Below are 67,612 nucleotides of genomic sequence, written 5' to 3' on the forward strand. Positions count from 1 at the left end.
TGGACACAAATTGATCTCACGAGAAGAATCAATTCAGTCATCAAGAGGATCAACTAGTGTCGGAACACCCACATCAACGAGCTTGTCAATATTCATTAAAGCACTAAGTTCAACACATGGTAAAGATTCATTAAGCTCACATGATCACAAGCTATCACTCACACTCAAGTCAGCAAAATGATCATTCACATTAATTGTAGTGTTAAGGTTAGTTATTTTACCTTGAAGTGCATACACAACATCTTCTTTACCTCAGGTTTCAATTTTGGAGCAAATTTGCTCATTCGGAAAGCCTTCAACTACCTCATAATTTATCAAGGTTTCAGGTTCAATATTTGGATTGCTTCCAAGAATACCTGAACCATTATCAAGACAACTAGAGACAAAAGAAAAGTTACATGAGTTAGAAAAAGGTTGTGACAACCCTCTCACATCACTCCTCACATCCTCTCATTTTTCCACTCTAGAATTGTCACTTTTCTCTCGCTTACTCCTCTTAATCTTTTCTCTCTCAATTTCATGAGAATTAGGGCAAGTGCCAATAATTCCCTTAGAATGGTTGGGTGAACCCTTCACTTCTAGTTTCCACTTGGGTTCACAAGGAGTAGTCTTATCTTCCTTTATTTGTTGATCCTTGGCCAAGCGTTTCATAATTATTTTGAAATTTCTTTGAATTTGTTCCCAACGTGAAGGCTCGAGAACACTCACTTTAGGAAGTGGCTTACTTGCATTTGCTTCTTGCCTTTTTGAATTGTGTTTGGTGTTCTTTTTCTTTCCATAGGGATTGAAAAAACGACACCTCCAAAATTCCTTCAAGGCACTCCAAGTCTCAATCGGGTTCCCCTTTATTTTCTCACGTTCCCAATGTTTTATAAGGATCCCCTTTAGGGTGCTAGAAGCTAGCTCTACTTTCTTCTCTTCCATGTAGTTGTAACGTTCAAAGATCTCATCCAACTTGTGCTCCCATTCAAAGTAATCTTCTTCACTAGATTTTGGAGACAAAGTTGGCCACTCCACATTAGAAACACTCAATTTTGTTTCAAGAGTCCGCCTCTTTGGGTCAATCCACTCTTGAAACATTGAATTTATTCTTCTTGTACCTACAAAATGAGCAAACAAGGTTAGTAATAAAAGCTCCTCACCAATACTCATGTTTGCACTCGTATATGTTTGGCTAGCACCACTCGAATATTCTCACCCCTCTTGCCTTTTACCACTCAAGATGTATCCCTTAACTCGTGAACCACCAACTTGAACAAGTCTAAGATAGCACCATGTATCGGTTTGGAATGGAGTTAATGAGACACCAAGAAATGGAATAGTAAAAGCAACGGGCAAGAGCCAAAGAACTATTAACGAAGTAAAAGAAAAGGCACAAAAAGAATTGGCACGAAACAAAAATATGGACACAAAACTAGACTAAGATAAGTATGAAAAAAATAGTTAGTGAAAATCTAGTTAGAACTAACAAGAAAAATACAATAATTAATATGGAGAATGCTATATTTGAGAAAACATCAAAATTCAATTACTGGCTATTTTCTGCAAATTCTGAAATTTTCACATTTCTGCAAAATTGGCTATTTTTGCAATTTCTGAAAATCAGACAATTTGCAATTTTCAGCATTTTGTGGCCATTTCTACAAAAAAAAATCAGGTTATTTATGCAATTTCTAGCTGTTTTGTGCAAATTCTGGAAAAATAACAAATCAGTGGTTGTTTATGCAAAAACTGCAATTTCAACATCTTCTTCACCACCTTCATATTGTTATTCAGAATTGCTTCAAAGTTTTTGACACAGATTCTTCAAATCAAATCATGTCAATCCCAAACTCAAAACAAAGCTTCTCTATACCAACTAGAACAAACCCCGTTCATCAATTTTGTCAAACAAACAAGAAATCAACAAAACTCATTTGTTAGTTTCTAAGTTTTTCTAAGAACACCTATGAAGATATGAAACTTCAAATTTGCAATTTCTTCAAATCAAGTCCAATTAACTCCAAATTTCAGATTTAGCTCCTCCTCAACATAGAGAACAAAGCCTAATACAAATTAGAATCAATCAACCCTCAAATCAACAAACCCACTTTGCTTGTTATTCAAGTTCATCAAAGCTTCAAACCCAGCAATGGTGAATTCTTCAAATCAACTTGAAATTCTCCCAAACTTCGGATTCTTGACCTCTTTCACTAGGCAAACAAAGCCCAACAGGTTTGAGCCTTCAATTATCACGCAATCTTCAAGACCCATCAACTTGTTCTTCAAGCTTTAAAGGTCAACAATAGTGAAACTATCCAAAACTCCTCCAAATGGCTTGAAACTTTAGGATTTGATAGATTTAACCTCAAGAAACTTAAATCTATCACTAATTTCGCTCAAATCCAACAACAACATCAATTTTCGATTTTCTCTTCTTTTTCTTTTTCTTTTTGGAATTTTCAGTTTTTTTTTTTTTTAGATTTTCATAACAAGAAGAACATAGGATTTAGAATTGTAGGAACAATCCTTTAGGCTAAGCTCTGATACTAAATGATATAAATTCGACTTGGGAGAAACCCGAAATCAAACAACACACGCGGAATTGAAGATAGTAAGAAATTAATAGATGAGAATTGAAGAAATAGGAGATGAGAATAGAAGAAAGAAATGATTAAAATAACTAATTGTTGTGATTAATCAATATAGGACTTAATACCTACACCTATCAATCAGCAACAAATACATGAATTAATCCAAGGGAGAAAGAAAATTCAAACTCATACATAGACATCTAATCCAAGATTATCCAAGAGGGCTCAAGGTAAAGAGTTAAGGGAATCCACCGTAGTCTAACACTAGCTAACCTAACTCCATATAAGGAGAACTACTCTCAAAAGAGTTTCTTTAACATTTAATTCATCAAAAGTCCCAAATGAAATGACAAGTTTAGTATTTATACTAACTAATGCTAAGAAGACTAATATTGTTATTACAAAAATACCCTTAATGAAATAAGGCCTTCTTTAGTCTTCTCAAGGGATGATGGCTTGACTTTTAAGTATTGCCTCTTTGCATAACTAGCCACCATCTTCCACCCTATCTCCCATCGCCTCTTCGCATCACTAGTCATCACCTTCCACACTATCTCCCACTTGATCATCTTCACATATGTGTCTTCAATGTCCTTCAAAGCTCTATCTCTATCATCAAGGAGAGTGTGGCGTGAGGATACACACTTGAGACTCTTTGAAGCGCCTCAATTATGGTGAATGTGCTCCATGAGCCATCATTGGTTTGAGGATGAGCTTTACCATGAATCCTAGCCCTCGTAATCACCCTCAAGCCATCAAATATCGTATCAGTTGATCTTGTAGCGGTTGAATAAAAGTAACATGTATTTCGCGCAAATATGTGATTTGAGCTTTTATCTTTGAATTAAATATTATATTAAAGAGAAGTAAGTCATCATCATTTGGTAGGATCAATCTAAACCAACCCGTCATATTATGTATACAATTCAACATACCAGCTATTAAACAAATTATTTGAAAAGCAAGACAACCAATCAGAAATGTCACAAAATTCCGCTCTTCGGAGGTGCCCTCAGCATCAAGGAGCATGTACGAGGGTGTATGTGTGGCTCGCTTAGGTCATGAGCTGGCATAAAAGAAAAAAACTACTTTTAGTGTCGATGATTGGTACAAAATGATTATTTTAATAGGCGTGTCAATGCTTTTAAAATCACTTATTGTAGAACTGAGAGTAGCTATGAACTATAACAATAATCACCTAATTTGCACATAGACAAGAGGCCAATGTACTCTTATTACTAATCCCGGTAGAGGCAGATATCATCGGCTCCAATAATGTTGATTAGGTTGGAGAAGGCGAAGTTTGTGTACTTATTGCACAGTGCAGTCGATAAGTTTAATACTTTCTTGTGTAGCAAGAAGAGGATTTTGTTATTGAAAGGAAGAGTGACAAAACACAGAAAAGGAGATTTATCTGGGGGTATGAATAAAATCATTCAATTTTTAAAAATAAAAGAAAAAAGAAAAATCTAGCGGTGGGATGAAATTTGAAGGCAATAAGAAGAGGGTCACCTAACGAATTAGTATTTGTATTCCTACTTTTTCTTCTTTTTGTTTTTCTATATTTGTAGATATGCTTTTAAACACAATGATATTATTGCAGTTACAAGAACCATATGATATTTTATTGACACTGTTTAGTTCCTACTTGTGTAATACATTGTAGTAGTTATGTTCGCTACTTGTTTTGGCAATACCCGATGCATGCCTTGGAAAGAGATGTTTTTGTGTCAGTAATAGAAGCCCAAGCTTATGAAATTGTTGATCTTGTAGCGGTTGAATAAAAGTAACATGTATTTCGCGCAAATATGTGATTTGAGATTTTATCTTCGAATTAAATATTTTATTAAAGAGAAGTAATTCATCATCATTCGGTAGGATCAATCTAAACCAACCCGTCATATTATGTATACGATTCAACATACTAGCTATTAAACAATTTATTTGAAATACAAGACAACCAATCAGAAATGTCATGAAATTCCCGCTCTTCGGAGGTGCTAAGCATTGAGGAACATGTACTAGGGTGTATGTGTGACTCGATTAGGTCATGAGCTGACACAAAAGAAAAAAAAATGACTTTCAATGTCGATGATCTGTACAAAATGATTGTTTTAATAGGCGTGTCAATGCTTTAAAAATCTCTTATTGTAGAACTGAGAGTAGCTATGAACTATAACTATAATCACGTAGACAAGAGGCCAATGTACTCTTATTGCTAATCCCGAGAGATGCTGATATCGTCGGCTCTGATGATGTTGATTAGGTCGGAGGAGATGGAGTTTGTGTACGTATTGCACGGTGAAATCGATAAATTCTATAGTTTCTTTGTGTAACAAGAAGAGGATTTTGTTATTGAAATGAAGAGTGGCGAAACACAGAAAAGGAGATTTATCTGGGGTATAAATGAAATCAATTCAATTTTTAAAAATAAAACAAAAAGGAAAAATCTAGCGGTGGGATGAAATTTGATGGCAATAAGAAGAGGGTCACCTAAAGAATCTGTATTTGTATTCCTACTTTAGCTTATTTTTGTTTTTCTATATTTGTAGATATGCCTTTAAAAACAGTGATATTGTTGCAATTACAAGAGCCATAAGATATTTTATTTACAATGTTCAGTTCCTACTTGTGTAAATTAATCTAAAGAAAAGTCAAGAAAAAGAGCTTCTTTTTGTTCAACTAAATAAATGGGGAAGAAGATGACTCTTAAATAGACCAAAAATTGTCCATTGATGCCGTTTTAGAAGGTCATGCCCCTTAAACGTGTGTATTACATGCACTTTGATCAAATATGTCATCCGAATGAAAAAGGATTTAAAATGCTGAGTTCTAATAAGTTTAGTTGTTAAGTTGGCAAAATCGGGAGTGTACGGGCTAGGATGACAATTCGGAACAACTACAAGAGTCTCCCAGGTATAAGGAGCCAATATATTCTTATTCTAATCCCCAGAAAGACGAGATCTACGTAATACAATTGCAGTTAACACTGAAGTAATACGTTTATTTAAAAATCTATTGAAAATCAGCCTAATAATTATGTTAGTAATTCGTAGTACTATATGGTACAAAATAAGTAATTTTTAAAAAAATCAAAATAAGTTTTTCTTTTTAATTACCATTATCTAATACATGATTCCAACAAATTTCTGAAACGTATTTCAATATTCTTTTACATATTCTGATGACTAAAGGGGTTAATGTAGTCATAGACTCCCATTAATTAATATTATTAAGTGACTTTTTTAATAGGCATATCAAAACTTTAAAATTACTAAGGGCCTGTTTGGAAAGCCACCCAGGTAATTGGAATTGGGTGTAATTACACAGTTTGGCCTGTTTGTTTGACCAGGTAATTACACAGTTAGGTGGGAATTGAGTGTAATTGAGAGGGTGTAATTACACTCTCCAATTCTCAAGAGGGGGCTGAGAATTGGATGTAATTACACCCTGTAATTACAGGGTTACCTTTTAATTTATTTCTTTTTAATTTCTTTTCTTTTTTAATTTATTTTTTATTTCTATTATTTAATTTATTTTTTATGTTATTTTAATTTCTTCTCTTTTCTGATTTATTTTTTATTTCTATTATTTAATTTCTTTTTTATTTTTACTTTTTAATTATTTTTATTTTTTAAATATATTTTTATTTTTATAGTATTTATATTTCATTTCCTTTCTTCTCATTCCCAACCTTTACTTCTTGTGGTTCCATATAATTTCTCGTATTTTTTTTAGTTTTTTATTTTATTCATTTAGCATAACCGTGTTAATATTCTAATTTTTGAAACTACATCTCTTAATATTAGAAAGAATGAGTCATTAACAAACTTGTCATGTAATAAGTGACGTTATTAAAATAGAATTTCGTTGTGAATGAGGTTATAGACTTATATTTTCCCTTCTTTTGAATTATAGGAGTATTTACTTATGTTACGTTGAAACTTACGTACGTAAAGTTGGAATTTGACATAAGAGTATGATGTTAATTTTTTTTTCTTTTGGATTTTGAATTTGGGTTATATTTTCTATTTTAAAAATATTTTCTTTAGTACTATTGACTTGTTATTTCACATTGCATGTTGTTTATTTTTCACTTACAGTTGATAGAATTTTGTCAAACATTTGAATAATGTTATGGCATTATATTTATAAATATTCTTTTTTTTGTCAAACATCCATCCCGTGATGTTCTCACAAAAAAGGTATGCTTTTAAGTTTTATAATCAATTAAAATAAAAATATTATTAATTTGAAATTATATATCAATTATTTTTTACAATATTAGTTATAAATATATGATTATTAATTGACATATTTTCAAGAAACAATGTATTATTAAATAACTAATTTAATATCATTTATAAAGGCACATATTTTTTAAATATTAATTTTAAATTTTTTATAATCAAATGTTATTTTTAAATTAAACTAACTGTGTAATTACACTTGTGCAACCAAACAGCACACTTGTAATTACACTGTAATTACATTATGACAAACAAACAGGTCATTGTAATTGCAATACTGTGTAATTACAAGGCTGTGTAATTACTAGGGTAGTAATTACACCAATTCCAATTACCAGGTGGCTTTCCAAACAGGCTCTAAGTGTGAACCCGAGTGTAGCTATGAAATTGTAACTATAATCATTTGATAAAAAAAATGAAATTGTAACTATAATCACGTACATTGCACATGGTTTGCATTACCACAAGAGGTTAATGTACTCTTCTTGCTAACCTGAGAGAGACGAGATTTTGAGTGATATAAATGCCGTTAATGTTGAAATAATCTCGTAGTTTGCATTGCCACAAGGGGCCAATTTACTCTTGTTGCTAATCCCGAGAGAGAGGAGATTTCGTAATATAATTATAATTAATGTTGAAAAAAAACTCTTTTATTTCAAAAATCGACTGAAAATTACTGCATTATGTTATCTACTAGTTTTGGCGGTATCTAATATATGCCTTTGGCGTTGTCTGAAGCTCTCTCTTTCAAAGAATAATTATTAGTTTTCCTACTTATTTATACTCTCACTCGAATAATATAATAAACTTTCATAATGACCTCTTTTTATCTTGAAAAATCTATAATTTTGCTTGCTGAATTCTTACGTGTGATACACAAAAAGAAATGTCTTTCATACGTCTTTACATTTTCTGGTGAGGGTAATGTAGTCATATACCTCAAAGTGTTATTAAATAAATTTGTAATAGTTGTATCAAAATTTTAAAAATCACCTATCGTGGATCCGAAAGTAGCTATAAATTAAACTATAATCTCGTAGTTTGCGCTATCATAAGAGCCAATATACTACATTTAATGTTGAAATAACTCCTTTATTTCAAAAATCTAGTGATTCAAATCACTGTAATAATTATGTTTTTTTTTTAAATTATGTTAGTTACTCGTTTTGACAGTACCAATTGCATCTCTTTGGCGTTACCTTGGAAGCTGTTTCTTTCAAAACATAATTATTCCTTTTCCTACTTATTTGAATTCTTATTCGAATAATATGATATCTTTAATTAGGAGCTTTTTTATCGTGAAAACTCATAGAATTTTCTTATGGCCAGTTTGCCCATGTGATACAAAATATTTTTCGCCAATTCTTGGTATAAATGCCAACATAAATTGAGTAGTCTAAGATTTAGAGATGATGAATAGAGTCATTAAAATTGTGGAAGTATCCCACTATCTAGTACATTTAGGGGTCGTTTGGTTAGAACACAAGTTATGATGGGATTAATTATGTTGGGATAAGTTATCTTTGAAATTATTTATGTTGGGATTAGTTATCCTGATATTATTTTTTATTGATTGTTTGGTTTGTTGTATTAAAAGTAACATGCATTGCATAACTTTTAAGAAAAAGTTATTTGTTTACAAAAATATCCTCCACCTTATGTAGTAGAAAAAGGGTTTTGAGAACCTCAGGGCTATTTTAGTCAATTTCACTGTTGTATCTTGGGATAAGTTATTCTAGGATAACTATGTCACCCTCTGATAGGTATAAGTTACCCCAGCACTATTTTTAATTCTGGGATAACTTATCCCACGATTAGTAACCAGACAAGGGATAAGGTGATACTAAATTTTTATCCCATCACTATTTTTGCTTATGCATCATACCAAACCATCACTATTTTTACTTAAAGCACAACTAGTACTAGGGGTGTACATGGACCGGGTTGGTTCGGATTTTTTAAACACCAAACCAAACCAATTGCTTCGGGTTTTTAAATTGACACACTAAACCAAACCAATATAATTCAGGTTTTCTCGGGTTATTCGATTTTCTCGGGTTTTTCGGGTTTTTTCCGCTATAGTCTTGATACAAAACATATAACTTTTACTTCAAATATTTCTTTAGTCCTAGTAAGATACAACTATATAATTAAGGTGTTTCTTAAGAAAACACGCAAAATGTGAGAAGAGTGATGACATTGTATTAAAATATTGACAAAAGCTAATAAAATCGGTTAAAATAAGTATTGCTAATTAACAAGACATAAAGAAAATGACCATAATCTGAAAACATTAAGTCATGCTAAAATAAGTACGGCTAATAAGTATTAATTGCATGACAAAGAAAAAAAATTTAAGTTATGTATTTTCACTCTCTAAATCAATTATGCAAAACTAAAGGATAGATATCCAACACTATTGTCATTCCTAGTGGTAAATTGAATTTCTTTTGTTAGCATTAGTGTTGAGTTGGTTTTGATTTGGACTTTATTTGAGTTCTAACGTATAGGATATAAAACTTATTAACGTTCAAATTAAGTTCGAGCTTGAATAATATGATAATAGATAAAAAACTATGAAAAAATTTAAGAAATATTTATAAATTACATTACAAATAAATATTTTTATGTATAAAATATTATAAAAATTGAATACATGTAATGTCAGGTTGGTTTGGTTCGGTTTGACTTTTTTTAGTTAAAATCAAACCAAACCAATTATGGTCGGGTTTTTTTTCAACACCAAACCAAATCACTAGTCGGATTTTTTTTCTAGGTTTATCGGTTTGGTGCGGTTTATCGGTTTACTTTGTACACCCCTAACTAGTACTGTTATTTCCTTGACCAAAGAATAAAGGAAAAACATTTAAGAATTATTTTATTAAAATTTATTTACACGATAAATAAAGCGCGAAAGTGGTAAAACCAATTCCACAACTCGCACGTGCCTAGCGCTAGTGATACAATTTGAAGTAATGTCAAACAAGGAATTCGACTAAAACCTAAGGGTAAAAGAGTCAATTTGAGAGATCAATCTTGTGCTTCAGATCAGGCCCATGGCTACACCTATAAATGCCCAAAGTCCTCAATTCGTATACCCATTCAAAAACCCGTAAACAAAAAACAGAGACTCACTATAAAACGGACACAGACCAAAAAAGGATTAAAAAAAAATTAATCTACACGAAGAAGAAGGAAACTAAAAGCAGAATACCTAATCAAACCCTAGCTAATTGATTTGGATTAAAATCATAACCATCATATATGTATGTATGTGTGCGCATCATCTATGTGTAAAGGAACATAGAATGGAAACGAAGAAGACATGGAGTACATGGGAAGAACTATTGTTAGCGTTTGCTGTGAAACGACATGGTTTCAAAGACTGGGAATCTGTAGCTATGGAACTCCAAACACGTAGCTCTTTACCCGCTCAATTGACCCCTCAAATTTGTAAGGATAAATACCGTGAACTCCGGCGCCGCTTCATCAACAGTTATGATGATGAAAAAGAGGATGATGTTGATGCTAATGGAGATGTAACGATTCCTTGGATTGAGGACTTGAGAAAACTCCGTGTTGCTGAGCTTAAACAAGAGCTTCAACGCTACGATCTTTCGATCCAGTAAAAATCTCCTTTTCTTTTAATTGTTTTCTGTAAATTTTATACGTGGAAAAATTTGAGTATTTGGATCTGAGATTATTGATGTGATGATATGAACAGGTCGTTGCAGTTGAAAGTGAAGAAGATGGAGGAAGAGAGAGAAGAGAGTTTGAAAGAGGAGAGTTTGAAACCAGATCTGGAGGATTTGAAGGAAGAGAGATCGCAAAACGACAAAAACAGCGCTGCCCATGTCAAGCCGGCGAGTTCCATCGGAAAGACCGACTCAGACAGGGAAAACCGGTCGTTTAACGAGTCAAATTCCACGGACAACAGAGAAACCGGTGTTAAAAACGAACCGGAACCGGTCGAAGATAAACCGGTTCAGCAAGTCATTAAACCGGTGAGTCAAGAGGACTCGTCGTATAACGGTAGTAGTTCAGATAGACATGAGGAGGAAAAGAAAACCCGACCCGACACGGCGAGCGGGTCCAAGGAAGAGACCAAGGAAAACAGTGACGTGCAGAGCACGGCCACTTTAACGAAGAGAAAACGCCAGCGTGGCGGTGGAGATGCTGCTGAGATGGGTGCTTCTCCGGCCTTTGGGATTAAAGCGGCCAAATCAGAGCCGTTAATTGAGTTTTTAGATATAATCAGGTCGAATAAGCGCGGCTCTGTGTTCCAGCGCCGGCTAGATAGCCAGGTAACAATTCTCTACATCGCATTTTTTAAAATTGGTTGGCCTACAACTATTTGCTCATCAATTTTTCATCCTTTCGACCACTTTTTCTATTTATTTTTCAAAAAAAGATATTGGTAAAATGGGCAATTTATTTACTATCATCAAATAAATTCATGCAAAAATTGATGAAAAGGAAATGGAAAAACAGATATAGATAGTACTCTCATAGTAAAAGAGAAAAGTGGATAAAACAAAACGGATTAGTGGCTTCAATATATGACGTGTATGTGGTCTTCACATGTTTGTTGCCTAATTCCTCTTAATTTTTTTTTTACCACTTCCGTGTTTTAGATTGATATACTTAATTTGCATGCATAGGAAAATCAATAATTGGACTCGTCTTTCATATGTTGTCTACATGTGACAGTCGAGCAAAATTGTTGATTATTCCTACTCATAAAAGCATACGAGTTTCTGAAATTTATCTAACTGCTCCCATGCAAAAGAGGAATTATTATTTTGCAGCCATCCTAACTAGTTTGAATAGGCTACCTAAATAAAACTTGTCATTTGGCAAATTACTAATTTGGAAAAATTTATTTTGTGTCTCACATGGTCACATCTGTGTGAGACTTTTTATTTTTCCTTCCACAAATTGATGAATGCAAAGTTTGTGGGCCCGAAATTTAAATTTTGGTCTAATAATTTGTAAAACAAAAATAAGCCTGACACAATTGATAAACATTAAATAAAGTTTCTCAATTTAATATCTACTAATCTATTTTATTCAATTTATGTGATATTAATTTGGATTGATATGGATTTAAAAAAATTAAGATTTTTTGAATTTGTGGTAAAAAAACATGTCATAGCACTTCTGTGATTATAAAACTTTTGGAATTTGTAGCCTTGAACATATCATAGTAATATTTATGTAACTATAAAAACTTCTTATCAAAAAAAAAAAATCTCATTACAAGTAAAGTGACAAGTGTAAAGTTAATTATTTTTAAATATAAATATGTGTGATTATATTTTAAATAAACTAATTAAAAATTAGTATAACGTAGACTAAAACGAAGAGGGTATCTTTGCTTATATTATTTACCCACCGTTTCGATGTATGTGGTTTTTAAGTTATTCAATTGTGCAAACTTTTTTGCCCGGTTAATGAACTAAAACGTAAACCTCATTATTTTATAAATAATACTCCTGGGAGGCTAAAGTAAGAAAACCTTCTCAGTAAAAGTTGGTAGGTAAATAGGGGTAGAAGTAGAAATTTGAAGTTTCATGGATGCCGAGATTTGTACTTTATGAAAAAAATTAGGGTAAGGTGATTGGTCCCATCTACAAACAAATTGGTGAATTTGGACGGAGAGTGGGTCGCACTAACGAGAATGCCTTGTTTGCTTCTTGCCTCAGTACGTTGGAGCCACTAGAATTTAATCTTAGGAGCCCTTTAAAATTAAGAAAAAAAAAGGATCTCTTTATGGATCAGGTGAATACCGTGGGTCGGCCCATGAATATTACAAGGGCCCTTTAAGATGGTATTCAGAAGCCCAATGCATACTCTTCCTTTTGTTCCCTTGGAAATGATATCCTACCCACTTAAATAATATTGCAAATATTTTGTGTTATTTTTAACTTATTTATTATATAAAAAATTATATTATTAAAATAACATCACAATAAACTACGTATAAACTAAATCTCCCTTCTTTTCATTATCTGCCCTAGCTTTTTTATTTGTCGTTTAATTTTTTGACACACTCAAGAATAAAAATTATTTAATAGCATTAATCATAAGAGGTATTGTCTAAATTACCTTGATCTCTTCCTTGAATGAATTCAATTAGTTTACCTATTTTTCCCATTATAATCATTCTGCTTTTAAGTGTTACCACGGTTCATTTACGTGAATGGCATGGTCCAGGATTGATTTTCGCACCCTGATTTACCATAAGTTAAAAAATAAGTACTATAGTATGTTTAGTTGCAATACTGAGATCACTTTGGTAAAGTTTAGGCATTTTAAACCGCTCATGAAATTTTAATTAAACGACATCTCAAATTATTCACTTGCAAATATTTATCTAGTAGAGAAAAATTTATTCAAGACGTTACTGAAACCAGCGACAGAACAGTTGTAGCAACAAAATATCGCGAAGAGATGATTTAAAAGATGAGGTTATTTTAGACATTTTATTACGGTTTGTGTTGGGAAAATAATGCGACGTGCATCAGCAGGAGGTTGGAACACAAATCTTCTGTCTCTTTCAAGAGATGAAATGCAATTTACTGGAGCGAACGCGTATTCTTTTTGCCAATTTTTAAACCCGATCCCACTGCAGTGGGAAAACTGCCATCTTTAGAGGAAAAAAGAATTAAATATTTGGTTTCCTCCCTTTTCTTCTCCTCCAACTAACCGACGATCTTTCATTAATTCCATTTGCGTGTTCTTTATAAATAAATAAATTAAAGTTGTAGCTGATAATTCCATGCAGAAAACGGACAAGTACAAGAGTATGATCCGACAACATATGGATCTTGAAACGGTTCAAGCCCGGATAGACGACGGGTCATATTGCTCTTGCTCCGGCAAATTCTACTTGGACCTGTTACTCATCTTCAACAATGCTATCGTCTACTTCCCCAAGTCATCCCCAGAGTCAACTGCAGCTCATGAACTTCGTGGCGTTGTCATGGAAGAATTAAAGAAGACCAGAACCCAATCAAAGGATCCGACACCCAGACCTAGGTCTGGACTCGGACCACCCTTAACGATCCAACCCAAGCCTGAATTGGAGAGATCCGATTCTTTGCTTGCAAAACACAAGTCAACAGTTCCTATAGCAGTCTGCCGCAAGAGGAGCTCCATTTCAGCTAAAGCAGCAGCTTCTGGTAATGACAAGCCAGAAAAACAAGCTGATAATAAACCTCCGAAGCCACCCATAAAGTCCTCGTCGAATGAAGAAGACAGTTCAATCAAGCTTGGTATGAAAGAAAAGCCTGTGACTGGGGTAAGAAGTATGAGGAGGAGCAGTAAAGGCCGTCCGAATAGTAATGCTTCACAATCCATCAACAACCAAAGCACAAATACTAAGCAAACAAATGGCAACGTGGACAAAAAGGAAGAAGCGAAACCGGAGAAGAAGAAAGAAGAAGCTAAAAAGCGAGGAGCTGCAGCGGACTTCTTGAAGAGAATAAAGAAGAATTCTCCTACGAAAGGAACGTTGGTGGAGGCGCTAAAGAATAATCCTACGGAGGATGCTGTTGTTAAAGGTAACAAAAGAGAGCAGCAAAAGAAAAAGGTTGATGAACGGAGAGAAGCTCCGGTGAGGCGAAGCGGCGGTGGCAGCGGCAAGGAGGAAGGTAGTCCGTCGAAGAGGAGCGTAGGTCGACCACCAAAGAGAGGTGGTAGAGAAGTTGTGCAGGAAAAGCGTGTAAGGGAAAATAATGAAAAGGATGATTCTTCCAAACGGCCAAAGAAACGGTCAAGGAGGTAAAATTATCATGAATCAAACTGCTGATGTTAGTTTAGTCTCATTTTGCATTGTATATCTCACATTTTGTATTTTTAGTGTTAGGTTTTGATTTTCGGATTAGTTTACATCTTTTGCTTCTGTAACATGTTATTGGCATTTGTACCTTTCCCTTGTTACAGTGAATGTCTTTTCTCAATCAGTTTATGCTAATTGTCCCATGCCATTGGTCATTGTTTTTAACCAAAGATTAAGGGTGTGTTCAGTACGGAGGAAGAACACTGTTCTTGCAAAATAAGTGAATTTCTTACTTATTTTCTCATTTCCGTTGGTTGGTGAAAGTCATTTTTATGAAAATACCTACACCACCCACTACCCATCCTCCACCACTCACCCATCCACCCTCCGAATTTTCTATTTTATATAGAAATTCTTTTTATTTTTTATAAAGGTAAAATAAAAAAATATGAAATAGCAAATTCCAGGGGTAATAGAAAAAATTTCCCATTTTTTTCGTAAATGTAAAATAAAAAATATGAAATAGAAAATTCGGAGGGGTGGGGTAGGGGGTAAAAAGAAATTACTCATTTTTTATAAAAGTAAAATAAAATATCAAATGGAAAATTTGGTGGAGGGGTGGTGGTCTGGGGTGTGTGGTGGGGGTGCGGTGGGGGGTGGTAGGGTGGAGGGCGTGGGTGGGTGGTGCGATGGGGTGTGGGGGTGGACCCGCTAGGGGTAGGGGTGAGTTCGAGAGTGGGGAGAAAACAATTAATATGAAATACCACTTGAGGGACTTGTTTTCTCTACTTTTATTATGAAAGTTATTTTTCTCATTTTTATAGAACTTATTTTTTTAAAAGAAATATTTTTCAAAAATTTTGTCTAACCGAACATGAGAAAATTAAAAAATATTTTTCGGACAATGTTTCCTTCCATATCGAACACACCCTAATTTAAAAATATAAAAGAAAGAAAAGAAAAAAAAAATTAACATGTTGTACGGAGCTGTTGATTTATTATGGCAGGGTACTAAGGAACCGCGACGTAATGGTGTAACAATATTTTTTTGCTCGCTGTATAATAGAAACTCAAAAAATAAGTAAAATAAAAAGAAAACAAAGGTAGGCCGTCGCAACAGATGAAAAAAGTGGAAATAGGCTTTCTTGTACATTCGTTCATTTATTTATGGAAATAATTTGTGTTTCTCTCATTTTATTTCAATATACTCGTATGTTCTCATAATGGAGTAGACATTTTCAACTATGTTCGTATTCTCATTTCTCACTGGAAGAGTTGAAGTTCAACATTAGTATGTTCAGTTTTAGGCGAAAAAGAAAAGAACCAAATGATGCATGATGCTTTATGATAATATTGAACTTTAACTTATAATGATATTGTCAATAGTAGTTTATTGCATCATATAATTTTAATTTTCTTCCTCGTCACCAAATACCCCATTCCCCAAACTCTGAGCTAATTTCGACCGACTGACACATATTAGGGTGGGTAAGAGTTTATTTGTCATTATAAATCTGCTATATACACCAGGACTATTTTCAACAAATAAAAATCAGTATGATGAGTAGCAAAATTTGTTAAGGAATCAGTATGATGAGTAGCAAAATTTGTTAAGGAATCAGTAAGATGAGTAGCAAAATTTGTTGAGCAAAGATATAACAACAACATATCCAGTGAAATTTCACAATGTGGGATCTGGGTAGGATAAAGTGTACGCAGATTCAGAGGCGGACCCAGAATTTTAGCATGGAGGGGGCACCAATGACCAATAGAAAGACTACTTACCAATTCGCGAAAATATAATTTTGAGATCAACATGTGTTTAGGGCAGCCGGATGCACAAAGCTTCCGGTGTTAGCAGGGTCGGGGAATGGCCGCACCCTAAGGGGTGTGATGTAGACAGCCTACCCTAACGCAAGTATTAGTAACTGCTTCCCGGCTCGAACCTGTGACCTATAAATAAAGAGGTGTTTAGTTCAACGAAATTGAAAATAATCTGATATTACCTTATGAATTATGATATGAAAATACTGCCAAAATATAGGCTCATTTTCATCGATGCATAGTTAAAGAGAGGACAAATGACCAATAAGTCCGATTATTGGCTTGAATTCGGTCGTAGAAAAATTATTGACAGTGGGTTTAGAATGTAAAATGAATTCCTCATTTGTGAGATTGAAAGAATGGAAGAGAGAAGACTAATTCTCTTCTGTTAACGTGGGGAACAAAATTTGCTTTTGGGGTTTTTTGTGGGGAGGATTTAATCAGAAGAGGTGTGGGGACATAAAATTTTAAAGAAGGGAAAGTCACACAAATACATCTTTTTCAAATGGTAATTAAAAAGATTACAACTACTTTCAAAATATTACATAAATATAATTTATTCAAAATTTTAACTTTTTAATTGCAAAATTACAACTTTTTACATTCCTAAAATATCAATAATACTTAATTTTAAGAGTTACTACCATTAATGCATATTCACTTTTTACTTTCAAAACCATCCCCTTCCCTCCCCACCCACCCACCAAACCAAAAAAAAAATCTATGAAAAGGGCATGAGAGACAATGTAATTTTCCAAATAAACAAAACAAAATTAATTTTAAATCCCATATTCCATCTACAGTTTTAAAAAGATTTCTTTTTCTTTCGTTTCCTCCTCTTTATTCTTCTTTTTTTATTTCACTTGATGACTGATACAATTTTTTTTTTGTGACAAAATAAATTATTTGAATATATTAATATTAAGAAAAGTACACGAAAATATATGGTATATTGTATAACAATAGTACAGGAATATATTTTCGTAGAATATATGGTATATTGTATAACAAAAGTACATGAATATATTTTCGTAGAATATATGGTATATTGTATAACAAAAGTACATGAATATATGGTATATTCAAATTGGTAAATTTAACTGAAAAGATGATAACAAAATATCAGTGGATATAATCATAGAAATTAGTATATGTAAGTTTGTATATTAGATATAGTATACTATTACAATATACCTAATATATGAATATATTACTCTACGTGACAACTAATTGTACTCTACAATAACATATAGAGTAACAATATATGATATATAGATAGAATAATATATATAACAGATACTACAATAATATACTTGTTCATGAATTAGCTTCCTTTTTTTTTTTTTGGTTAAAATTCATGAACTAGCTTGCTAGTAGATTGTCTTTGGAGCATTTTTAGGTAAGCACTTATTGTGTTTTTATATGCATTTAATTACGTTATAACTAATATAGGGAATCTCCATATTTTTAGATTTTTATTCATAACAATAATCTCCTTGTTTTTAGCTTTAAGTTGCACAATTTGTAATATCTATATTAGTTGTAGATTATATAATTAACTCTTATATATCTTGTATTTATGAAAGTTCCCCTTTAAAGAAAAGCCAAAAAGAAAAGTATTGGGCTTATTGTAATTGTAAAGAGGCCGTCAAGCTCCACAAAAATAAAAGTAATAAAATGATGAGGCAATCCAGGTTCTATCTCAGATCGCACTCAAGCGCAAGGGCACAACAACCAATTGTACCAATCCGATAAATATATCTTGGGGATCCTTTTAAATATATATACTCTTTTCAACGTATATATACATATATATATAAAGTTTATCCCGAGGTTTACGGTGGCACGTGACCCCCTTCTATTAGGCTTGGTCCGCCTCTGCGGCAAACCTTACTCCCACCTTGAAAGGTAGGAATACTGTTTCGAAAGACTTTTGGCTCAAGAGAAAGATATGTGTAGATATTGTTGAAAACTGAAAAGTGACATTGTTAGCATCAGTAGAGGATATTCTTTTTCTTGGAACCTTAGAATTATGTTGACTTCATCAAAGAAAAACTTATTTTCGCATCCTTTAATTCCTATTCTGATGTCAAAAAGATCGATCAAGACCTACTTTGATCCCAACTAATGTTTACAATCTTTGAAAAAAATTAATTTTATCGAATACCTTATTTGTCATTATAAATCTGCTGATATATACACCAGACTATTTTTAACAAACAAAAATCAGTATGATGAGTGGCAAAGTTCGTTAAAGCTTAGATACAACAACATACCCACTTTTATTAAATATAATGGAATTTAATTCGTAATTTTAAAATCGTATCCTAACCAAATATGATAATTATAGCACATCATAGTTATTATTTTTCGAGTATATATGTCTGGCATACTGCAAAGACCTCTGGATGAGTATACACTAATTCAGTTAGCAAAATTAGATATTTTGGATTAACGTCTAGGACTCAAATCCTTAAAAAAAAAAAAACCTAAATAATTACAAATTAAATACTTATCTACTACTACATGTTCCTTTTTACTTGTCCATTTTAGCAAATCAAGAGAGATTTATTAAATTTCTTTCAATTATTCTTATTTAAATAAATGCATAAAGTACTAGTAGTCAAACTTAAATTTTCAAAACACAATTAATAAGGATAATTTATTAAAATAAACCCTTAATAAATAGTTTCTCAAAAAGAGTGTCAAGTTAACATGGGCCAAGTAAAAGGAAGAGGGGGAATATTTGCTATAGCAATCAAAATTACTTAGTGTAATCCTTCACAAATTAAATTCTTACAAATTTCATGTACTTCTTTTTTTCTTATCAAAATTAAGATTTGTCTAGCTAACTGACAGAAATAGTTGGGATGAACAGTTAAGATTTGTTTTATAGCACTATTCTATGCAAACAAGTATATGAAAAATTAATAATTAGTCAGATATTAATACTTGGTATTTCTATTTTGAAATCTTTATGTTACTTTTGCATGCATTATGATGTTTTATTGGTGTAATTAAGTGATCAAGTGATTGGTCTACTCATAACATGACAGTAAACTTTATTTGCAGGTCTTTATTGAATTGTTAGTGAATAAAATTGTTTTCGGGAATTTTCATATATACATATCTCATATAATCCGATATCAGATGAAAATGGTATAACATTTTGCAATACTTGGATCTCTTGGGTTTTGGATGCTGACGTCTACCAGATATTTCTAGTTGTTCTTTGTGTTGCATTTTGTATTGGACCGCAATATTCTTCTTAAAAGTGGATTTATGACGTCTTAAAGCACAAACATCAAAGTCAAACAATCCATTCGCTAATTTGCTTAATTGTTAAGATATTTAATTTTACTTTTTTTTTTTTTTTTTTTAAATTTCTTTAATCGCTGTATTACACACAAACACAGACACACACGCACTTGGGATGTTCCAAAAATAACGTGTCCTTGCTTGCTGCCCCGAGATACCTTATTTTCATTTTATCATTTTGACTCACGTTTGACAAGTACTTCCTCCATATTTGTCCAAAATGGACTTTGCACCCTCTTTAAGAAATAAAAATTAAATGCGCAATTTACTATAATGTCCATAATTGTTGTATAGCCTTAATGAACTTGGAAATGATTTGAGAAATAAATAATTAATGTTGAGGGTAAAATAAGAAAAAAAAATCTCATGATATACTAAAGTGGACAAGTAAAATTAAAAATTAAATTTTTAATATAATGAACAAGTAAAAATAAATGGAGGGACTAACATTTTTAGGAAGAAAATCCCTTTCTGAGTTAGGTGTCTGTGAGCATATAAATCCATGTACCTTAAAAAATATTTGATGCAGTGTAATTTTTTTTTTTTTTTTTTTTTTTACATTATCTATATGGTTTAGCATGTTATTGCTGGTTCTTTACTCTATTTTAAGTTACTAGATTATGCTTATCTTAAATAATTATATGTTATTGCAGGTAACTTGGTGTAAAAAGCTAATATAATATTAGTGTACAAAACTTAATCTCTCAAATTATATTATATTGATATTATAAAATTGTTTACACTATCATGTAGTTTAAATTTTAATGAAATGTTACGTTTTATTTTCTTAAGGTTACATTAATGCTTATCATAACCAAATTGTGTAAAATATTTACACTGTTGATGAATGAGACTTAATAAAAAAAGGTACAGAAGCATATGAATATGTGCCCTTATAGTACATTGAGCACATTTTTAAGGTATAGTGATCCTTAGGTGCAACAATTTTTTATAGTATGTTACCATGCTTTGCATTAGGCTTATATGAATGACCTTAGAAAATGCCAGAGTGATTGCCTCTTTCTTTACATTTTGAACTGCCAAGTATTCTCATTTCTATGTAGTCTGTCCTAGTTAAATAACTGAATATGCTCTTTCTTAACATCACCAGTGGTAAGAAAATATTCTTCTATAAATACCTGCTTCTCGAAACTTCATATTCTATTCCCTTCTCCCTTCACCTCCTCATGTATTTATGGACTTTACCATGTCGAAGGGTCAAGATTTAATGGGGATTAAAATCCTAATTAATATTAAAAATTGATAATAATGTTACCTAAAAGTTTGATAATATTGCCATAACTGTGAAGAAAATTCCCTCCATAAGTGAGAGAGAAGTCATATTCCTTTATTTGGTAAAAAGAATACCTCCTACCACTGTATTTTCTGTCAACGGAATACAAAATGATTTAATTTATAAGAGATATTTTCTGTCATACCAAACACAACTAAGGATAGTCCTTTTCTCCTCAAGTTGGAGATCCAAAGACGACTTGTTTCCCTCAACACCCACAACAGGAGTATAAAAAAGGGAATATGGTCAAAAATTACCCTCTGCCTTGAAAAAAAGGCTAAAAATGTTATCTGTTACGAATTGGGTAAAAAATATTTCTCTCGTCATTAAAGTTTTTAAATATGTCCATGTCTTAACAGAAATATCCAAATCTCCCAAAACAACCTTATTTCATTTTTTAAACCGCTCCATTTGAATGCGACCCAATTAAATAAAAAACTCATACGATCCCTTATTCCCCCAAATTCTCTCAAACTTATTCTAACTTCTCTTCCCCACTGTCCACGAACAACACATCCTTTTATAACAAGTTCAAAAACATGCATATAAATAGCTTTGTACAATCATTGGGTTGAAAAGGGCGAAACCCCTCTTTATCAATTTGTGAATTGTTTCATATCTTAACAACCTGAGTGAAGTTGCAGGGACATATAAGCAGGTTTTTTTTTGGTTGGATAATTCAGACTAAAAGCTGATTGACATAGATGTTATGGGTAAAATTCTTTTTTTTTTTTCTTCTAATTTTGTTCACATTTTAGATCTATTAAAAACAGGTATCAGAAAGGTTGTGCCATAGGGATAACTAAAGAAGCTAATTATTCTTAAAAGTTACTGTGAAGAATTCTCAGAAATTTTTTATTTTGTATACTGAGTTCCAGGATTCTAATGAAGCAGATTATCGTTACCATTATTGTGAACTATTCATGTTGAGTGTTGCTGCACTATCAATGTTATGTCTCAGCTGCAGGTGATGTATGATTTTTTTATTTAGTTGGATTGAGCTGAAATGAAGCGGATTTAAAAAATAAAATCAAGTTATTCCGAGAATTTGAGAATTTTCATTAAGACGGAGGTACATTTGAAAACTTTAATGACAGAAAGAGTATTTTTGACCTAAATTCGTAATAGAGGATATTTTTACCCTTTCCTCAAGTAGAGGGGTACTTTTGACCCTTTTCCCTATAAAAAATGTCTTCAACAAAAATCCAAGTCCACTCAAAACCAGTGAACCAAAAATTAGCTGGTTTTTTTTGGTATTTTAACCTTTTTTTTTTTTTTTTGGGTTCAGCTGATCATCCTTATTTTCATAAACATTTTCTCAAAATCTTTATCCTCATTCTAATGATAAAGAAGGCCACAGTCTTCTCCAGCTTCAAAAGTTCCTCTATAACTAGTCCTAGACTATTCAAATACAAGATAATTTCTATTTCAACTCAAACATCCTTGAAAAGGCAAATACACCATTACAACATTGGCCACTTTTAAGTCTAAATTAGCAATGAAATGAATGACTAAAGAATAATTAAGCTGTTCATTTTCACAGTTCCAGCAACAGTGCGTCAATAGAACCTTCTTTTTACATGATCACACGTTAAATTGCTACCATTTAATTTTACAAGAGCACTAAACTGCCACTACATGAAACAATAATCCAACTACAAATAAGCCTACGCAGACAAAAACTAGACTACAATAATATAATGTTAGCAAAGCGTTCCTTGAACATGGCATTATACAACAGGCCTACAATCATTCTGTTGTTTCGTAACATATGGCAACCGATCTAGAATACATATATGCCCTTTTTGCTCCACAGCTTCTATATACCACTCAGTACCATCATGGTATCCCCGTCATTCCCGGTCCATTGCTTGCATGAAATGTTCATCTGCAGCAGAAACACAGATCAATAGGGAAAAAAGTATGGGGACCACTAGGAGGTGAATCCAAGTGCCTTGAAGTTAATAAAAAGCAGATGCTATGACATCAAAACACAGTAGTCTTCGTTCTTTATTCCCAATGCACTGCTTGTAATGTTTATTATTAGTATGCTTATTATGACAAGATCAGTTGCATTCAGAATTAGCACTTCCATTGTTACATAAGAGTTGCTCAAACTCCAGATGAACCCCAGGATCCACTCTACTGGTGGTTGCAGACTATTTACCATGTAACCTTGGTGGAAACACAACACTCGCATGCTAATATGCTTCACTAAGAAAAGCTAGGAACAACAAAAAAATTGAACGTGGACCATTCCTCATCCATGCATTCCACATGGTACAGTGATACCCTTCCTTGTACTCATTTTGCACTTCTCATATTCCAAAAACCCATTTACGTAATAAATCCTGTCAACCAGAACATTTTGCTTACTTCCTGGCCTGTGGGTGTTATGCTTCTTCCTGTTATGATATATTCAACAGAACCCTATCATCTAATGCATTGGGCTTTAACTTCAACTGTTTCACATATCTATTATTCTTGTCACATCATAAATGATCAGTAATATCTCGATTTTATACTTTTGAGTAGAAGTTCTTTGCCATGTCATTTATTTGATTAGAATCAATATATCTCTAGTCCCCAAGGGCGTGTGTCAATGAAGTGGGTTGAGAACCATGAGGTCTCAGGTTCAAATTCCAAACGAGGCAAAAAACACTAGGTGATTTCATCCCTTCCATCCAAGCCTTAGCCTTAGTGGACAAAGTTACCCAGTATTTGTGCTAGTAGGTACTTCGTGGAATTAGTTGCGGGGTGCACAAGCTGGTCCGGTCACTACGGTTATCAAAAATATATATATACATGTTTCTATGTAACATTATAGCAGCAGCAACTTGAACTTAGTGACTTCTACCACTACATGAAATATAAATTTACCAGAGTCAGATACGTATTTGCTTTTAAAACACGTATCCGTTTATCTTCTCTATATAGAGGAGCAAATCAAACTGATGTTAGATATCATTTCCCAATGACATACATGTCAAAGGGATGGATAAATTTCTATCAACGAATATGATTAGCTAAGCTTCCTATGATGGTTAAAAACAACTTAAAGTGTAGCTTATTTTTCTAAAGAAAAAGTGTCGTAAGAAACAACAAGAAAATATAAAGTATCATAGAAAAATAAAATGTGCAAGTATTCGTGCAGGGTAGAAAATGTACAAGTCTTGCAGGGTATATCACTTTCATTCACTCCAAGAACACAATTTAGAAGCGTAGGAATACTTTGATATAAATTATGCCATTACTGCCAGCAAGGAACTTGTCCCACATCATTCAAATGGGAAACTGTACAACAAGCCAGGGGTATTGAGGGATAAAGGACACAAGAACATAAGCAAGAAGCAATCCATTTTAGTCTCAACAAAATGACAACAGCATGAGCACTTGACAATCTAGACTAGGAGACACTTTTGTTTTGACTTGTAGATATGGCTTCAACACAAATCTATGTTACCTTTTCTCGGAAAAAAAAGGGAATGGAATTAAATGTCCCAAATATTTGAAGTACACTGATATTCCTAAACAACGATCTTGTCTTAAGTCCTTCAACTTATGCTTGTTTGGCATCATCACTCAGTGTATCTATTTTACGCAACTTATCCTACCAAAAGTAAAAAGTCCAGCTCACGTTATGGTATTAAAGGTATCAGGAAAAAGATCATTCCAGAATCTACATAAAGTAAAAGAGAAGTAGAAAGAAGAAGCATTGGGGAAGGTCTACCAAGGGTTTGGCCCAGTGAGTCAATGAAGTGGTTGAGAACCATGAGGTCTAAGGTTCAATTCCCAGCGGAGACAAAAATGCTAGGTTATCTCTTTCCATATGTCCAAGCCTTGGTGGATAAAGTTACACGGTACCTGTGCTGGCAGGAGGTAGTAGGTGCCCGCGGAATTAGTTGACGTGTGTGCAAGCTTACCTGGACACCACAGTTATCCAAAAAAGGGTCTACCAAGCTATAAAATTTCTTTTTCATTTTCTATCTTGCAAAGATATTTCTCCAGAACGCCTTGGATTTAGATCAGGGGAGGTAACATAATTCTTTTGGAGATAAATTTGACCTCAAATTGTAATAAGCCAAAGCCAAACAAGTAAACTTCTAGGACTTAACAGGAACTCAGCTTTGAAAAGGATCATGGAGCTTTTTTTAATTAAGTTGAGAAGGATCATCGAGTTAAATCCTCCAAACGAAATGAATGCATTAATCATGACGATAAAATGAAAAGAAAATGCAGGAATATTTTGGCATAGTCATACCACTCTCTCCATCAGAGATCTCTCCGAGCCTTGAGATTGCCTCCAGAAGTGCTTGCTCATGCTCCTGCACAGTAATATACTAAATTTCCTTTGACACAAATGAGCGAACAGTAAACATTACCGAACAAGTGAGTGTCCTCTAACCTTTAGCACTTTCTTTGCCTTCTCAACCTCCAAAGGATCTGGATGACTGGCGCCAAAGACCCTCTCCACCTGACAACATTTGCCAGTCTATGAACAAATATAGAAAGTGTAACATCTTACGCAATAGATATTAAACTACTGCAGCTAACCTCTTTAATCAGTGTTTCCGTGTGAAGTAACTGGATATCATCAGATCCCTTCTTTCCTCCATTCTGTGACGGTGGAAAGCCTTTTCTGGTCTGAGGTTTAGCCAACCCCCTTCCCCTCCCTGCACCTGGACCGCTATCACGCCCTACAGGCCTATTCACCCCACGGCCTGATCCACCAAAATTTCCATGACGAGAAATCCCTGGATCTTCACCCTCCCACTGAATATCTTCTGGAGAAATCTGTCAGAGAAGAGATATATGAGTCTGACCATTTCAAGAAAACTGAAAAGAAGAACTGATAACCAAATGATGCAACTAAGACTAATAGTAAAGATGAATAATGAGCTAGATACAGAGAAGGTTATCACTCTTATCAGGCAACAGTTAACATTGGACACCGCCACACCGGGCATGTGTCAAAGAGGCCTTTTTATGGTTCTTCTAAACATGAGATGGATATCATACTAATAACAGCCTGCATGATAAGTTTGAAAAGGTTCTTGCAAACAAATATCCACCCATGAATGTCACATTTTATTTCCAGACTCAAAAAGTGATATGTTGTGATATACTTTGGCAATATACAGAGCAAGTCATTCAGCCAACATCAACACCAAATTAAAGTTTTCCTATTCAATTAGTGCAACTCCAACAATCATTTATTGAAGAAGCAGCAAATACAAGGACTTGAACTGATGAATATGGATGCCGAAAAGGAAATTTCACAAGATCACACCTTAGAGAGAATTAGAGAAACTTAATATAAGGACTCGAAGTCTTGAACTACCAAACAATCTAGATAGTCATCAATCTTGAGGTCAAATACACCACATATTATATATAAGACCACTCATATAGAAGTCAAATATTAGATATAGGCAAAATGTTCTTAGTTTCTCTACTTCTAACTAGATATACTAGAGCCTTGTTCTCCACTTCTTTTATATGGTGGAATCTTTCTGTAAGTTCATATTCCAGAAGAGTTAGACAATGGACCATCCCAAAAGACAGGGTGTGAACTTCATTTATAAAATATCTTTAAAGGCACATGCAGTAAAATACTGTACTTGGTATGTATCAAAGTTATAGATATATACTAGCATTTAGATGTTCCACACAAAACATAGCTGCACACTAACAACAGGGAAGTTATACCTTCAAGAGAAAAATATGGTGAAGTCACCTTTACACAGGTTTTTGCCCTTTCCCGAGGGAAATGGTTCAGATTGGAAATTTAGAATTATCCTGAACTTTAGTTCCGACGTTCCCTTGAATTTATTTGCTACTGGTTCCTTAATACATGCAAACTTCTAGTGAATACTTTAGAGAATGCTTGGCCACATCACAAGCCAAGGAATAAAGCATACAGAGTTCAGAATGGTATAACAGCTATTTTTCTTGGTACAACCACCCTCATAAACCAATAAGAAAAAGATTTTTCCAGCAGGGCAGCAAAAAAGGTAATCAAAGCTGCATGCCATCAGAACATAGCATCCATTACCTCTGAAAGGTTGACCCATTCCCACGTCTCGTTTGTAGTACCCATGTCATAAACAAGAGCATGTCTACCCTGAAAATGTGCATCACAAGATTTCCGCATTCAACCGCGAAAAGAAAAAGAAAAGTAAAGCTGCAAGCAATAAAATCAGGAGTACCTCAACTTTGTTATAGTCAGTAATGACTGCCTCATAAAAATTGTTGTCATCAGGCCATCTAGTCCTTACTTTCCTTCCGATCAATGGATCAAATAATGCTGTTTTAGCAGGTTCAGAAGCCCGATTATCGAGTTGGCCTCTTCCAAATGGACCGGAGGACGGGTACTGCATTTTCATTGAAGATGCACCAGGCATCATCTGGCCCTATGAATAGATGTGTAACAGGAAAATACTCAGAACAAGAGAACAGTTAAATCATGCAATGGTGGACTGCATAGAATAAAGCATAAACATCAGACATACAGATTTACTTTTTTTGCCCTTAGGCCCCATCATAGGCCCTCTCTTGGCAGCAGATGAAGATGGCTGGTTTGCAGAAGCCAGAGCAGGTGGGTGAAACGTAGGAGATGGTCCAGCAAAGGACTGTGACGGTAAAGATGGAGCTATCTTCTGTTTCTTCCGTGAAGCTGAGACAGAAGGACTGGGTAATGGGTCGTGAATAGCTTGACCAGTGCCAAGCATACCAGGTTGGTGAGCCCCTGATTGCCTCCACTCCCTATAACCAAGAATCAAAAGCTAGCCTTTACAACATTGACAAACTCTAGAATACCGGAAATTCACTAAAAAAAAATTCAAGAAGGACAAAGCAACCAGGAGCTAACCTTATTCTTCGGATGACATCATCAGCATTAACTCTACCAAGAAGTTCTCTATGTTCTTCATTGGACAATCTTAACTCTTTTCGTAGCTCCGTTATCAAACTTTCTTTCTCCTGAATAAAATATATTCATTGAGCAGTCATTTAAACGTGATAAAACAAATGCACATAGTATTAGATTTTGATGAGTATTGAGGAAAAGGTACCCAAGTAATGGCATCAGCTTGAGCTTTAAAGGCTCTTAGAACCGAACTGTATGCTTCTTGCTCAAGCTGGTGAATTTGGGCCTCCATGTCAGTGTCACCATACATCCTTTGGTAGGGTAGAGAAGCGATGACAGCAGATCTCCCATTTCCATTCATGCGGCCACCCCCTCTTGGAATCCTATTTTGATGTGATGGAGGAAGATCATCATCTGTTCCTGCAATCATTCCAAAGGTGCATACAAGATAATAATTCAACTGCAAACTCTGCTTTTCTATAACAATTTAAGAGTTTTGCAAGCTAATTTCATGATAAACCCAATAATTTCAGTTTTAACTTGTCACTGCAAACATATTAACAAGAGCAAGAATCATGTAACAGCATAATTCTAAAGAAGAAAGATAGCAAAAGAAATTAAGCAAAACCCAGTTAGGAGACAATGCCAACCCTAATTAAAGAAAGAAAGAATCTTGAAAACACTAACCACTGCTGTCATAGGGTTCGTAGTCCATAGCCAGCTTGCAAACTGAAAACCAACGCTTCAATAATACTGAAGATTATCTTAATATATAGAAAATTAAGCAATTTTTGAGTTACAAACACAAGGAAATTGTGTGATTATGATAGAATTGAAGGGGAAGATGAGAGGAGAATCACCAAAGGGCAAACACGGACGTCAAATACGTCTATTACAATTTGCTTTATTCCAATGTTTGAAATCCACCCGGTCTAAACTCGGCCCGATTTGGCAATTTTTATCAAGTTTTTTTTTTTTTTTTTTGACCAAAATCTTGACTTCTTCCTCTTCAACTCAAAAGTACAACATGTTACTGTGAAAATTGGTACACTTTTATCACAAAATATAAATTTTCACAATGTTATTATTCAATCCGTCTCAATTTATGTTGACATAGTTCAGATTTCGAAAGTTAAACTTTTTTATTTTATCGTTAATTTGGATATACAATCTTTTAAGTTTTTTGAAGCATAATTTACACATTTAGAAACTACATAAAAGGAACTATAAGTCACATTAATAATTTAACATATTTAAAGTACATATAAATAAATCACGGTCAAAGATTTTCTCATTTAACTCTTGAATATAAAAAAATCACATAAAGTAGTACAGATAAAGTAATATATTTTAGAATAGATTGGATAATTTCTTTCTGAAAACAATATGGATGAAGATAGAGTAAACTATATATGTTACACCTACATAGAAGTAGACATCATTTGTTTTTTTATCAAAAGTTAAGACGTCTGAGTGTGAATACATGTCTGAATATTAAGATTTGCATTAAAACATAGATGTTTGAATCTTAATACATATTTGAATATTAAGATATTGTATTAAGATCTGAATATTAAATAATTAAGATAGTTCAACATCTAAATGTATAAAACTTGTTATTATATGAAAATTAATAAATATAAAATTTAATCATATATTAAATTATTATAATATAATATCAACACAATATTTTTAAGAAATTATATGGTGGTAGGTGGTAGTAATGGTTACCTATTGTCGTTGTGGATGACGATTGGGAATGATGTTGGCTAATGAAGGTGTTGTGGGTTAGCAAGTAGTTAATGGTGGTGGCTGATAGTTGTGGCGGATGATAGTGATAACTAATGATCGTAGTGAATGATAATCGTGGTTAGAGATATTCAATAGTGATGGACGATGATGATTGTCGATACTTCGTGTCTATATGATCTGCATATCTTTTTTTTCCTTCTTGGTCGAATTATATTTGTAAGTTTAATACCAAGTCATATCTTCTTACCATCTTTTCTCTATTTTGGATTATATTAGTGTATGAGTTAAAATACGGATTTGACAGATGTATGAATAAAAAAATGACATGTAGTGGTCTAGATCCGGCCATGCATTACTCAACAAAGGCAACACCAAACGCAACAGTTGAACATTCTCGATAAAACTATTATTACCATCGATGTAGGCCCGTCTAGTTTCGGAGCAGCAAGACCGGGAACGTGGTAGCATCCCATCAAGAGAAGCTTCATCTGTAACTATTCTCGAAAAATTCAGGATTGTCTTCGCAGTTTCAGAACCACGAATTGAACTGTTCAATCCTGAAAATAAATGATCGTTATGAGGGGTGCTACACGGAAGATGTTTCTTAAGGTTACGCTATAAATTTATCCCTTCCCCTCACTTGTACCCATTTGATTTTCATCACAATAACTATATTACTCTCTCAATTGTAACTCAAGCTTTAAAGATCTCAAGTTCTTGTTTTTCCGCCGCGTTGCTAGACAATTACGCAGGAGACAACCTAATAAAATTCAGTTTCTCTCTTTTATTCATTATTTAATTGTTTACTGATCTTACTTATCGCTTTGATTATATTCATTAGCAAGTTATTTAGCATTAAGAACACATTATTTGGTCATCATAATCTAGAGTCCGGAGCCAAAACGGCTTATTTTTGCAGCCATTAGACAAAAATGGTATGTTTTTTTTTTTTAAGACCAAAATGGGTATTTCGTTGGATAACCAACAAAATACCCACACAGCTTACTGTTCATGGCCGAATTATTTCAATCAAAATTTTTTTTTTTTTTTTTTTTTTTTGCATTTCGTGATATGTCCAACGAAATAGCATTAAATTTTTTTTTTTTTAATTTGGTTCATATAAAAAACGAAATTAAAAAAAAAAAATTGTCCTATTTCGTTGGACATTTCACGAAATAGGACAAATTTTAATTTTTTTTTTATTTCGTTTTTTAAATTCTTTTTTTATTAGTTTACACAAAAAGGAAATAGGAAAATCAAATTTTTTTTTTGCATTTCGTGATATGTCCAACGAAATAGCATTAAATTTTTTTTTTTTTTTAATTTGGTTCATATAAAAAACGAAATAAAACAAAAAAAAAATTTGTTGCATTTCGTTGGACATTTCACGAAATGCAACAAATTTTTTTTTTGTTTTATTTCGTTTTTTGTATGAAAAACGAAAAATTCTTTTTTTTTTATTTCGTTTACACAAAAACGAAATAGGAAAATATAATAATATTTGTTTTTTTTTTTTTTTTTTTGTATTTCGTGATACTACTAACGAAATAGCATTAATTTTTTTTTTATTTGGTTCATACAAAAAACGAAATTAAAAAAAAAAAATTTGTCCTATTTCGTTGACTACCAACGAAATAGGACAAATTTTTTTATTTTTTTTTTATTTTAAACGAAATAAAAAAAAATTATTTCGTTTACACAAAACGAAATAGGAAAATATAATAATATTTTTTTTTTTTTTTTTTTGTATTTCGTGATACTACTAACGAAATAACATTAAATTTTTTCTTTTTTTTTATTTGGTTCATACAAAAAACGAAATAAAAAAAATAAATATTTTTGTCCTATTTCGTTGGACTACCAACGAAATAGGATAAAATTTTTAATTTTTTAATTTTGTTTTTTGTATAAACGAAATATTTTTTTATTTATTTCGTTTATATAAAAACGAAATAGGAAAATATAATTTTTTTTTTTTTGTATTTCGTTTATATAAAAACGAAATAGGAAAATAATTTTTTTTTTTTTTTTGCATTTCGTTTATATTCATCGTATTCGATTTTTTAAATCTCAAACTACTAACTTTCAATTTTTTTTTTTGACTTGGAAGAAGATTTGTTGCACTTTTATATTTCGACGCATACTTTGCGAAATGCAAAGTTAAAAAAATTGGTGGAAACGATTCCATTGTTCACTCGTTTTTTATAGGAACAATAGCTTTCAATTATTTTTAAGACTTCGTCGAAAGAATTGCTTCCAAGTCGACAAAAGAAGCTAGTGAATAGCTTTCAATTTTTTTTTTTTTGACTTAAGAACCATTATTTTTTTTAATATTTCGTTGCATACTTGCGAAATGCAGTTAAAAAATTGGTGGAAACTAATTCCATTGTTCAATGCTTTTTATAGGGACAATAGCTTTCAATTATTTTCGCAATCTTGTCCGAAGAATTGCTTCAAGTCGGAAGCTAAAAGAAAGGTAGTAATAGTGAATTTTTTTTTTTTGACGCTAATGCTATCGTCTTCATCTTCATCTTCATCTTCCTCTCCATCTCGTCCATCTTTATTATCGAGCGAGCGATTTCCCCCCTCCCATCCGAGAGCGTCGTAGTTCAAGCCCAGGTTCACGGTGTCGTAGTCCAACTCCCTCTCGCTTTATGTTTTTTTTAAATCATCGCCAAAAAAAAAGGTTTTTAGACATTAATGAAGTTAGTTAGTTTGAGATTTAGATAATCGAATACGATGAATATAAACGAAAATGCAAAAAAAAAAAAAATTATTTTCCTATTTCGTTTTTATATAAACGAAATACAAAAAAAAAAAAAATATATTTTCCTATTTTGTTTTTTGTATAAAACGAAATAAAAAAAATTATTTCGTTTATACAAAAAACGAAATTAAAAAAAAATAAAAATTTTGTCCTATTTCGTTGGTAGTCCAACGAAATAGGACAAAAATTTTTATTTTTTTTATTTCGTTTTTTGTATGAACCAAATAATAATAAAAAAAATTTAATGCTATTTCGTTAGTAGTATCACGAAATACAAAAAAAAAAAAAACAAATATTATTATATTTTCCTATTTCGTTTTTGTGTAAACAAAATAATTTTTTTTTTATTTCGTTTAAAATAAAAAAAATAAAAAATTTTGTCCTATTTCGTTGGACTACCAACGAAATAGGATAAAAAATATATAAATTTTTTTTATCCTATTTCGTTGGTAGTCCAACGAAATAGGACAATTTTTTTTTTTTTAATTTCGTTTTTTGTATGAACCAAATAAAAAAAAAAAATTTAATGCTATTTCGTTAGTAGTATCACGAAATACAAAAAAAAAAAAAAAATATTATTATATTTTCCTATTTCGTTTTTGTGTAAACGAAATAAAAAAAAAAAGAATTTTTCGTTTTTCATATAAAAAACGAAATAAAACAAAAAAAATTTTTTGTTGCATTTCGTGAAATGTCCAATGAAATGCAACAAATTTTAATTTTTTTTTTATTTCGTTTTTCATATAAAAAACGAAATTAAAAAAAAAAAAAAATTGTTGCATTTCGTTGGACATTTCACGAAATGCAACAATTTTTTTTTTTTTTGTTTTATTTCGTTTTTTATATGAACCAAATTAAAAAAAAAAAAATTTAATGCTATTTCGTTGGACATATCACGAAATGCAAAAAAAAAAATTTGATTTTCCTATTTCCTTTTTGTGTAAACGGAATAAAAAAAAAGAATTTAAAAAACGAAATAAAAAAAAATTAAAATTTGTCCTATTTTGTGAAATGTCCAACGAAATAGGACAAATTTTTTTATTTTTTTTTTAATTTCGTTTTTTATATGAACCAAATTAAAAAAAAAATAATAATTTGATTGAAATAATTCGGCCATGAACAGTAAGCTGTGTGGGTATTTCGTTGGTTATCCAACGAAATACCCATTTTGGTCTTAAAAAAAAAAAAAGCATACCATTTTTGTCTAATGGCTGCAAAAATAAGCCATTTTGGCTCCGGACTCTCATAATCTACATGCCCTAGAACCTCTAAATAGAATTCAATTGTTATCCTAAGTCACTGATTTAGGGGTAAATAACTAGTCGATTTGAAGTATAATTATACCAACAGTAATTTATACGACTATACATTTTATTTCGAGAATTCGAGAAATTGATGTTTCCACATACTCTAAATTTTATTGTTTATTTTGATGAAGAGGGCATGTCACGTTAATATTTATTGATTTTGTCTATTCATTTATTTTTTTGGTTATATAGGTTACAATTCCTCATATAATTGGCAATTGGGCATGTGGTAGCAACCGTTAGTATATCTAAAGTTATAGAGCCTGTTTGGATAGGCTTTAAAAAAACAACTTATAAGCTGCTTTTTAGATAAGCCTAATGCAAGACAATTATTTTTGGGCTTATTTTAAGCGTAAAATGGCTTATAAATTTGCTTGACCAAAAAAAAAAAAACGAAAATTTTTTATAAAATTTGTTTTTAGCAACTTATAAGCCAATCCAAATGGGCTTATAGTAGGCCTTTGGTCAATGGATTTGGAAGTCTGATTGCATATTTTGATATCAAATCAGCGCTTGTTTATGAAATTTGCACAAACTTTTAACTCCAACTTTAAATTATATGATTTCAAATCACAAATTCTCCAAAAAGTACGATTTGAAATTCCAAATCATGATTTCAAATTTTCTTAAATGTAAAACTTGACCTATAAGTTTGTACTTTGTAAAAAAAGACCAATCATTTTATATTTTGTAAAAAAAGACTCATGCCGACGTGAAGAGATTGTTCATACCATGTGTAGAAGGATTATATTAAAGAACAGCTAGTTACTACTATTGTTGATTTTTTGAAAGTGGATCTTAGTAAAATTACATGGATTTAAAAGTTTGTAATAGTATTTTATCACGAGCATTTATTTATAAAAGGAATATGGAGATATGTAATTTATTAATGTAGCGCCTTAGGATATTCCAATATCTTATTTCTGAACAATGATTTGCTCATTTAGTAAGATTGTAAAAGAGTTGGAGAAATTTTGATAGTATTCACAAATTATGGGACTCTCATGTTTATGAGAAAAGATACAAATTAAGACATCCAAATTTTACGTCCAAAATTTTTTTTATTTCAAATCACTGCTCTAAAATCATGTCCAAACAGGCCTATAGTTTCTTACACTAGCCTCATCAAGAGCGGTCATGAGCTGAATTTTTCACCCTTGAAAAATATAGTTTATATTGGACAAAATATTCAATTAAGTTATCAATTTAGTATTCTTTTAATATTTAGGAGTTTTAAATTTAGGAGTTTTAAATTAATTAAATTTTAACGTATTAGTCTTTTTCTTATCTGAACTAGGTAGGAAAAGGAGAAAATAGTTTCTAATTTCCTTGTATTCCTACGTTGTGTAGGAAAAGGGAAAAATAATCTAAATTTCCGTACATCCTATTTCCTAAAATGTATAGGAAAAGGCAAAAAGTTACTAAATTTCCACGGACTCCTAAATTGGGTAGAAAAAGAGTAGTTTTTAAATTTCCTACACTCCTACATTGTGTAGGAAAAGGAGTACGAGTAGTTTCTAAATTTCCTAGAGTTCATGTCTATATAAGAGTGAAACTGTCATATGTTAAAGTCATCCATCACTATTTTTTTGCAATACGAAATAGTTCATCACAGTGGTTGTAAGCATGTATGATTGTGAAGCAATGTTTATGAGTGGTTTCTCCATAAAGAAGAAACCTGCAGATATCTTTGCGTTGATCGGAGCGGCTATCACAGTTGGTGCAATAAAGTATCCCGCTGAGTTTGAGAAGCGCAAAAACGAGATATTGAATATCTTAATGCACCCAGGAATCGGAGGCGACAGCGATTACTTCACTCTTAGTGATACAGATGAAGATGACGACAGTGTTGTTGATGAAGAAGAAGATGGCGACAGTTCTGATGAAGTGACCGACGTTGAAGAAGAAGAGCCTGTGAAAGAAAAGAGTGTCGAAGGAATACAACTGGTTGATACCGAAAGCAAGAACAAGATTACTACTGCTACAAACCAGAAACCCTTGATGAAGATTAACGTGGCTATCAAGAAGACTGTACAAGTTGCTCCTCTAAAAAAACTTGACCAACGCCAGAAACAGAATGCAATTACAGGAACAACGGAAAGCGTCAGGGAGTTGAAGGAAAGATCGGAGACTGACATGGAATCAGCAGCAAGAAAACAGTGCAGCAGTGGTTTAACGAAGAATGTGTCCCCGCCGTTGTTGATGAAGAGGAATGTGGCCACCAAGCGTGTTCAAGTCGCTCCTCCTCAAAAACAACTTCATTCTGATTGTTCACCACAGAAACAGAGCAACTGCAGTGCAATCACAAGACCAATAGTGCAGAAAACAACACAAAGCTCTGCAGTTGCGAGACCAATGCAAAAAGAAACACAAAGCATCGGTGATATGAAGAGATTTGAATCAAGCAAGAGGAAATTTGAGGAAAGGTTTGCAGAGCAAAAGGAAGCAAAGAGAAGGATCATAATGGTGGACTTTCATCATATGCCTAAACCTGCTAATGACCCTCGTCCTCCCAAACGCTGCTGGGCTAGGAGGAGGTTTTGATGATTCAATTTTTGTTGTAATTTTCACACCAGAATCTCTTTATTCTTCCTTTCTGTCATTTTTTTAATTTAGTGTTGGGTATGCAACCCTTTGTATGTATGAATGATCTTTTACTCTGAAATAGAAAAGTTACATTCATAAAAATATCTCCCAGGATCTATCAAGTATTCATTCCCTTTCCAGATTATATATGTAGAATGTAGGTCTTGTGGCTTTGATGTGTATCCTCATGCGTATTTTGAGCTCTTTCTTTCCTGTTTTCCCTAGCAAGGGTGTATATATACTAAACTTAGAATGGAAAATATGGTCTTTGGCCTAACTTTCTTGTTTAAAGATGTTTTATGATGTGTGCACAAGTAGCAATCTATCTCACAGATAAAAATAGCAGTAGCAAGCAACTTGTAGGCAACTTGCCACTAAAATATCAAACTTGGCTTTCTTCTTTCCAATGTTACTATGTGCATAGATGTTTAAGGGAAAAAGAAATATGCAGCAGCAATGCACTAAACTGGAAAGAGAATAAGCCTGCTACACATACTAAAAATGTGTGCCCGAACAAGCTTAGCACAATTTAAACTCTCTTATTCAAGACCTCAAAGAAAAGGTCATTCCAAAACAGATGATATTGATACCACTTCCACTTTAAGTTCTATCAAACTAACCAAACAGCATGCACCGGCTGCTGAATAAATATGAAGTTATTGAGCAACCTACGACAATTTATTGGCTATTTCAATTTAATGAAACAACAGGAAGCATACTAAAGCTACAAGAATACTAAAGGGGATTGCTATTACAACTTTATTAAGTTTCAATTAGAAAATTGAACTGGTATAAGAAGTGGAGACATAGAAACTTGAACTACCCCTTCCAACATATGTACTACCCTTCTCATGGTGGGCCTGATATTTTGGATCCTCTTGAATGCACCAAATTGCCATTTCTACTAGTTTCTCTGACTCCTTGTCGCTTAGTGCCTCTTCATCATCTTGTACTAGCTTATGTAGCATTCTCGAGTGGAAACAATCATATACCCACTCGATTAGTAGTATTAGTGTCCATATACTTCCCCTGCAACAAATAGTTTCTAATAAAACAATGCCATAGCTATAAACATCCACTTTGGCAGTCACACCTGTGTTCCTGAACCACGTTAGACTCCGAGTTTGATCCTTCATCAAAAGTTCTGCCAATCCAAAATGAGAAATCCTTGCTTCAAAAGAATCATCCAGCAGGATGTTTTGAGGCTTTATATCACAATGGATAATCTGTGTGTCGCACTCCTCGTGCAAATACAAGATCCCTCTTGCAATCCCGTATGCAATTCTGATTCTTTTCTCCCATTCTTGCTTTGACTGACCGAAAGGGAAGTTCGCCAAGGAGCCATGACTCAAACTCATAGACTAAAAGCCAATCTCACGAAATTCTTGTGATGAGTCCTGGCTATTACACTGGCTTCTGTTTTGAATTCCTTCTCACCATCATTTGCTAGCCTGTCTAGTTTCTTGACTGCTATAATAGTTCTTAAGTTTGAAGACGAAAACTCTCCTCTATAAATTGTGCCGAAAGCACCCCTTCCAAGTTCTAGCTTGAAACTGTCTGTTGCTACCTTAAGCTCTCGGAAAGTGAAATTTCTCAGATTCGTCTCCGGGATGCTTGATGAACCAACAAATTTTGGTCTTCTATGGTAAACATATAAAGCAATGAGGGACGCAAAAGAGCAACGTTAAAAAAGGCAGAGGTGCCAAAGAGAACTGATCCCAAGATTGAAAATGTAGACTTATCTTTCTTCCTATGTCCCCTATCTGATGTCGAGTATGGGAAATCACCGGTTGGGATACTAGATATCAGCAATTTAACAAAGGCCTTGCTGTTAACTTGTTCCCTCCTTCCGTTAGAAACTGGCAACTTCTTTTTATAACAGGTTCCTGACTTTTCTACTGCAACCACACAATTAGAATCAAACAAACAAGAGTTCCGGCATTCATCTTGGTTAAAGAACTGCAGCTCCTCGTAGTTTGAAGAATTAGGCCAAAATATGTTATCTAAAGTATACATATCATACAGATCCTGCAGATTAGTATTATCCAGGTTAAATCTTTGGATTGGAGCACGTTCACAACCCTTGAACTCATTGCTTGGATCAGAAAAGCTAAATCCAGGAAGACGCTTACAATTAGACCTCCCATTTGAGTCAAGCATGCAATAGCTATTGGAACCACAAGTTCCCAGATCAAATTGACCCTGAATGGCTGAGCAGATATCATCTGGTTCTTTCCATTTCGTGGAGCTTTGGAATGAGCATATTGGGCGAACACACTATCATATTCAAGAATAGCCCTGTAATAGTAGTCTCTTGGTGGAACAATAGCTCCAGAAGTTAAATTCACAATCCTCCTGTTTTAGTCATAATAACATTAAGGTAACCTGACTCATTAAAGATTAGCCTGTTTCTCGCCATATTTGGAGATTTTGTATCAACCGTGTTGCTACAAAAGTATGCCTCGTATGCATTTCGCTTTGGCAGAGCAATGGTGTTCAGAATTGAATGCTGAAATTGAAACAGGATAAAATTCCCTGTATCCAACAGTGAAGCATAAGAAACGCCTGTGTTAACACTTAGATTCCGAGGACCTGACCATCTGGACACTCGAGAATGAGCCGACCATCTGTTTTAAGCTCGAGTTTAGATCCTTCTCTAGGGCTATCTCATCTCCATTTGCATACCAAGCCAATGTTTTGGTATTTTGTCGAACCAGATACCAAGCAAGTAAAGTTTTTGGCCCTCTATGTGAAAGACAAAGGCAAAGTCACCGGAAGGTGATCGCCATGCTGGAGAATTAACAGATGCAACAAGGGACGACCCAAGAGTGATGTTCCACTCTTTCTTTCCTGTTTTCCCTAGTAAAGATGTATATATGCTAAAATTAGAATGGAATTTATGGTCTTTGGCCTAACTATCTTCTTATCTATTTAAGATTTGACAAGAATCAATCTTTTTATTCTTGCTATTAGTATGTTCATGAAGTTGCAGTTACAGGTGAGGTTAAGAGTTCAAACCCTTCAAGTTTTGGCATGTGTCCCTTGGTTTATTTTGTACAAGTATTTTGTACATAAATAACTAAAAGAAGATTTCATACTCAGCCAGCAGATTGGTTTCCAGTTTGGGAAATATTATAAGCTCAAGAAAATGTTTAACAGGCATAAGCAGTTGGGAAGTTTAGATTAAATTTTCTATTCCTAATTGCATTTAGTGGAGTTTATAGAGCATCAAGGGTTACTTACAGGAATTTGTTGGAACTTGGAAATGCCTTTCAATTTACCAGGAGGAGACCCTCTTGAGCAAGAGTGAATCTGTATGTGTAGAACAGTATATATCCATAGGTTTGCCCATTACATGTGCTGTAACTGCTAAGCAAGCAAGAACCTGGATTCTGATGCCACTCTTTTGATATCATCATGCAGAAGTTGGAAAGAGGACAGGAAGCAATTTGCAGGGAAGCAAAGATGCCCGAGAGGCTAGAGGAAAAGACATTTTTAACATATATCTCAATTCTCAACTATATTGTGGTCAAAACAAGTGAAAAATATTGAATACAGAATTCGTACAATGCGAAACTCCAGCACATAAATCTGATGAAGCACATAATGAAGACGAAATACTAACTTGAGGAGTAACATATATGATGTTACTTTGCCCGGCTTAGACATCATTCTGTGGATCGTTTCAGCATTAGGCCACAAATCAAGAAAATTAAATATCAAGATTCCACAAGAAAACAAAAGCAAATGGTATTAGTACTACACATGACAAGTGATTGACAACTACTATATCTGTTAAACAAAAGTTCTAGATTCACAAAACTACATTTTGGACCTTTTTGTTAAAAATATTTTGATAATTTATTATATTGTGAAGTAACACTGCCCAGAATGAACTTAACTAGGATCAATCGATAACAGACTTAAGGTTATGAACTCCGGACCACTATCGTTGAGCAAGCCAGACCAAAAATGCTGTGTGAGTTTATTAATCTAAAGAATAATAGGATGATCCACGCTGCAAGCATGGCTCTGACAAGGGAGTAAAAGCTTTTTTTTTTTCCTTTTGTCAATATCATTCGACGAAGTCAAACAATTGTGTAGGTTGCACTCTTTAACATTTTCTCTTGGCTAGGCAAGCCACATGATTACTTAAAACATAAGGAGAGCCAACAAACTGATTCCACTTTTCTCTGCAGAAAATCCAAGAAAACTGATCACCTATTTAAGCAACAAACAGTTACTAGAAAGTAAAGAGTCTTTCTTACATCTAAGACTATAACTAGTATAACTACCACATCCCTTTTTACAGTCATACATTCACAAACTCAATCAGCTCTAAATTCAAATTTAATTTAGTAAGACTCACGGGAGACAAGATGCCTGAAAGTAGATTGCTTCATCTCAAGTTAGAAACAAGACAAGTAAAAAACTAAACATACCTTCTGATTACAAACTGAATAAAGAGGCTGAACGCTTCTCATTCAACATAGCAAGGATTTTTATTGTCAATGTTGAATTAAGAGTAGAGATCCTCAAGAGCAGTTGAGCATCTGAGCCTTATTTTCCTCCTATAAGATCTGCAAAGAATTAAAAAGCTTCAGTTGCTCTCCTTATACCAGAATTCATGGCAGTGGTAAGAAGTAATTAGAGGACAAAAGGGAAACCTTTATATTTTTAATGTACTGTCACTAAACACCTCCGTGTAGAAGAGCTGCACTCCTCGATGTCAACATGCTAAAGCTGTCTATTCATATTATATACAGAAAATAAAAGTTTCCAAATGTCAATCTTCAATCAGGTTATTTACATCTTGTTTTACCTTACAACCGTTGATATTTTTAAGCCCAAGGGGGATTGCTGGAAAAAAAAGAAAGACAGGCAACGTTGTGTTTAAGAAAATAGAAGTATTAGAACCAAAAAGAAGAGCTCAGTCTCAGTTTAAATGCAACAGCTGCAACACCATGTTTCCAAAAGTTGGAGTAAACAGAAATTTCTTCAACCATTGATGGGTTTAGGTAGAAAAAAGCAACATCAACCCAGACCCCTACGACAAATATTGTCTATGAATTAAACAAAAAAATGACCTACAAAACAAAAATCAAGTTCAATTTCAGAAATGCATAAAGGATCTGCAGAGTTTTCTACAGTGCCAATGCTAAGAAATGAGGACTTTTAAAGTCATTGTTGAAGTAAAAGTACCTCTAATATTATGCAAAAAGGAAACATTTATGAAAACCTACACCTAAAGAAATATACAACACGATATACTCAAACATAATATGAGCAGCACTTTTAATTGAAACAAAATGAAGTACAGATTTCATCATAGTTCTAAACCAGAGGTTTACATAGTAATTGGATTGAAACAAGTCATTTGATTTACATCTAACATTCAACAAAAGACACAAATAAAACCCTAAGAAAGATAACACAAATAAAGCTTCTTCTCTCTCCACGAATCCGCCTAGCAAGCTGAATGTCTTTCGGCATGATCGTAACCCTCTTAGCATGGATTGCACAGAGATTAGTATCTTCAAAGAGCCCAACGAGATAAGCCTCCTGTAGAGCAGCAACAGCACTGCTCTGGAATGGAAGCTTCCTTATCAACAACTCAGTTGACTTCCTGATTTCTCTAAGTGCAACACTTCCAGGCCTGAATCTGTGAGGCTTCTTCACTCCTCCAGTAGCCGGAGCTGACTTTCTGGCAGCCTTGGTGCCTTTCCACCTGTCGATTTGCGGGCTGTTTGCTTAGTACGAGCCATTTGAATTTATGCTAATAGGAAAAGCTTTTGAATGGTGGATTTGAGAGGGGCAAGTTATATGGAAGATTTAAGTTGTGGTGACAAAAAAGTGTGATAATTAGAAATGGTGACAAGTTTGACCAGCCAAGGTCAAACTTGTCTTAAAAATGTGATTAACTTAAATTGGGACTCAATTATAATTTTTAAAACTTATAATCTTTTACAAAATACACAAAAACCCATACACATTATACAAAACTTCTTCCAACCCACACACATTATACAAAAACTCCTTCCAACCCCAACCCACTTCCCCCACGACCCACTTCGTTTTATTTCAAAAAAAAAAAAAAGCGAGTTCATTCTTCGTTCATCTCATCTCTCTCTCTCTCGTTCTTCTTGTTCAAAACCGGTGATCACCATTGTTGTTGCTCGTTCCTCTCTCTCCATTCCGCGCTCGCTCATTTTTCTCTCTTTCCATTGTTGCTTGTCTATTCATTCTCAGGTAAACTTTTTTTTTTCACTTGGTTCAAAAGTTAGGGTTTTGAAATCAGAGTATGAAAATGATGATTTTGGTTAGAGAAGATGAAGAAGAGCATGGATTTTTCTTGAATGTTGTTTGTTTTATTGTAGTTTCGTGTATTTGTTGCACTTGTTGGGGTTTGTGAGTTTGTAAATAGTGCTTGTAGTTGTGAAATTATGATATTTGGTCTTTGTTTTTGTTCTTTTTCTATTTGTTATTTCGAAAAAAAAAGGCTTGCAATTTTGTTGATATTTTCCAACAACCGAGGTTACTGTTGAAGCAAATTCAAGACTTGTTTGACGATTGCAAACATCTCACGAGGTTGTATGGTTTTGGTGTATTTTGTTTAAGTTGTGAGTGAGATTTGTGATGGTTGTGTATTTGTAGTGAAATGTAGATGTTTTGTAGTTAAATTTAGATGTTTTTTTCTTTGTTGTTATTCTTTGTCATGCTATGGTTTAGGAAAAGGTTTGATTTTATCCAATGTACGGCTGGATAAAATCAAAACAATTGTTGAGGTTTTTGCAAAGAATCTTGAAAGCTTGTTGTAGCATATTAACAAGTTGTTGTAAAAAATCAAAACGGTTGCTAAGGATTTGCTATCGTTTTTCTATTTCCAACAAATTAAGATTCCGCCGCAACAAGTAATAAGTTGTTGCAACATATTCTTAATGCAACAACTTATTACTTGTTGCAACATATTCCTTTTCCTTTTTACTTTGAATGTTGCACTAACCAATTAAAACCTTTTTCTATCTCCCGTGTGTAGATAAAATGGCTCGAGGTTAAAAGAAAAGAGAGAAACCAACCGAGGGAGATAGTAGTAAAAGAGCTAAGGTGCAAACACCATTAGATAAACTTGTGGATCGCTATTTGTCAATCAACAAATGAGGAAAGAGTTAGTGAAGCGGGGCTTCGTAAAGAGAGGAAACCCACGAAACCTCTGTTGGGCATGAAGAAGAAAGTGATAAAAATGAACAAAGTGAAGAAACTAGAGAAGAAAGTGAAAAAGATGATGAAAAATCTCTCAAGGAGATGAAGAAAATGAAGAAAATGCCGAAGGAGATGAAGAAGAAGGAGATGAAGAAGAAGTAGGTGAAGAAGAAGGAGATGAAGGGGATGAAGGAGCTAAAGGGGATGAAGGAGGTGAAGAAGATGCGAACCGAAAATGATAATGAAGAAGAAGAATCGACGAGATCGACCTTGGCCGAGTTAAGAAGAAAAGGAAACATAATATGGATGCCAATCTTGTCGAGTCTTTTAGTATTGCCACGCATCCTAATAGACCTTCGATTGAGGAGGTCGTCAAGAGTTTCGATTGAAAAGTACGGCGTGACGATGCCGCTCGAATGGAAATAAGGATTTATCCGGTGATTTTGTGGTTAGATCAACCATGGGCAAGGGCTTTGACACCTTCGGGGCATTCTCCCGGCAGGGGTTGGAGAATTTCTTTAGGACTAGGTGCTTTGGGCCCTATTTAGATTTGCCTGAAGATACAGGTGCCCGATTTCAAATGACAATGGTTTCTGAGCTTTTGAAGCGTAAGATTATTTGTGATAGAAAGGATGAGATTTGGATCAATTACTGTGGCATGCCGGTTTGCTTTGGCATGAAGGAGTTTGCCATAGTTACCGGATTGAGATGTTATCCTTGTGAGCCTCTTCCTAGTTGTATTAACCAAGCCGGCCGACACCCAAGGCGACCAAGAAAAAGAAAGGGTTCCAAAGCTAAGAATGATGTCTCTTTGGTAAACTTAGTGGGAAAGAGCTACACTCAAAAGAAATTGTTGCAAGATTTGGAGTCCAAAACATTCTCAAAAAAGCACAAGGAGGCACTGTGCTTAGTTTGGTTTGTGCACAGTGTTCTTTGGGCAAGAGACGTAAACTACAACATACCGCTTGGATTGATTAAACTTGCTGAGGACTATGATGCCTTCAACAACTATGCCTGGGGTTTTCAAAGCTTTAGCTTGACTGTTGAATATTTGATAAAGCATTTGAAGCCAACGGGAAGACACAAAACCTATACGGCTTCCTTGGGCTTTCATGGTAAATTTTCTTCAACGTTTTACCTTTTTTTTTTAATTATTTCAATCACTATTTTAATTTTTGATGGCATCTTTTTTTCTAGGCTTGGGCATTTGAAGCCATTCCTCACCTCAGGCATCAAGTCAAGGAATACTCCGAAGAAGTTACCTATCCAAGAATTCTTCGATGGCTTACTGCCGAGAACAACACAAAATTGAGTGTTGACCTTTTCAACCCCCCTAAGGAAGCTGTAAGCATTAGAACATAACAGATGACTAGTTCTTGCAACGACTTTATAATCTGTTGCAACAACACATGCAATGATTGCGGCAAGTTACCTATCGTTGAAAAATGTCCAACAGATAATTAACCTGTTGCAACAAGTTACCCAACAGATAAATCTGTTATAACATGCAACTAATTTTTTACAACGGTGAGTAACTCCGCCGCAACAAGTTACCCATCCGTTGGAACATGTCCAGCGTGAGATAATTAACCCGTTGCAACAAGTTACCCAACAGATGAATCTGTTATAACATGAAACTAGTTTTTTACAATAGATGAGTAACCTGCTGCAACAAGTTACCCATCCGTTGGAAAATGTCCAATGTATAATTAACCTGTTGCAACAAGTTACCCAACAGATGAATCTGTTATAACATGAAACTAGTTTTTTACAACAAATGAGTAACCTGCTGCAACAAGTTACCCATCGTCGGAAAATGTCCAACGATAATTAACCGTGCAACAAGTTACCCAACGGATGAATCGTTATAACATGAAACTAGTTTTTTACAACGGATGAGTAACCGTCGCAACAAGTTACCCATCTGTTGGACAATGTCCAATAGATAATTAACCTGTTGCAACAAGTTACCCAACAGATGAATCTGTTATAACATGCAACTAGTTTTTTACAACAGATGAGTAACCTGCTGCAACAAGTTACCCATCTGTTGGAAAATATCCAACAGATGATCAACCTGTTGCAACAAGTTACCCATCTGTTGGAAAATTTTCAACAGATAAGATACCTGCTGCAACAAGTTACCTATTTGTTGGACATTGTCCAACAGATGTGTAACCTTTTGCAACAACCTGATAATTTATTTTAAATAGGATTTGTTTTTTATGATTTAGCACCATTATGATATATCTACTTTCTTGTTGCAGGTTGTGAACCATGGCTTGTCCCAACAATAAGAGAGTTGGAGATGCCATGCCTTGTCACCTTTGTGCCCAAAGAATCGTACTGAGTTGATTGATGGGTTCAAAGGGGAATTGGCCGGTAATGACCATCACTAGGGTTGATGATGTTGTATTTGGTGGTGGTGGTCATGTTGTTGTTGGTGTTGGTGGTGATGTTCTTGTTGGTGGTCTTGATCTTGTTGGTGGTGTTGTTCGATTTTGTTGATGTTGTTGGTGGTGGTGGTGGTGGTGGACTTAGTGATGATGTCCCAGCAAGTATTGCTGGGGAAAAATTAAGAGATGATGATGCTAATATTGGTGGATTTACCCCAGTTCCTGGATTGAGTGATTTTTCCGTTGGTGGTAATTTTAGTAGTGGTGGATTGAGTGGTAGAAGATTTGTTGATGTTGGTGTCGGTATTTCTAAGGTCCCTTCACGTGTTTTGTGGAGTGCACCACTTCATAAGGACACAATGGATAATTTGATTAGAAAGGTGGAGGAAGTTGGTGCGCAGCCAAGAAGCCACAAACACTTCTATGCGAGGTTGATATCCAAGAGGGTATCAAACCATCAAAGAATCTTTTCCTCACCTTATACCCCGTTCATGCTCGGAGGAGGGCAAAGCAATTGCCAAGGCACTTGCATCGCTAGATCAAGAAGATCTGTTGCTACTCCTAGTAAGTCAACCGAGACTCCTCTTCTTGATGTTGGGCCAAAAGTGCTAAAAAAGGTGGACATTTTCAAGCCTGTACATGCCCAAAGAAAGAAAAAGGTTGAGACTGCAATCAAGTCCAAAAAGAGTGGGAGAACCATGTACTCAATGCATGAATTTGGAGCAGCAGACTTCAAGGCTCTGACAAGCATGGAAATATGGTGGGAGGATTGGGTAAGTTTCAACACTTGTATATATCTATCTAATTCAGTATGTTGTTGCAAAAAGTAGATAAACTGTTCCTTTATTTTGTTGAATCTCGATACACCAAGTTAACTAGTTGGTGCAACAAGTAGATGTCTCATTGCAACAAGTTAACTAGCCGTTGCAACAAGTAGATAATCCGTTGCAACAAGTTAACTAGCCGTTGCAACAAGTAGATAATCTGTTGCAACAAGTTAACTAGCGTGCAATAGTTCCTTTATTTTATTGAATCATTGTTGCACCAAATAACTAACGTTTTACTACTTTTACTTTAGTATGTAGATGAAGTCCTGCTCTAATGCGTATGAGGCAAATCAATTTCCCGAGTACTATGATTCTACCGACATAATCTCGGACCTCAACTTTTATAACAACATGTCCAAGAGGTACGAATTGACAAAAAAGTACGGTTCCAAATGTCTCTCGAAGGTTAGACTTGTCAATTCAAGTGGGATGATGATATGGTCGATTATTGTAGGGGTGTCGGACCCTACCCGGAGGAAATTTCCTCTTGGGCGGTGCAAAGAGGGTTTTAATGCTTGATGAATATTGATGCCACACATTTTGTCACTCTCGAGTTCATGATTGAAGAGGGAGTGGTAAATGTGTATGACTGCAACGTTCCTGTCTATGAAGAATCTAATTTCTTTTGTTTCATGGAGCCGGTAATGGAATTGTGGCCCAAGTTATTGCAACGAGTGGAATGTTCGCACACTTGCTCCGCAGTTACTCAATGAATCTTGGGAATTCAATAGGCTACGGAATCTCCCCCGCAATGTCACCGGTAAGGCATGTGGTTCGTGGTCAATTGCTTTTATGGAGGCTTTGCTTACCGGCACAATCGTGACAAAACCCGAAAGTCTAATCGCCGACAACTCCGTAGGAGGATGCAATGGAGATGGGCATTAGGTGTCATTGAAAAGGTGTTGGAGCCCTAAGATGGGTTGCTAAACAATTCATTGATTTTGCATTTTTTGGAGCCAAAATGTGGCTCGTTGAACAATTTAAGTATATATTAGGAGTTTTTTTATGACATTGTGTAATTTAAGTATATATTAGGTGGTCGTACTTTTCTAAGACATTTTGTTAAGTATATATTGGTGTTCATTATTTAAGTTGTGTTCAATACATTATGTTCGGTGGTTTCGTAGTTTTAAACAAGTCACAAAATCTAACGGTGTTGAAGAAGGCTAACGACCGACCCATCTACGTTGCAAATGATCTAAGCGATGTTGAAGAAGTTGCAACAAGTTGATAATCTCGTTGCAACAAGTTTGTCATGTTGCACGGAGATGAGTAAGTTGTTGCAACAAGTTTGTAAATTGTTGCGACGGATGGTTCGATTGTTGCAACATATGGGTCGATCGTTGCGACAAATCTAGCGATGTTGAAGAAGTTGCAACAAGTTGATAATCGTTGCAACAAGTTTGTCATCTCGTTGCAACGGATGAGTAAGTTGTTGCAACAAGTTTGTAAATTGTTGCAACGGATGGTTCGATTGTTGCAACATATGGGTCGATCGTTGCGACAAATCTAGCGATGTTGAAGATGAGTCGATTACAACGGATGGATGAGTCGATTGTTGCAATAAATCTATCAATTGTTGAAGAAATTGCAACAACTAACCCATCTGTTGCAACAAGTTTTTAATCATTTGCAATGATTTGTTAGTTGTTGCAACAAGTTACTAATATGTTGCAACGGATTGGTTAGTTGTTGCAACAAGTTACTAATATGTTGCAACAAGTGCATTATACGTTGTAACGGATGAGTAACTTTGTTTAAAAGTTTCACATTTAGTAAACAATAAGTATCATTGGTTTTCGTTGTTTACACCTAAATATGGGTGAATCAAGTAGTTCTCATCAAATTACACCAACGATCGCTCGATTTGGGAAGTATACGCTTAGTTGATCATATGTCGACTCAGAATACCATCAAATTGGTTAGGAACATTTAATAAATAATAAATATCATTGGATTTTCGATGTTTACACCTAAATATGAGTGAATCAATTAGTTCTCATCAAATTACACCAACGATCGCTCGATTTGGGAAGTATACGCTTAGTTGATCATATGTCGACTCAGGATACCATCAAATTGGTTAGGAACATTTAGTAAACAATCAATATCATTGGTTTTCGTTGTTTACACCTAAATATGGGTGAATCAAGTAGTTCTCATCAAATTACACCAACGATCGCTCGATTTGGGAAGTATACGCTTAGTTGATCATATGTCCTGACTCAGGATACCATCAAATTGGTTAGGAACATTTAGTAAACAATCAATATCATTGGTTTTCGTTGTTTACACCTAAATATGGGTGAATCAAGTAGTTCTTATCAAATTACACCAACGATCGCTCGATTTGGGAAGTATACGCTTAGAATTTCCCATCAAATCAATGAAATTACCGTCTAATCCATTAAGGATGTTAGTAGATATATATATTGATCACGAAATATCATTGAATCCCTTTGTTTAACACTAAATATCATTGGTTCCCTCTCGTTAATAACTAAACATATGTGACTTATATCCTAGTTGTTGCGGCAATTTCATGATCTCGTGCGACAATTACATAATCTGTTGCAACAATTGCATAATCTGTTGCAACAATTACATAATCTGCTGCAACAATTGCATAATCTGTTGCAGCAGTTGCATAACCTGTTGCAACAAGTACATAATCTGTTGCAGCAATTATTTAACCTGTTGCAACAAGTATATAATCTGTTAGTAAGGTAAATATCTGTTGAACAAGTCATATCACTTGTTGGATGAAACAACTCATTCTCTTTGTAACAAGTCATGTCACTTGTTGGAACAAGTCATGTCACTTGTTGGAAAACCAAATTAAGTTAGTTGCTGCAACAAGTACATAATCTGGTTAGCAAAATCCCAACAAGTTACACAATTTGCAATGAATTTTTACTTGGTGAAAATGCTCGAAATTTCAAAACCACAGAATATACATTGGTGATTTGAGCAAGATCAACATATCATTTAAACCAATTTTACTAACAGAAACGACATAAAAATGTCATAAAGTCTAATTTCACAAACACAAAAAATAGTAATTATTATTACAAGACATTGCAAATTTAACAACTAGGGAACAATTCGGTTCGGGCATGTAGTTTTTTTATGGCCAGTTGTTTTACATATGGAGCATTTGTTTTTCCTCGTTGCAAGTGATTCCCCGATTCCACGCCTCCTCTTTGTCCGTCTTCTTCCCGGTTTGCTCGGATCAACATGTGGAGAGGTATTCTCTCTCTAAAATCTCCATGGAACTTCCCAAGATTCTTCAGAAGGCACAGGATTCATTTCCTCACAGTATGCAATTATGTAATTCTCCACCCTATAATATGGAGATGAGTAGTCATAAATCCGCCTTCCAAAATCTTCACCATATTGGACTCGAAACGTTGCCATAGCATGTGGGCAAGGTATTTTGTCCGAGGTCAAAAACTCTACAAGTACAAGATCTTCTTTGCATCGATTGTTCGCAATCGAACTGTGGCCGATAACGCTGAACTTGTAGTTTGCAATTTGATGGGCCAATAACTTATTACCCAAGTTGACAAATTTTGATATTTTTTTCCATTAAGGGAACAAAGATGGTTGGTGAGTCGATGAACTCCATACGCCTCTCATGAAATTTCTTAGTAAAGCTCCTGTTTATGGAATCAAATAGAGCAAGAATGGGAAATTCTCTTTCAACATTGAACATTGAGTTTATCGACTCGGCGCCGTTTGTCGTCATAAAATCATACCTCGACAAAACAAACATATTAGTGTTAGAACATGTGGTCGAGGCTCGACCAGTGTCAAAAATCACAACAAGTACAATATCCGCCGCAACAAGTTACCTATTAGTTGCGCGGATACGTTACTTGTTGGAAACGAGAAATGTGAAAATACCTATTTCCGGCGAATGCCCCGCTCCATCAATGTGGAATCCAAAGACGTTCAAGATGTTCGGCGGCCCCAGAGAACCAAATCTCGATTTGATTGAAATGGTCATTGAAGACATCAATATTGTACGCTTTTGCTGCTTTATAAAATTGAGATACGACCGCCCCGTTGTGAAAGGTGGTTCTCGCATTTTCCCAGGTGCCTCATGCAAAAACCATAATGACATGTAGGGAAGACAATTGAAACCGCCTTTTTTGATACTTGGATGTCTATCGAAATTATGCACAACTCGGGGTATCCTCTATATAGCTTCTCATTTGTTCAAAAAAATATTTGTACGAAGCATCACACTCCTTGTCCACCACACAAAATGCCCTTTGGAAAAATATGATTCTCCCATCTTGTGCAACCGCTCGACAACAACACTCCTTCGTACTTGCTCCTCGAGAATGTCCCATCGACGGCTATGACTTTTTTCATTTGCGCAAAACCAAGCATCCAAGCCTTATAGGCTACAAAAAAGTACTTGAACTTCCCATTTTCATCAACTTTCAATGCCGTCTTACTTCGGATTTGCGTAACGAAGCATATAACGGTACGCATCAAGCACCGCATACCCATGCTCATGTGTACCCCTTGTCAAAGCCTTTGCAATCTCCATGCCCTTCCGTACCTTCCAATAACTTACCTTACAACCCAAATGCATGCGGATTGATTGACTCATATCTTTTGTAGACGGGCCTTTACCGTAAGGAAACTTATCTTTGAAGTATTCACCAATGACTTTCGCAGTAGCGTGTGGATTATGGCTCGTAATGTGCTCAGAACCACATGTGTGATGCTTTATGTAAGTTCTGATACAAAATCTGTCAGAACTTAAAAGCTTCACCTACTCTAAGCCACCACTTGCACTCCGGATGTACACATACGAAGCAATACACAGTACGCGAATTAATCACCTTCTTGATTCTAAAATCTTTCTTCAAGCAAGCAAGTTTCAACCAAGTGGCTAGTTCTTCCTTGTTCTTGAATGACATTCCTTTATAAAAACCTCGTTTCATCATCTTGAACATGGCTAGATTGTATTGATTGTGTAGTGCCCAATGTATTGCTCGCAACTTCGGTATAGGAATCGGAATTCCCCACTTCCATTATCGGGATATGCACATCCACCCATCTAATTCATCATTTAACACATCTTGTTGGTCTTGAGATAAATTGTGGTTCTCTATCGGGCTTCCAACAACGTATACCCTTAAAATGGGCCTAGCTACATCATTCAAATAAGCACGCAAACGAACTCCGATCGTTATCTTAAATGGCAAGACCCTCGATTTTCAAAAATTTGTGCATGTAAGTGATGGCAAGATCTTTTGGTTCACAAGTTAATTCGCAATAGGTGATGATTAGGTTCACAAAATCATCGAACATAACATCTCTTTGGACGATATCGCTATCGTCTCTAATGTGTCACTACCCTTCCATCGCCAAATATATCGATTGTTCTTCTCGATCCATTCACCATGGCAATCAACCCCTATTGTTATTGAGTCCCCCATTAGTGGTGTTCGAGGTACCTGAAGATATTTTTTTTTAACAAAAAATTGGTCGCGAGAGTACATATCAATCTATAACAAAATGAAACAACATACAGCAGCTTGTTCCACCCATTATTGACTTGTTGGAACAAGTGGACTACTTGTTGCAACAAGTAATAAAATTGTTGCAACAAGTCACTAACTGCATTGGAGTCGGCCGATTTTGGGTTCCGTTTCAAAAAAATTCAAGCCGACTCCAACAGATAGTTGAGTTGTTGCAACAAGTGGAACACGTTGCAACAACTATACAACTTGTTGAATAAGTCAATAATCTGTTGAAAGCGCCAGTTTTTGGGCCCCGTTTCGGACAAAATCGAAGCCGACTCAACGGATAGTCGAGTTGTTGCAACAAAGTGGAATTTTGTTGCAACAACTATACAACTTGTTGCGGCAAGTCAATAATTGTTGGAAGTCGGCTTTTTGGGTTCTTTCACAAAAACTGAAAGCCGACTCCAAGATAGTTGAGTTGTTACAACAAGTGGAACACTGTTGCAACAACTATACAAATTGTTGCGGCAAGTCAATAATACGCCGGAAGGCTGCTACCGTTTTGGGTTACATTTCGGACAAAAAGCGACTCAACGAGATAGTTGAGTTGTTGCAACAAGTGGAACACCGTTGCAACAACTATACAACTTGTTGCGGCAAGTCAATAATACATTGAAAGCGGCTTCGATTTTGGGTTACATTTCGGCATAAAATCGAAGTCGACTCAATGCATCGTTGAGTTGTTGCAACAAGTGGAATACTGTTGCAACAACTCACTCATTGTTGCAGAGTTATTTATTTAACAATTACAACAACTTCATAATCCGCGTAGAAGTTGCAACAACCACATTATATGTTGCAACAACTACAACGCATTGTAAGTTGTTGAAAAATCAGTAGATTTATACCCAGGTGAAAAATTGAAATAAAACAACGTTGTTGTACTTACCAAATGAGCGGAAAACACTTATGAAGTAATTGCCAGTGCTACACCAACAAAATTCAGTCAAAAAATTGCAAAATCGGGTGGTCACAGCTTTTTTTCTTCGAGCAACAATGGCGGACGAAGAAGAAGAAGAAAGCAAAACAATGGAACGAGTTATGAAGTAATTTCCTGCTACAAGAATGAAATCCTCAAAAAATTGCAAAATCAAGTGGTCTTGTTTTTTTCTTGAGCAAAATCCAGTCAAGAAGAAGAAGAAGAAGAAGAAGAAGAAGAAGAAGAAGAAGAAGAAGAAGAAGAAACGAGCATCAGAATAAGAAGAAGAAGCAAGAAGAAGAAGATCGTAACGAAGCAAAAAAGAAGAGCCCAAAATGGTGGAAACGGCGCAGACAAACAGAATATTTGGCGCGTTATTTTGGCTCTGTAGGTTATACGGGTCAAAGTGTTAAAAATAAAACTTGGGGGCGAGTGTAAAAAATAAAGCTTGGGGTTAAAATGTTAAAAATATAACTTTGGGGTGAGTCAAATTTCTCTAATCACTAATCCAAAGTTTATCACCTTTACTCAATTAAAAAAACTAGAGTTACCCCAACTCAATTTTAAAACCCATTTGTCACCTATAATTAAAACCCCCAAGTTATATGAGAGTGAGGTAGTAGGCCGCAATCACATGAAAATTTGGGAGTGAGTTTGAAATTTTTTGGGTGTGGAATGCCAAGTGAATAAAAGCCGTTGGATTAAGGAGATTTGGCTTTGACGGTATAGATCTCATAATAAATGTTTGCTAGGATATCCGCGTGCTACCTTATTAACAAACGGACATTTGCCACGTGGATTTTTTTTTTTTCAAAGCTCCGCTCCTTTTTGGCCTTTGCATGTTTTGTTTTGGGCCAAGGCTACAAATGATAGGCCAATATAGAATTCGACTTTTTCATATATTCTCTTGTTTACTCGGAAAACGGTTCAGTTGAATTTGTGTTCGTGGTTAAGGATACGTAGATCAAAATGATCAGTAAATTACTATAATATGCAAGTAAACTAAATGTAAACGAAATAAAGCAAAGTAAGGTTGAGAATAGCATGAGACTCGATTGTGCTCGGTGCTAGTTCCTCCGGCCAAGCTTGTGATTAAACACTTAGTAAAATAATAAAGAACTTAAGAAATGAAGCAATTGCGTATAAGTGATGTGTATTCCTCTTGAATTTTGTGTCTTTACAATGGGAATGACAATCTCTATTTATACTAAGAGCTAGGGGCACACATTCCATGTAGGGAAAATGGTCAAATGTACCCCTCTACTTTGTTTTATTAATTAAATATACCCTTCGTTAGTGAAAGTTAACAAAAATACCCCTGCCGTCTTCAAACTTCACACTTATGCCCCTATTTGGATGGAAATCCCCAAATCCTCTCAAATTACCCAATTTTAAAAAAATTACCCACTTTTTTTGTTGACCCGCCCCGCGTATCATCATCATCAAGCTCTAGCTTCATCTTTTTCCACGGAGAAAAAAAGAAAAAAGCAAGAACACACCCAAATGATAAAATCCCAAAACTCACCTCAAATTTCATCTTTAAATCCAACTCCAAATCTTGGTGCATCCATTTTATAAGGCCAATCAACCAACAATGTCTGCTTGAACAACGAATAAATGGCACTACATAAAATAATAGGGAGCAAAATAGTTGATAAATCAGCTCACCAAGTGGGTAATTTTTTTGCAAATTGGGTAATTTGAGAGGATTTGGGGATTTCCATCCAAATAGGGGCATAAGTGTGAAGTTTGAAGACGGCATGGGTATTTTTGTTAACTTTCACTATCGAAGGGTATATTTAACTAATAAAATAAAGTAGAGAAGGTATATTTGACCCTTTTCCCTTCCATGTATGACGCTCTTGCTCATAATGAGCATTGAGTGAGTAATAATAATGAGCAATAAAGAGGATCATTAAGCCTAATAACACCAGTATATAACGTTCAACTTGATTCTTAACGGCAGTCCGTTGAGCTCTCTTCCAGAACTACTCCAACAGTCTTCCGGACCAAATGGTTCTTCCGGTGCAATGGCATTTCCTCCGTTGACACTCAATGCTGACTCATCTTTGACTTATCTCTAAGCCACGTGGCATAACGATGTAGGTCTGTGTTGTACGAATTTAGCCCAATACATCTCTCTCTCTTCTTCTTTTTTGTGAAGTGTGAATGTTAAAAATCAGAAGTTTTTCAGATAAACTCTTTTCATTGAAAAATTACACTATGTTTAAGATTAAAAAGTTTATGTATCATATTATACTAAAAGTGGGAAGCTCCTACCTTCAAAGTTAGTTTACCATTTTGCCCCTACACTAAATCAAAATCTAATTAAATATCTAATTAAATAACCTTAAAAATAAACAAATAAATCCTTCATAAAACGGCACATTAACCTACCAAACGTTTTCCAACCTCTTCATTGCTATATTAAAAAAAAAGAAACCTAAAGAATTTGAGGAGGTGTATTTACTAATTAAAAGTAGACTGATTCAATTAATAACGGATGAAAGGGAACTCAACGAATGTCAACAGCCAACATGAAAGAACTATATAAATGCAAAAAAGTTTTTTCATTTCCCTCAACTTAAACACTATTTCTGTATTTTTTTTTAACCCAAAAGAGCAAACTTAATTACTTTCTAATTATTGCATCATCATTAATGCATGAAACATATAACGTTAACTTCAACAAATGATTTCAGAAATGGACTACATTAGCCGAATATTTGTGTAGTAAATGACTGTAATGAAGCGTTATTGGAGTAAATGTGGGTAATGAAGAATCAAGACATTCACCTTCAATTCTATATATTGTATTTCTTTTTTTCATCCAAATATGTGTCTTCATCTTGCTTTCTTTGTTAGATTTCACCGATTGTGTTCTTTTTTCTCATCTTTGATCCATATTTTGTCTGATTCAATCCGATGAAGAATTAATCACAAAATCACAAAACCATTACTATATTGCTCCATCAATTGCTTGAGTGTACCAACAAAAACAATGGAAGCTACTAACAAGTGTAGTGTTGCCCATTAAATTTATCATTCTTCGTATCTTCAGTTTAATATTTGTGATATTGTAATTTTTTGGGACATGTATAGAATTGTCACTTAACATTGCTTGCAGGTTCTATCACGTGTTCATAGTACCTTTTATGGTTTTCAATTGCTTGAATAATCATTTGATCTCAATGGAGTAGGTAAGACTTTTTTTTTTCCAAGAGATCCACCATCTTGGTGGGGATTAGGCATCACCTAATCCAATATATACATCAAAAATAAGGATCACGCGGAGGAGGACATAAACCTTAGCCTCCAAAGCACAAAAAAACCATGGTGTTAGCTATAACACATTTCATATGCATCAAGAGCACAGTCTGCCTAATGATTGGATCTTCCTTTACAAGAGAAACAAAAGAGTATAGTGAACACTTAGCTATACAGGTTAGCTGCTTACCACAAGTAAGTCTCAATGTATTAGTCATTAATAAAAGCATTCTTCCTAAACTTAAATCTGAAATTTGGTATTCCATCCTGCTCTTGCTTCAGTGAAGCTCTAGCTTGCCTTGGCAAAGTAAGATCTTCATTGAAGACAAAGTGCCCTCGGTCAGTAACACCCAAATTAGCCATCTGATCCGCAATGGCATTTCCTTCCCTGTGGATGTGAACAAACAAAAAGGATCCTCTATGCATCAAAGTCCAAATTTTCTTGATGATGCTATGAATCTGCCATGGGGAACTAATCTTCCTATTGATTATATTAACCATCAGCATAGAATCAGATTCGACAATGATCTTAAGGAGACCTTTGTCAATACACATGTTCATTCCTTGTAGAATAGCCTTAGCTTCCGCTACATTATTACTGCAAATACCATAGAAAGAAGCAAAGGCCATTATCATTTGGCCATCATGATTTCTAACAATTCCACCACCTCCTGCAGCTCCAGGATTGCCTTTACTGCACCCATCCACATTCATTTTCAACCAGCCATCCTCTGGTTTAGACCATCTCATGATTGTGCTAATCAATACAGGTTTCAGTCTTTCCACAATGCAACAGAAATCTCCCCACCTAGCAGGTATACTTAAACTAGGGAAATGACTTGTTATCACCAAGGTTACTAAATTGCATACCTGCCTGATAATGAACCTAGGAGACATATGGACATTCTCAAACCTTGCTTTACATCTGCTTTTCCAAATTTGCCATCATATGTAGGTAGGAAGACATTGAAGTAGTACTCTATGCACCTCATTCACAGGTTTAGTGAGCCACCATTGCATAGTTAAGCTCCTAACATGTGTTTGAGTATATCTGATGCCACATGAATTGAAAAAGAACATTCATACCTACTTAGCAATATCACTGCTACCAAACAGATGTGGACAAGTTTCTCCCTGGTACTCTTTGCAGCAATTGCACCTAGAAGAGAGTTTGACACCATGCTTTTGAACACTTTCATCCGTGGAGATTTGGTTTTCAAAACTCTCATCATATGGAAAGAAATTTTGAAAGGCAATTTTCTATGCCAAAGAGCTTTTCCTGTAAGAGTTTCGTTCCTGCAAGATCTCAACTATTGCCAAGCAGATTTGGTTGAAAATCTTCCAGAGTTGTCCACTGTCCAAAGTGCCCAGTCTTTCTTTTGTTGATCCACTCTACTCTTTGAATGTTATTGACCACAGAAGCAGGGAAAATGGTACTCAAGAGATCCCATCTCCACCTCTCATTCATTAGGAATTTGCTAACTCTAGTGCTTTTTGGAGTTGTTCTACCAGTGACCATTCTAGCTAGAGGCCCCATACCTGACCAATTATCCCACCAAAAGGAGACATCTCCTTGACCAATTTTTCACAGAATAAAAGGTTCAACTCTATCCTTAATCTTCATCATCCTTCTCCAAATATGAGATTGACCATATCTCAAAGATTTTGAGACTGGATGATCCCTAGAGCAATATTTAGCATTGAGAACTTGACTGAGCAAAGTTTGATGAGTTCTAAAAGTCCACCACTTCTTTGCAGCAAAGGCATTGCAAAAGTCATGAATTGATCTAAAACCAGCTCCTCCTTCAGAGGTGGGAAAGCACAGTTCAGATAATTTGATCCAACGGGATTTATGTTTGTCTTCTTTCTTTCCCCAGAAGAAATTAGCCAAGATCATCTCCATTTGCTTGATGACAGTTTTTGGGGGTGAAAGAACAGATAAAGTATGTAGAGAAAGAGCCTGAAGGACAGATTTTATCAAAATAGCTTTGCCACCAAAAGAGAGTAGTTTCCCATGCCATCCTTGAAGCCTAGCAGCCACCTTTGCCATCATAGAACTGTAGTACTCCACCTTGTTAGCCCGTAAAAATAGGACACCCCAAATACTGCATAGGGAAGTAAGAGGATCTGAAGCCAGTAGCCTTATACACCTTTGTGAATGTCTCAAGAGTACACTTGGGAGGTAAAATGAAGCAAGATTTCTGCTTATTCACCATCTGACCAGAACAAAGCTCATATATACCCAAAGTATCCATCATCCTCTTGAGTGAGACTGTGTCATCTGAGGTGAAAAGGATTGTATCATCTGCATAGGAGAGATGGGTGATAACAGGTTCCTTCTTAACAAAGGAATATGGGATGAAATCAGTGAAGACCAGATTATCCATAAGTCTTGACAGCAGTTCAGCCCCCAACACAAAGAGAGATGGAGATAAGGGATCTCCTTACTTTACCCCTCTAGTTGACTTGAAGAATCCATATCTGCCCCCATTGATATTGACAGAGTACCATACATTTGAAATGTTCCTCCAGACTCTATCTATCCACAACTCACTGAAACCAAACTATCTCAGTACTTGGCATAAATAGTCCCATTCAACCCTGTCGTACGCTTTTGCCATGTCCAGTTTTACCACCACATTTCCATGTCCATTGGTTTGTCTGATGTTATGCACCATCTCTTGAGTGAGCATAATATTTTCAGTAATAGATCTTCCCTTTATAAACCCCGTCTGATTAGGAGATATCAGTTTTTGCATAATTGGGCTTAACCTCTGATTCATGAGCTTTGTAATGATTTTGCAACTAAAGTTACTCAGACTGATTGGTCTGAGATCGCTAAATTACTGAGGGCACCCAACCTTAGGTATGAGGACCAGGCATGTATGTGTCAAGGTGTCACAACCCAAACTGATGGGCCGTAACAAATGCCCGACCACTACTGGCCAAGCACTCCTATGCTTGCATTTATTGCTCACTGACTATCCTGGGCCCATACACAATCTACAGCTGAGCTGTACTGTCTCCCGAACAATTAACATACGAGACACTGCACCGAGAACTCACGGCCAACACATACATATAAATGTAAACACTGAGCATAACAGCGCGAACCGATTTGGCCGCCACATATATACTGTACAACAAAATAAACGCCGACAAGGCTGCATAACATCACGACTACATATCACTGTCTACAGACTTCTATGGAGTACAACTGTAGAAAGGACAGGACAAGGCCCTGCCGTACCCATATATGTACATAACAATAGCATACTAAATGGCCTGTAGCTCCGTGTCAACCCGAGAGCGTATCTGGCCGAGACTAGAGAGAGATCCCATCCGGTCCGGCTCGCGGCCGGGCTACCCGATCCTCGCGGGTACGAACGCAGCGTCCGTAAAAGAAAGGACGTCAGTACGAGTAATGTACTGAGTATGTAAGGCATAAATAGTAGCATAGTAAGAGATACCGAACATGGAAAATAACATAATGAAAAATATAGAGCGTAACATGTGACAAAGGAATAACCTGTACATCTGATTGCCTCTTAAGGCGGATACCATGCATGCTTAGCTTTTCATAAAATCTTTCTCATACATATGTATCATAATAGTGCTGCGGAACGTGCAGCCCGATCCATAAGTATATAATAGTGCCGAGGAACGAACGGCCCGATCCATTTAACCATATATCCCGCGTCCGGGACGATATCATAATATACCAACTGATCAGGTGGCCATGCGTCTATAGCACCTCGCCCTTTTTCCCATATTCCCCATATACATATACATATATCATATTCATATATCATATAAGCAGCATGCATGAGAGCCCAAGAAAAGCTATAACTCTATCGGAGTGACGTAAGGTCGGTAACCTCCGATTAGATTATGGAATAATCATCGCTCTATCTCACCTTGAAGGAACAATTATTTTAAGGTGAGGCCAACAACAATGAATAAAATTGAGAAAGTTAGGAAAATAGCTCAATATTCTCATAAAAATATCGATCTCATAACTTGAGACATTTATCTATAAAAACATCATCATCATACTATCAGAGAAAACATTCTCACTCTTAACGTCATCGTTACCATGGTAAAAACATGTTCGTCGCTGTTATCACAAGAGCTCACATAATCATAACCTTTGGTATGGAAAATACGAGCATTTTGGAAAGACATTTACGGGTTATCGGGAAAGGAATCATGCTTTGGAGTCATAAACAACTAGCTTTTGGAAACAAAGAAGTTATGAAAACATTTATGAAATCGTACCATAGGAATCATGCCTTCGAAAGAAAGGGACAAGCCTTAACATACCTTTCGGTCACCTTAATCGTTCAACGTTTATCCTTCCAAGCTCGTAAATCTACATATAAACCATTCATACTATTATTAGGCTCAATGTCATACGCTCATCTTAAGCCTTCAATTTAATTCCATTTAGAATCTGCCGAAATTCGGGCAGCACCTCCCCTGTTTATATGCCTAGCCCGAAATCACAATCCAACAACCAACAACAATAACAAAAATACCAACATCAATAACATCATTTCCAACATCAATATGTACCATAAAACAGCCCACACGCTGTTTTCGAACTTCCAACTTACTACACAATTATTTAATGACTTTATCTCTGTAAATAAGCCTTAAATAATACCAAAAGAGAAAGATTCATACCTTTTTTCTTGTTAAGACAGCAATATCCTCAATATCCATGCTAAAATCCACCGCAAAATAATACTAGAATCACCACCATGCGTTACCCGGACCTAAACTACTACTCCCCTACTTGAAAATTACTCGCTTTTTGTTTCCCTCACTCTCTCTCTTCAATTTCTGGAATTTTCTAGAAAAATCTGATGGAAAAAGGGGGTTATTACCCTTTATATAGGGGTCAAATTCGGGTCGGGGTTCACTGTAGCATTTTACTGTAGCAACACTGTAGCAGGTCGGTTACTGTAGCAGTCCTGTAGCACGCGTTTATGATCTGTCAGCTGAACTTGTAACGTCTATAATTCTATAGTCTGATGTCCTATTGACAAGCGGTTTGTTGCGTTGGAAACTAGACTCGACGAACTTCATTTTAGGCTTTTGTTTCGCCTTAAAACACTTCATATGCTAAGAGATATTCGTCCCCCAATTTGGACCAAAATTTTCACACAAAAATCCTTTCTCCAAAGTCGTACTACTTCATTTCTTCCACTCATTTCCTTATAAAACCTTCCGGTATACCTTATATACAGCCTTCACTCATTAAATATACTTAATAATACTTGCTCCTCATATTTCAAAGTGGTTTTACTTAACCCTAACTCAACGTACTTACGTTTCAAATTTGATAAGTGCTCTTCGAAGATACGGGGTGTAACACAAGGCCTTTGGTAATTGAGTTCCTGCAAAAAAATCAAGAATCATTAGTAAAACATCATTCTTGATGATCTCCCAGCAAGAATGATCGAACTTTCCAGACATCCCATCAGGTCCAGGAGCACTTTGAGAGCTCATGGACATCACCACCTCCTTTACTTCCTCCATTGTAGAAATAACATTCAACATAAGATTTTCTTCCCTTCCAATGATTTTTGGTATTTGATTGATTGGCTTCATATCTCTATGTTGAAGGCCTTTAGAGAACTGGTTTTGAAAGAACTCAACAGCTTCTCTAGCAATTTCTTCATCACCCTCTATCCAGTTTCCATCACTTTTCCTCATCTTTTTGAGGGACAGCTTGCTTTTCCTGCTTTTAACCACGGAATGAAAAAATCTGGAGTTTGTTTCACCTTCAACAAACCACCTGAGTCCAGACTTTCGTTTCCAGTAAATTTCCTCCTCCTTAATTGCTCTGATCAGCTCTGCATTAGCTTCATTCAGTAGGGCTCTATTGACATCAGAGTTATCAACAATAGAAACAGCTTCAAGTTCTGCAACTTTAGTCTCCAGCTCCTTTACATGGTCAAATATATTGCCTAAGCAGTTCCTGGACCACAAAGACAATCTTTTGGCAGTATTTTTAAGCTTCAGGTGAAATTTCCACATTGGTGGTCCCGAGACCTCTTCATTCCAAGCCTGCTCTACTACATTCAGGAAATCTGGTTCATCCACCCATAAATCAAGGAACTTAAAGTATTTAATAGGATCCCTATGCTTCTTAGAAATTTCAATGAGAAGTAGGGAATGATCAGAACCAGTTCTGACTAGGTGAGAAGCACTAGTAGAATCAAACTGGTTTGACCATTCTTGGTTATACAAAACTCTATCCAACCTCTGCCAAACTCTCTTCTTAGGACTCTATCCATTGCACCATGTGAACCGTGATCCAGTGTACCCAGAGTCTATAAAATTATAATCCATAATGCACTGGATAAAATCCATACTCTTAGTCATTCTGTGAGGTCTTCCACCCATTTTTTCATCAGGGTCAACAATGCAATTGAAATCCCCAGCAATTATCCAAGGCAACTGGTAAGTATCTGCAATATCTCTCACAAGTCCTACAACAACTCTCTCTCACAATGAGCTGAGCACTTGGCATAAGCAAATGATATAAGAAAACTGCAACCATCCAGCTTCACTAGGCAGGAGACCTGTTGCTCATCAGAGTTAATCACCTCACAATGCAGTTCATCCACCCAAAAAACCCAAATCTGATTGTTGATGTTAGAAAAAGCTTTACCGAACCCAAGCTTAATTCTATAATTATCTAGTTGATCAGCTTTATAGAAAGGTTCTAACACAGCAATGATTGGAAATTTCATGCTTCTTATCATTTGTCTAAGTCTCTCCAGAGCACCTTTAGTATTGATGCTCCTCGTATTCCAATAAATATAATTAATCGTGGAAACTAATTGGAATGGTTGTGTCCCTGTGATGAGCTCACAGGGTGATTGATGGAGTGTCTGTCACCCCTTCCTCTTTTGAATCTAGTTCCTCCCCTTGGATTTGATATTCCCCTTGGGGATAAATAGCCTCTGTCTAAAATCTCATCTATTGCTATTGCAAGGCTGTCACCTGGTTTTGAGTCAGGTGCAAAAGCTTCAATGAGGGATTCTGCATTCTCATCACTGTTGCCATCACTATTGTCTTCACTCTCTCAACTGGCATAATCACCACTATCTTCACCACTATCATCTTCATAGTCCTCATCTTCTGAGCTCTCATATGATGACTCTGTTAGTGTGCCTCTTCTTTCCTTGTCCACCTCCCTTTGTTCTTGTGAGTTTCTTATACTAGTGCCACATATAAGCTTATTGAAATTGTTTTGAATATCTCCCGGATCAATAGGTTGATTGTGGATCCTTCTTCCCTTTTGTATCTCTGATTGAGTCTTCACCTGAGCGTTGTCCTTCTTGGTATTATATTGATCTGTACTTGGAATTTCCTTTTGTTTTGGCATTTTGGCCCTGTCGATTCTGCCATCTTGAATTTCCCTTTGGATCATGTCTGGTGATTCAGGGACCACTTCATCCTGGTTGTCCTGATCTCCTTTCTTGTCCTTTGAGTGCACCCTTTGTTGCCTATTTTGATTGCTAACCTCCTTTTCCTGTACCTTTTGGCCCTTGCAAGGTCCTTCTGATTTGTTCTGGCTTGGTTTGCTTTGTTGTTGTAGTGGTTCTGCGTGACTTTTTGCCTTATTTCTTTTGTTTTGTTTCTTTGGACCTTCTGTATTATGGTTTGTTATCTGCACTTCCTGAGTTTCCCTTTCCATTTTTTTGTCGTTTTCCCCTTCTGTCATTGTTTCTACTCCTTTTCCTTTGCCAGGTACCTCTATGTTGTTGCTCTTGAGTTTGTTCATTATTGGTTCCCTGAAGACTATGCCTTTGTTCCTTTTGTTGTTTTGTTTGTTGTTTTCCACATGTTTATTACTTTTTTCTGGGCCTGAGTGATCTAGAAGCTTTGATTTCTCCTTAACCTTAGTATTCTTCCTTCTACTAACTGTCTGGAACCCTTCATCTGTTTCAATTGCTTTATCTTCTTTAGCCTTGGCCTGCATTTCTTCATTTTGTGCTTTAATCCTCTCGTCTCGAGCCTTATTTCTACAATGAATTTAGGCATGACCCTGCACTAAGCAATATTGACAATAGCTAGGTACTCCTTCATATTCAATTTTCAGCCAAACGTCACCTTCTTTTCCTTCTAAGGTATTGAAACCTAGCCATAATTGATCCAATTTTGGTTTCAGCAAATCAATCTCAACTTTGATTTTGGCCACATTCCCTCTAGATTTGGAAAATGTGGCCTGATCAGAAGTTATGGCTGTTCCCACTGCATTGACCATTCTTGAAACAATATCCCACCTGAAAAGATGCCATGGTAGTTGGTGAACTAGAATCCATACAGGGACGATGGATGTTTCAGCTTTAGGCCTGAAATTAGGTGTCCACTTCAAAATCTTCATAGAAGATGAACCGATATCAACAAAGGATCTGTTACCCACATGAGCAAAATGTACTTCGTTATCAAAATCAAGGTATACATGCTGAAAATCGAAGGATGCGATTTTCACAGTCCCCTTTAGCTGAAATTGACTTTTAAATTCATTTCTTATCTCCTCCATTGATGGTTTTCCTCTGAAGAACTTACCCACAACCGGGAATCTACAGTTCTATGCTAGCTTAACAAAAAAATCCTCTGCCGTGAAGAAAACAGCCGGTTTCCCTAAATGCGTACCATGTTTGATCGGTACCGGTGGCGTATCAGCAATTATCGTAGCTAGTTGAGTTTGGACAGTAGCCGCAAAACTAGGTTTGGATGTCCATGGGTTGTTCTGTCTATGTATGCCTGTTTGAGGTAGTCTGTTTCCCACGTTGGGGTTTTTCACAGTTGCAGGGTTTTGTTGGTGATTTGTTGGCGGTTTAGGCTGGTTTTCCTTTGTCAACTCCATCCCATTTGTAGTCTCCTCTGCGTTTCTCTTCTTGTTGTGGTTTCCTTTGTCGAAATTTGATGAAATTTTTGGGAAGCTTTGGGCATCAGATTTCTCAAAATTTTCCTTAATGTATGCAACTGAAGAAGACCCGTTACCAGTCTCAGAATCTCCCTTTTCCTTTGATAGGGATGGGGAAGGTACGTTCGTCGCCGGGGTTTCATTGTGAGTGTCAGAGGTTTGCTTGGTGTTCTCGTTGGTGGATTTGGGAGGATTTGGTTTATCGTTGGTGGTATTGGCAGGGTTGGGTAGGTTACGTGTCGGGCTGAGGGGTGGGTTTGTACTGGTTGTCGATTTTTCATTGGTCAAAGAGTTTGGGAGATCTGGTGGAACCCGAAGGGGAGGGGGGGGGGTCGTTGGTTGTCGGTGACATGGAATAGAGAGAGGGAAGAGAGAATTCTAGAGAGAGGATTTTTTACTGATTATGTTGTTATCGAGTAGGTCAGACTTATTTTCCTCTGTATGACTTTATTATTGTAGGAGGAATCTCATTTCTATTGCTGAAATATTTTTAGGTATAATTAAAAAAAAAAATTATGCAATCATGCTATGTCTCCCTTTTTCTTGCTAAAAATTTCTTTATGTCATTTTTTTTGTTTTCTGCTTTAATTATGTACTTTACTCGCTTTAGTAATTTAATTGTTCAATAGTAGTTTTTTTTTTGTTGATCTGTCAACATGGAATCATTATTAATATGTGTTAAAATTATTGATTAAAATTATTGACTAGATGTTGAAAAAGATGTTGGTTATTGACTAATCTATTTTTTTTTCCTTTTGTGTTTCTTTATTAGTCATAGAACTAATACAATTATTCCAATGATACTATTAGTTATTGAAAAATACAGTTGCTAACAAACCAAAGAGAATCACATGGATTACACAATTGCTATCACACACAGGCAATTGGTATATTTTAGATGGTGGCAAAGTGAAGGGCAATAAAAGGGTGGAGAATTCAGAAGTGAAGTATATTCTGATAATTAATCCCAAGAAAGAAGATAAACTGATAACTTCGGTGATTGAAGGCAAAGCCAGAAATCACAACGAGGCATCCGAGAACTTTAGGGGGCAGGATTTCTTCATTTATTGAGCTAGCTAAATAGGATCTTAATGTTCATCACATTTAGAAACTTGCACTTTTTCCTTCATACACATTATCTAATACATTTGTGTATATTTTTAAAATTGGATACCCATTGATATGGGATACACGCGCTTCGAGAAACTAGTATATATAATAAATATCAAACCCCTTGATAAAAATACCTACCTCCGTCACTACTTCCACTTTGCTTATACCTGAGGTATATATTGGTAAACCACAATGAACAGTAGACGTTTATATCTTCTTGTTATCAAATACCCTCTCTGTATCTCCTTGACACCTAAAGTTTGGAGTCCATTTTTTTTTCCTTCACCTAAAGTTTGGAGTCTAAACACTAAAGAAGAAAAAAATACATAATCAAATAAACAAGGGAATGTATGTTGTATATCCGTCAAAAATAATAACCAACAAATGTATATTTCTATATATTTAACTAGCGAATATAATTATTTTTAAATAATCGGCCAAATGTAACTTGCCCAATAAACAATATTAATATTTTGTTGTATATGTCTGAGCGTGTGGTCTCCGCACTCCCCTCCATTTCAATTGGAATGTATACCTTTCCCTTTTAGTAGGTGCCAAAAACATGTTCACTTTACTTTAAACATTAAAATTACCCTTGATTGACTTAAATATTATTTTTATTTGGCTCAAAAGAGCATAGCTTTAATTTTAATTTCATTGCTCAAATAAGGGCAGATCGGAGAACTAAGCTGCTGCTATGCGCGGTGTCCGATGAAAGGTTGGACTACGTCAAATTTATTGTACGTACAAGAGGTTGTATATATCCACGGCCAGACTTAAGACCTCCTAACCACACACAGCAACTCTTATGTTGAACCAAGGCTCCTATTCCAATATGTAAGACCTGTCTATTCTTACATTAGGATATCAGGAGGTCAGATTTTATGTCCTCTCTCATGTATATAATTTTTTTCGATACATATACTGGTAACAACTCGATTTAACTAAAAAAGGAAAGGCACGCAGATATCACCAAAGCTACAAAAGTAGATAACTGCTGAATATATATGAAGCTATTGAGCAACCTATAACAATACATTGGCTATTTTAGTTACTGAAACAACATGAAACA

The 67,612-nt window shown here is 35.1% G+C and overlaps 3 protein-coding genes and 1 pseudogene across 3 annotated transcripts; 1 reads left to right on the forward strand and 3 right to left on the reverse strand.

Annotated features, from left to right (window-relative positions):
- The first annotated feature begins 9,940 nt into the window (after positions 1-9,940).
- On the forward strand, positions 9,941-14,801 carry LOC132063092 (uncharacterized). The gene is made up of 3 exons (XM_059455521.1): positions 9,941-10,448; positions 10,548-11,127; positions 13,611-14,801. The coding sequence occupies exons 1-3, from the start codon at positions 10,096-10,098 to the stop codon at positions 14,610-14,612; spliced, it is 1,935 nt and encodes a 644-aa protein (XP_059311504.1). The 5' UTR covers positions 9,941-10,095; the 3' UTR covers positions 14,613-14,801.
- A 7,749-nt stretch (positions 14,802-22,550) lies between these two features.
- On the reverse strand, positions 22,551-28,838 carry LOC132063093 (protein EMSY-LIKE 3-like). Its single transcript, XM_059455522.1, has 11 exons — positions 28,771-28,838; positions 28,598-28,639; positions 28,116-28,330; positions 27,914-28,023; positions 27,555-27,807; positions 27,252-27,455; positions 27,098-27,166; positions 25,597-25,836; positions 25,448-25,516; positions 25,304-25,367; positions 22,551-22,930 (listed from the first exon to the last, which is right to left on the reverse strand). Exons 2-11 carry the CDS (start codon positions 28,623-28,625, stop codon positions 22,896-22,898), a joined length of 1,287 nt encoding a protein of 428 aa, XP_059311505.1. The 5' UTR covers positions 28,626-28,639; positions 28,771-28,838; the 3' UTR covers positions 22,551-22,895.
- An 8,838-nt stretch (positions 28,839-37,676) lies between these two features.
- Positions 37,677-39,738, reverse strand: LOC132063069 (G-type lectin S-receptor-like serine/threonine-protein kinase LECRK4). The gene is made up of 5 exons (XM_059455500.1): positions 39,604-39,738; positions 38,728-38,831; positions 38,455-38,677; positions 38,061-38,350; positions 37,677-37,962 (listed from the first exon to the last, which is right to left on the reverse strand). The coding sequence occupies exons 1-5, from the start codon at positions 39,736-39,738 to the stop codon at positions 37,677-37,679; spliced, it is 1,038 nt and encodes a 345-aa protein (XP_059311483.1).
- A 1,852-nt stretch (positions 39,739-41,590) lies between these two features.
- On the reverse strand, positions 41,591-43,517 carry LOC132063094 (histone H3.2-like; annotated as a pseudogene).
- Between the last annotated feature and the right edge of the window lie 24,095 nt (positions 43,518-67,612).

The sequence above is a fragment of the Lycium ferocissimum genome, chromosome 7 (assembly GCF_029784015.1).
Source record: "Lycium ferocissimum isolate CSIRO_LF1 chromosome 7, AGI_CSIRO_Lferr_CH_V1, whole genome shotgun sequence".
Lineage (NCBI taxonomy): Eukaryota > Viridiplantae > Streptophyta > Magnoliopsida > Solanales > Solanaceae > Lycium > Lycium ferocissimum.

Excerpts from the sequence above, each read along its gene's own strand:
- LOC132063092 (XM_059455521.1), top strand. The coding sequence starts at position 10,096 with ATGTGTGCGCATCATCTATGTGTAAAGGAACATAGAATGGAAACGAAG. Across the intron at positions 10,449-10,547 it reads CGCTACGATCTTTCGATCCA|GTCGTTGCAGTTGAAAGTGA; the intron begins GTAAAAATCTCC and ends TGATATGAACAG. Across the intron at positions 11,128-13,610 it reads AGCGCCGGCTAGATAGCCAG|AAAACGGACAAGTACAAGAG; the intron begins GTAACAATTCTC and ends AATTCCATGCAG.
- LOC132063093 (XM_059455522.1), bottom strand. The coding sequence starts at position 28,625 with ATGGACTACGAACCCTATGACAGCAGTG. Across the intron at positions 28,331-28,597 it reads CGAACCCTATGACAGCAGTG|GAACAGATGATGATCTTCCT; the intron begins GTTAGTGTTTTC and ends GAATGATTGCAG. Across the intron at positions 25,368-25,447 it reads AGGCAAAGAAAGTGCTAAAG|GAGCATGAGCAAGCACTTCT; the intron begins GTTAGAGGACAC and ends ATTACTGTGCAG.
- LOC132063069 (XM_059455500.1), bottom strand. The coding sequence starts at position 39,738 with ATGATATCAAAAGAGTGGCATCAGAATCCAGGTTCTTGCTTGCTTAGC. Across the intron at positions 38,678-38,727 it reads CCAAATATGGCGAGAAACAG|GAGGATTGTGAATTTAACTT; the intron begins GCTAATCTTTAA and ends TGACTAAAACAG. Across the intron at positions 37,963-38,060 it reads GGACATAGGAAGAAAGATAA|AAGACCAAAATTTGTTGGTT; the intron begins GTCTACATTTTC and ends TGTTTACCATAG.